This window comes from Ylistrum balloti, unplaced genomic scaffold, assembly GCF_031769215.1.
Source record: "Ylistrum balloti isolate Yb309-2 unplaced genomic scaffold, AGI_CSIRO_Ybal_v1 Utg369580, whole genome shotgun sequence".
NCBI lineage: Eukaryota > Metazoa > Mollusca > Bivalvia > Pectinida > Pectinidae > Ylistrum > Ylistrum balloti.
This window is the reverse complement of record NW_026781871.1, coordinates 1-52,387: the sequence shown is the minus strand read 5'-3', so window position 1 is coordinate 52,387 and position 52,387 is coordinate 1. Positions and strand designations below refer to the sequence as shown.

At 35.6% G+C, this 52,387-nt stretch overlaps 1 protein-coding gene across 1 annotated transcript; it reads right to left on the bottom strand.

Annotated features, from left to right (window-relative positions):
- Positions 1–2,072: 2,072 nt before the first annotated feature.
- LOC132543419 (all-trans-retinol 13,14-reductase-like) lies at positions 2,073–28,720 on the bottom strand. The gene is made up of 12 exons (XM_060206924.1): positions 28,483–28,720; positions 17,168–17,350; positions 15,800–15,909; positions 10,712–10,843; positions 9,812–10,016; positions 9,465–9,662; positions 8,847–8,966; positions 7,811–7,931; positions 6,281–6,411; positions 5,846–6,012; positions 4,407–4,566; positions 2,073–2,210 (listed from the first exon to the last, which is right to left on the bottom strand). The coding sequence occupies exons 1-12, from the start codon at positions 28,718–28,720 to the stop codon at positions 2,080–2,082; spliced, it is 1,896 nt and encodes a 631-aa protein (XP_060062907.1). The 3' UTR covers positions 2,073–2,079.
- Between the last annotated feature and the right edge of the window lie 23,667 nt (positions 28,721–52,387).

The following is a 52,387-nucleotide window of genomic DNA, read 5'->3' as shown; positions in this document are numbered from 1 at the left end:
TCACGACTATCATCTCCTTGTTTGTAGATAAATAAACATAATTCATACAAGCAATCTGTTTAGAATGTAATAGAATCAATTTGATCAACTACTCGTGAAAGATGTTCTACAAGATAATCTTTTCATTATTAATTTTACCTGTTCTCATTTCAGGCAGAAAAAACACTTGACTAAATCTCCAAATCCTACGACATTTTACAGGTGCCCTTAATATATCATCACTAAATACTCACTTAACTGTGTGCACTCTATCGTGGTATGATGATGGAATATACAACAATTACTGTATCATATATGGTACTAGTCATTTTAATCAGACAACAACATCAAGACATTTACATACAAGGACATATCATTATAATATTGCATATCAATATTAAGTTAGGATAGGCTGTATGTAAATCAAACGGACGATTTTCAGTACGATAATGCATAATCCTTACTTAAGCATGTACTTCGGTTTCATGGTATACTTCCGCATTGAATATCACTATGACTTAAATTTCCAACATTTATTTACCAAAACAAAACATTTTAATGCAGGTAAACAACCTTCATATGGTTAATAAAAAATATCAGCTTGGACTCTATCAAGTAACATTGTGTAAAGGCAAAGCATGGTACACATATTGAATTTGTATATCAACAGCGTGAATTCAATGATCTGCCATTAAATATTTGCTTGACCAAGTTTATCACATAACATTAGGACTCATTCTTTCATATATCCTTGCATACACACGTGTTGCAAACATGTTTCTGTTTCATATCATACGAATTCCCACTTCCCCTTGTTATCTAATTCCAGCAACGTTTAATATAATCCAATTCTTAAAAAATCAAGGAATTAATTTCATCGATAGAAATTATTCGAAAAAAAAATTGTGAATTGTTTTCATTGAAGTATTGTATTTGTATTATCTACATGTCTGTCAGGTATCAGGTGTCCCTATATGCTAATATAGGTGTCTAATGCTCCAACATATCACAAAAGACCAGTTTTATGCACTCGATACATCAGCCGTAAGATAATGAGCAAATAATTACAGATCATAAAAAATATCAGAGTTGTTCGTCACATATGATAAAGGTAAACATAACATAATAAACTTTAGAATACATATCACTTGTTAACTGGAATATTTAAGAACAGACACTTTCTGTAACTGACAATCGTTACCAGAGCTGCGATTCCTTGCATGCACATAACAATACCGCAATACTGACACATGGACTACTGAGCAATCTTTCAAGGATACGTAGGGTAGAGATCATTCAGCTTGAACTATGTCCTATGTTTTACCACATGTTTTAAGTCAACAAAGACAATTTTCTATGAATAGCATTCGCCTTAAAATGAAATTCTCTCTGTGCATTGTTTTTTATAGTAAGGGGGCAATGTTGCCAATGTCTTGAAAACTCTTTATTGCTGTTGCATTTTGGCATTGCATGATTGAAATACTGACATCCATATAAATACATATTACTTGCTTACTGACCAATCCAATCACACAAACACATTCAGAGACATTTTTATGTAAGTGCATACTCTATTTTGATTCAATCCTAGTTAATAAGTATAGCGAAACAATGTAATGCGGCGTAACAGCTGATCATAGTAAATACTCAGTGACGCCTAATCATTAATATGTAATAACAGCTAAGATAATAATTGATGAGGTAATAATGTAAACCCGGTTACTTTTGATGGAGTAATATTACTGCCAAGACAATAATAGATGAGGTGAAAACGTTTGCTTTTGCAGGGATAACATTTTGGCTAATTCCCGAGGAACTGTTGTGATTGCGATTTTAAAAGCGTGAAATATCCGCAATTTATACTAGTAATTGATGAATTAAACCGAACAGTTCTATACAAAAAGTACTCATCATTAATGCCCTTTCTGATCATACATAGATATGTTTGATAAACATCATGTCTTTTCTTCTGGGTTCTTGCAACAATGGAATGATTCTTTAACCCTGCAAGTTCAATCACTGGTGGACACATCTACGGAAAAACCAAATCCAAAAAATGTGTTTATCAAGCACTGGAATATCACGACCAATAATGTTCATCTATGATGCTTTCTTCATGTCCTTTACAAGTTGTGATAAATCGTCATGCAGAGGTCTGTTGAGTATTGAGGATGTACACAGCAGTGCTGCAAACGAGGCGCCTGTGAATCCAGCAGTCAATATATCTTGTCCTAGCAAATAGATACAAACATATGGTTATAGGTGTCAATTGGTAAATACGTGAAAACAACAAAAAGATACCAAATCTTAACGGAATCTTAATCTAAACATAAAATGGATGAAACGTTGGCAAAATTAGAGTAAAAGAAAGTTTGACACGGAGACTCCTGAATCATGTATATTGCATTAATAGTTTGAAGTTTGGAGCGGCTGTTAAGTGGTGTCACATGGTGCTGATATTGTCTACAGTTGATATAATATCTTAATGAGGAAACCATTATTTGCCAGATCTATTTGCAAAATCTTCACATCAATGACTTGAGAGATCTGTTCAGCGGTTTTATCTGTTCATACCATCTATTGTCAAGTATATATTCCAAATTTGTCTTCTATACTCGCCATATTGAGGTAATGTCTTCACAGGTACTTTGCTAAGCATTACCGTTTCAATTCCAAGCTTGGTGTAGCTGACATTTATATAGAAATATTCCAATTTCTACCCAAATCAGACGCAATGAAACTACTAAATGTGATATGTTTCATTTACCGATGAATTTGACCAGATTAACATTGCCAGTGCGAATTAATACAAATATTAGATAAGGGGAGAAAACTTCCCAACTTCTACAAGACTGGCAATATACCACAGGTATGAGATTTAAAAACTATTGAAAACTATTAAAGAAATTAAAAAAAAAAATGTGTTATTAACATTCAATAACTGTAACTTTACGTTTCAAAAGATGTGAAGCGACTCAAGCCTGATATTTCTTGCTCTCCGCTTCGGTGTCGAAAAATGTGTTAAATTTTGTTCTTATTTAAGTTTTATTGAATGTTAAGTAACCACGCTAAAATATATTTCAACCTGTCACAATAATCTATCTTCAAATGACGGACTATTTGCTTGTATGACGTCAAACGATATGATGACAAGAAAAGAAAATTAAAGTAGAAGATAAATTGCGTCAGTTCCCGTGCTATAGAAAAAAAAGCGTGAATTGAAATATAAGGATTGAATCTTACTTATGTCGATTACTTGGGATGATGAGTTGAGTTGTTTTGCTTCGCAGTTCATTAAATTTGTCTCAAGACGAACTCAATTCATCATCCCATGAAATCGACATAAGCAAGATTCAATCCTTAAGTATTACTTCTGTACCCAAGCATATTTGTTAAGGTTTCATAGGAAAGGTATTGTCCCGGGTCCTGGTTGATGAATACAGCTTCTTACAAAAGCATGTAATTAATTGCATAAAAATGCAAATTATGATATTCCAAAGACAGTGTAATTCTAAATAAAAAATGATAAAAAAAATCCTCAATGAAATACCTCTAACGATTTACCTGTAACAAACAGACCTGGACTAACGATTTACCTGTGACGAACAGACCTGGACTAACGATTTACCTGTGATATACAGAACTGGACTAACGATTTACCTGTGACGAACAGACCTGGACTAACGATTTACCTGTGACATACAGAACTGGATAACCATTTACCTGTGACGAACAGACCTGGACTAACGATTTACCTGTGACAAACAGACCTGGACTAACGATTTACCTGTGACAAACAGACCTGGACTAACGAATAACCTGTGACGAACAAACCTGAGTTAACGATTTACATGTGACAAAAAGACCTTGGCTAACGATTTACCTGTGACGAACAGACCTGGGCTAACGATTTACCTGTGACGAAGAGACCTGAGTTAACGATTTACCTGTGACGAACAGACCTGGGCTAACTATTTACCTGTGAAGAACAGACCTGGTCTAATGATTTACCTGTGAAGGACAGACCTCGGCTAATGATTTACCTGTGACAAATAAACCTGGGCTAACTATTTACCTGTGACGAACAGACCTGGGCTAACGATTTACCTGTGACGAATAGACCTGGGCTAACTATTTACCTGTGACGAACAGACCTGGGCTAACGATTTACCTGTGACGAACAGACCTGGGCTAACGATTTACCTGTGACGAACAGACCTGGGCTAACGATTTACCTGTGACGAACAGACCTGGGCTAACGATTTACCTGTGACGAACAGACCTGGGCTAACGATTTACCTGTGACGAACAGACCTGGGCTAACGATTTACCTGTGACGAACAGACCTCGGCTAATGATTTACCTGTGACGAACAGACCTCGGCTAATGATTTACCTGTGAAGAATATCCGTGGGATAATGACTTACCTGTTAGGAAAAGACCTGGGATGTCAGTTTCCGCCCTCAGATGGACTGCAGCTGGTGCCGCAAACCGCTCTATGCTATGTTGAAGACCATACATTTCTCCTTCAGTAGAACCTAAATAGTGCGCGTTGCTAAGGGGGGTTCCCATCTCAATAAATTCCTCCTAAATTGAAAAAACATATTGTTGTATATATTATCTGCTTTGTCAAGAAGCTTAAAAAAACTGTTAAAAACAGGGTTTCAATCAAAATATACATAAATTAATTCATCTTAACACGTCAAAGTAAGTTATTTTACCTACATGAAATACTTCATTTGTATTTTGTGGTTTGTCTGTGAATACCTTAAAGAAACCATCAGTGATGCTAGGGTGACACAATATAGCAAAGCAAAAGTTAGAATATTTGATATCACAATTGTCTAACACAAATGTTGAAATATAAGTTCAGAAAAAAAACCCATCAAATACATGTATCTGCTTTCAACTTAAAATTATTGTGAACCTCTGATAAAAGTCAAGCAGCTGAGCTGAATATAATTTAAAGTTCGTGTAATTCAATCATTATGGTTCAACTGCCAATGTATTAACGATATTGTTAGCAATATCAAAACTGAAAAGCAGGAAATTCATTGCAAAATAATAGCTTTTCAATTTTATCATTCAATCAGTCAAAATTTCAGCAAAAATGTAATATTCACCATCGACCAATAGATAATGGATTTTTTTTAGCAAGAATGTGATTGGATTATTCACTGCAATCTTTATTTACAAAGTAGTCTCTGTTACCAGGGTATTATATCTGTTACTAGGGAGTAGTCTTTTTTTTACTAGAGAGCAGTATCTGTTACTACTAAAGTTAGCTACACATAATGTTGACGTTCGGCGCTGATATGAAAATATTAGGAGATTATGTTTTCAAATTGCAGCATGGTTGCACTACATAAAACGATGATGTAAACCTAAATTGTTAATTTTGTTAAATGCTAGGTTATATCCTCTAACCTGGAGATTTTATTAATATATATTTGTAATTGGCTCAGATTTATTCAAGTCCTGTTATTGATCTGTCGTTCATGTTATCTTCTTTTACACTTAGATTATCTAAAATATGTTTGAATATTATCTTGCTTTTAATAACCAACGATGATTTATGCTAATAAAGCGGCAAACGTATTCCTCATGAAAACTTGGTGTGAAAAAATGAATTTTGTTCCAGTTGTTCAAAGTTTGGTTAGATTGAACTAGTGAGTAATGAAAAAAATTAATTTGTCACTGAAAGGCATCGACATTCAAAGCTACACCAACATTCAAGAAATATAAATCTGCCGATCACGATAGAATCTACTACTTTTTGTTTGGTTTACATTTACTCTTTCTTAATAACGACTGGTTAACTCTAACTAAGTTTTGTACAATTTGGGCCTGGTTGCTTTCGTCTTACACTGCCTTCCAACTTGGGATTGATCTTAGCTAATTGGTTCCACATTTGTCTGCCAATGGAATTCTTCAGATCCTTATAATCATCACTTCTACGCTTCACTCGCTCGTCTCTCCACTTTGTGAACCATTCGTTCCTGGCTAGCGTAATAATCAAACACGTGCTTTTCCCTACAAAAAGTCACAAATTCACATTAGCTATAAAATACTTATTATTCCTGTTAGTATCATCTGTTTTGACAACTACTCGCCTCGAAAATGCAATTTATAATAATCAGAATGAAATCATTAAGATGATTGTATTGTCCGCAACGATATGACACCTAGGTAGGACAAATTACAATAATGGATATTTCAGTGATGTATACATGTATATGGCTGTGAACCATTATTCTACCGCGTTTCAGAAGACATATTTAAGCCAGCTTCTGTTGATTACCTGGATTTCTCGCCGCCCATGATGGATCCTTGGCAGATGGAAACGAAGCAAACATCAGTGGTATTTCATAGCCTTCAAGTTCATCTGGAGAAAGGGCAAGGTATTCCTGCATAGCTTCTTCTTGGTCTGTTCTACAGAGGTCAAGATGTTGACAATTAAGAGAAATATACATCTAAGAAAAAAGTTTTTTATGAAAAATTGCAGTCCGATTACAAAACAGATTACAAAACGTGTATTCATAAGGTAAAAATCCGTTTAAACATTGCCTTGTTTTATGGAATGAAAATGAAAACAGTGTTGGGCTGTGTGATAAAGAGAGGACAACCTTTTCGAAAATTGCAATTTGGAAATATCAAAGTGCACATTACACTTTGTTATATGTAAAAAGACAGATGACATCGTATTATGTCTATATTTTTTCCTGTCTAAACGAAATCAAATTTACAAAAGTCCTTCTTGTGAGAAACTAAAATAATAATGTAAAATAATTGTCGGTTATCAAAATGATGATGGGTTTGTCTTTATTATAAACTTGTTTCTTTAGATACTTGAATTTTTAAGAGTGTATACCTTTAATGAAAGTTAGCATAGTTTGTTACACGATAACTTGTAGCTGATGTTCACTACAATCAGTTTGCTTTCTAGGGAACCTTATTTTGAGGTACACCATATATAGTAGTATCCTAGCCAGGAACTCTTATGACACAGGTGTGTTTGTTGAATCGCTCACTCAGATGGACAATCACTGAGACTTTATTTGTAAGCAACTAGTAATTTAGAATAAACAACCAGTTATAATTTTGTTAAACTAAAGTGAAATAAATGTCAATTCCATACATAAATATCCATCTTGCTTTGCATACTTTCAATCTCAAAGCTGCAATATCTTAAACTCTAAATCATCTTGGCATACACTGAATGATCAATCACCAGATTTAATTGCTAAGAGAATACGTTAATATTTCAGCATCAACATTTTTCTCTGAAGAATACTACAAAGATGGATTGTAACTCGGTTAAAAATTGACCAAGACAAACAAATAGTAGAGTTTAATCTTTCAACAGAGAATGTAATTTTGTCTCAATTATTTTAGTATGTCATGAAGTCCTTAAACTAACATTATCTTAACACATGATAAGAATGAGCTATCCTTCCAAATGTACTCCTCTTTCATCTCTATTTCACTATAATCTAACATGGGTCACCAAATAAACCACGTAAATGATATACCATTCTTTCTTCTGATTTTGTTTGTGTCGGTGTGGTTATATGTTTTTGGCTATTTAATTTTATTTCCCATGGAAGTCAAATGAGAGAAAATGCCAAGTGAATGAAGAAATTCATAAAGGAATAAATACCTAAAATCTAGTCACCTAGTTTGTTTAGGATTTTACATGCAGTAACGTCCAATGAGCTCACCATAAATTACTAATTAGCTATATTGATATTGTGGAAAATATATTGTTGAAATGCGTAGTGGACCTGTCAAACATCTATACATTATATGGAATACAACCAATTAGCTTTACCTGGTAAATGCCCACAAGTTGTGTGCCTTTAGATCTAGTTCCTCCTTGGTCCCCCTTAGTCCTATGAAGGCCGTGAGGAATGAAACACTGCTTCCTACCTGCTTGATCATAGGGTATATACCTATCAGAAAACAAGATCGATTGTTACTAAAACAAATATGACTTTTCATACATTTTCTATTTTCACAACTTGGCCGAGATTGTACAAGAGAATGAATAAAAGCATTTAATAGAAATATAGATCCAGTAAAGCCACCTTACAGCTGTTTTGTCCTTGTTGGAAATTCGCTGAGGCTAAGGGCCTAAATGTTAACCTGGGAAAAATCCAAAGTGATCGAAATGTCAGAATCTAGAAGGGGAGACGCATTAAACCCCATAATTCAATTAATTTTTATATACATCGGGTACATGTGCATGTTCTGAACCATGCCACAAGTGATGTCTTACTTTTCATTAAGATAAAACCCATAAACATATCATATTATTGTATACCAGTTTTTAATCTTGCTCACTTTCAAATTGCATGCAACCCCAGAGTTTTGAATCACAATACCGTTAAAAAAGAAAAACTTTTAATGCCACCTGTATCAATTTCCTGAGATCAATGCTTCGAATGAATTATCTACAATCATTATCTCTAAAATAAATCCACGTCTTCAAGTAAAATCCCAATAAGAAAATTCCTAATCACGTTTAGAGCTATAGCACCTTTCAGGTATTTAAGATAACCGAAGAGAAACAAGAAGTGTACACAGTCGAATAATGTCTTTATCTACCTCTCAGTTGACAAAGTGGTGAAACTGAGTGAAATAAGGTATATATATAGGCCATGATCTATCATATAGGCCAGTACATTGTGTTAAACAGCATACATCATATCAATAACGCAACAGAATTAGGGACTCTCTAACTAGTAAAGTCGGTATTGTTAAAGACATTATAGATTGTACCGTAGGTATCGTTAACGACTCCATTCTATTACAGACATAACAACTGGTTAATTTTGTTATCGTTGGTACTGAAATTAAGTCCTCACATGATTTTGAAGCAATTTCTTGTGGCAATAGCTTGAAGAATGTGTTGACTAGCCCTGCGTCGGATATAACACGCTTTGCATAAATTTGAACTTTTGCCTCCTTCGTCTTCACTTCCACACCTGTATATAACAAACAACATCGGGTGTCTAATCATGGTACTACTCATAGAGATTTAGACATGGCGTGATGGTTCATAAATTTCATTTCACTTTAAATAACGACCCTACTCCTCATTCGGAAGATCATATTCGACCTCTGTGATCTTAAGTGTGTTATGCATCCAAATTAAGTCATGTATCTAACCTAGTATAACATGGCTGGATCATCAGTCAGAAACAGGCACAAAGAAAAAACACCCAAGCACCTTGCCCATATTTGCTGCTGGTGTATCGTCATAAAGTGTTGTAAAATCAATAAACACAATCAGGTAATGGATCTAAATCAAATTCAGGCTATCAAAAATGTCATTACAAAACTTTGCTAATGTACATACAATCCCTTCTCACATAAATTGCTGGTAGTTATATATATAAACAAATATTTAAACACGCATGTACGCTTATGCAAATCACAGTGAATTTCAAAAAGATTTAACTAAGAAACATCCAGAATCGTACCATGTGCTTGTCCTTGGGAGTTAATGAGTATCTTATTAACGGATGCCTTCACCAGCACCTTGCCTCCAGCGTCCTCTATAATTGGAATGGTGTGTAATACTACCTCACTCGAACCGCCCCGGATGTAGTAGGCACCGTCCAGGTAGTGATTCAGAACCATTGCATGTAGCCCAAACGAGGATTCTGATGCCACAATACCTGCACATTAAAATTTCATATGTTATTTAAGACGACTTTATGTGTTCTGGCAGAAGAATGATCCCCGGTAGAGATTTAGATGAAAGCTGCGTACAAAATGTTCAAATTATCAGACCCAAGCTTTGCACGTAACCTAAAACATCACTCACCATAGTCCCCGAAAATATAGGTGAACACAGCTCTTAATTCTTTGTTGTCCGTACAGCGGTCCAATATTTCCTTGGTAGTTACAGACAAGTATTTAGAGTAAGGTTTAAACAACTTGCTGTAAATTCCTGTGTAAGTCATAATTCCTAGGATCCATTTCGGCAATAGCTTGAGTACAAAATATCCCTCCATAAATCCTTCACAATCCTAAATAAAAATGTATAAAACAATGAACATTTTACATGTATCTATTTATATAAATAAAAACATTTGTACCACTGAATAAAGTCAGTACCTTGATCTAGGCCTCCAAATATTCTACAACAAATCATCTAGATGATTACAGTATAACGTCAATGTCAAAAACGCTGTGCATAGACCACAAAGTTAAAGTGGCATGGCAGCCTATTATTTGGCCGAGTGATTTTGTACCGGGAGCTTGTCGAGATCAATGTATAAGTAGGTCGTCAACGAAACAAGACCCAGTAGTAAATCAAACACTGACGTGTTTATATATTACATATCAAAATCAACAATATCAACAAGTGAACAGAATCATAATTTAAACTCCAATTCAATAAAACTACGGTAAACTGTCATCAAAAGAAACATTTACATGGAGATTCCTGAATGAGGAAAAGGATAATTAAACCAGGTGTTCCGGAAGTGTAAGCGTTCTCTGCCTCATTGACGACACCTACCATGAAAGATTTACAACAATGAAATCACCTGGCAAATTACTGAGTATCAAACAAAGTTTCATATAGCACAAAGAAAAGTAGATTTCTCAGTGTATAGGCTATGACGACCATGAAACTTCCCCACAATCATCAAAAAGTGATGTACTTTTAACAATATGTGTTCTATCAAAACAATGCAGCATAAGGTGTTTAAACAAGTACCTTAAAATATTGCATCATTTTTTTTATCCCTTCTTCTTCCTCGGGGAACTTCTTGATAAGGCTAGCCTCTAGTTTTTTCCTGTCAGACAATATGTCATATTTCCTCGCTTTTTCAGGGTCACCCAAGTAAACCTGTATAATACAAAAAAACATAAAAATTACTTTTTACATCATAAACTACCTTCCTTTCCTAAGTGGAATTTCCATTGGTTAACTTATACATCAACAGTAACAATTGTGTATATATGATGTGATACTGCAAGTTGTCTTTACATAATGTAAGCCAGCCAGTCTAATAAATAACCTAACCTGTATTTGTTTGTAGTTCATGCCAATCAAATTAAATTTTAGACTAAAGTGTAGTACCTGGGGATCCTCGGGATGATATTGCTGATGTTATGGGTGTGATTTGATCATATCAAGAAGAAGAAAAAACCTAGTGTTAATACTATTCGTAAAATTTAGAACCCAAATCACCATATTTATGAAACAAAATGGTTGTTTTATCAATATTATATACCAGGAGTTTTAATTCTGACCTACAACATTAAAACATGCTAAAATATGGATGTGGAACACTGTTTAATTATCATTCAATCACTGCACTGAAACAGAATCACGTCCCTGTCGTATGGATGTATGTTTTAGGTTAGTTTTTTAGGGATTCAGCATCGGACTCCTATTATGGTTGAAGATAATGAATAAATACACGTTATAGTAAAAATGACGAGGAAATTATCTCCCTTTGGTTACTACTTTACCACATTGGTTTTCCTGGTTTCCATCGGGTCACTAATTAATATAAGATATAATAACTTGTTGAGCTATTATTGTACCTATACATAAAGTTGTATTCATTTAAGGCTGGAGTATCACACATCAATTTACAAACATCTGACTGAACATTTTATAGATAAAGTTAGCAAACACAATGAGACACCACAAAAGTTCTGCTGACCTTCTGGCACCGCTATACCAAATCATCCACAAAAAGGTAGTTTTGTTCATTTTAAGTCGTTCTCGTCAAAAGGGCTAATGAAAAAATGGTTTCATTGTAAATTGTTAGAAGATACATTTAAGATGCAGCAGGAACTCAATACAGTCATATGAGAGATAAGATGTTCAAGCTCGGCTTTGGCAAAGTACGAAAATGTATCTAGTATTGGAAATTGTGTGATACTTCTGAGAACCTACAATCTCGGACATTTCTTTTGCAATACTAAATACCAGTAAATTGGGGTCATAAAATATCTGTTGCGTCCGTTCAATGTGAAGATGTCTCTGGATTTTGTTTTGCAAATTAAATTGTAATCAATTCAATTAAAATCCCCTCAAACAAAGACTACTAAAATATTTGTAACATTGTGAAATATTTACATCACAAATGCTATCAAAATACTCTATTGGTATAGACATCGTGCCCTTTTTATTGTCAATAGTCCATATTTGGACTTTGCGTAATGCTATGTAAATGACGAGACTACTGATCGATGTCTTCAAAATGTATAGAAATTGCACACTGGGGGAAAGTTAACAGAAATAGGGGTGGAAATGTTAGTAAGATCAGTTCAAAATGTGAGTAACGGATTAGACTTACTTATAAAATCTGGTACCTGTAACTGAGCGAAATCGGGGTTTCTCAATCTCGGGCTAAGATCCGAGGCTGGGATTATGTTACAGGATCTTAGTCGGAGATACCCCGATCTCGCTCAGCTACAGGTAATATATTTTTTCTCGCACCTACTACTTTGAAAATTATTCAATATTTCATCAGAGTTTCGCGTATCCCGTGGGAGCCTCACACTACCTACACAGCCTCTTCACTTTCACTCTTCACAAGGTTTGGAAAGTGCCGCGTAAACATTGTAGGCAGCACATTGTTTACCTCTCAGGAGTGCGGGGTCGCATTTTCTATTTCATTTAAAATCAATTTTAGATTTCAAATAGAATATTGTTGAAATTTTAACAACGACATAACCTATGATTTTGTTGAAATGAAATTAAGATTAAAACTTTTTTCCGGGAAACTACTCTGACGCGTTATGCTTTCCTTGTCAGTCAGACTTCATGTGATTTACGTTTTATTCATTTCACACACGAGACAGATACGACTTAGCGCATTATATAACAAATATCAGTTTGGCCCGTCAGATTCATTACAAGTGTGAGTCATTCAATTGCATACAGAACACAACTTTAATTTTTTTTTTTCTGTCACCAAATTGTATTATAATTACTGTATCAGTGAGATATGTTACTCCCCGGCTAAAAATTACCAGATATTGACAAACTTTTAATTTTTTCTAAACAATTAACAGAAATAGGTTGGTTTGTAAAGTACATTGATAACATTAAAGTACATGGTAACGCAGATAACAACATTGTGATATATTCTCTTTTTGATATTGAAGTAACAACATGCAGATATCAATGTTCTAAACTACTTGTGACAAAACAATAGAGATACCGCCCAGAATTAGACAATGTTGGCAGATTTGATGACAGAAATTACATGCAAATTTGTGATATCACTGTTATATAATAGCAAGATGAGACCTTATAAAGAGAATGTATGACATTCAAAACAAATTATAGACATAAACACAAACAGTTCATCGTATAACATCCCTTTGGAACATTAGGAAATGTGATCCACTAGTAACTGACAACATTTGGGATAATATTCTAATGATGACAAACCACAGCAACCGTCTCATAAGAAACTAGATAACTTGTCTGATTGGACTGTAATAACCTCAGTAAGCGTCTAATTGGACTATAAATAACCTCAGTAAGCGTCTAATTGGACTATAAATAACCTCAGTAAGTGTCTGATTGGACTATAAATAACCTCAGTAAGTGTCTGATGGGACTATACATAACCTCAGTAAGTGTCTGATGGAAATATAAATAACCTCAGTAAGTGTCTGATGGGACTATAAATAACCTCGGTAAGTGTCTGATTGGACTATAAATAACCTCAGTAAGTGTCTGATTGGACTATAAATAACCTCGGTAAGTGTCTGATTGGACTATAAATAACCTCAGTAAGTGTCTGATTGGACTATAAATAACCTCGGTAAGTGTCTGATTGGACTATAAATAACCTCAGTAAGTGTCTGATTGGACTATGAATAACCTCGGTAAGTGTCTGATGGGACTATAAATAACCTCAGTAAGTGTCTGATTGGACTATAAATAACCTCGGTAAGTGTCTGATGGGACTATAAATAACCTCAGTAAGTGTCTGATTGGACTATAAATAACCTCAGTAAGTGTCTGATTGGACTATAAATAACCTCGGTAAGTGTCTGATGGGACTATAAATAACCTCGGTAAGTGTCTGATTGGACTATAAATAACCTCGGTAAGTGTCTGATGGGACTATAAATAACCTCGGTAAGTGTCTGATTGGACTATAAATAACCTCAGTAAGTGTCTGATTGGACTATAAATAACCTCAGTAAGTGTCTGATTGGACTATGAATAACCTCGGTAAGTGTCTGACTGGACTATAAATAACCTCAGTAAGTGTCTGATGGGACTATAAATAACCTCAGTAAGTGTCTGATTGGACTATAAATAACCTCGGTAAGTGTCTGATGGGACTATAAATAACCTCGGTAAGTGTCTGATTGGACTATAGATAACCTCGGTAAGTGTCTGATTGGACTATGAATAACCTCGGTAAGTGTCTGATTGGACTATAAATAACCTCAGTAAGTGTCTGATTGGACTATAAATAACCTCAGTAAGTGTCTGATTGGACTATGAATAACCTCGGTAAGTGTCTGATTGGACTATAAATAACCTCAGTAAGTGTCTGATGGGACTATAAATAACCTCAGTAAGTGTCTGATGGGACTATAAATAACCTCGGTAAGTGTCTGATGGGACTATAAATAACCTCGGTAAGCGTATAATTGGACTATAAATAACCTCAGTAAGTGTCTGATGGGACTATAAATAACCTCAGTAAGTGTCTGAATGGACTATAAATAACCTCAGTAAGTGTCTGATTGGACAATAAATAACCTCAGTAAGCGTCTAATTGGACTATAAATAACCTCAGTAAGTGTCTGATGGGACTATAAATAACCTCGGTAAGTGTCTGATTGGACAATAAATAACCTCAGTAAGCGTCTAATTGGACTATAAATAACCTCGGTAAGTGTCTGATGGGACTATAAATAACCTCAGCAAGTGTCTGAGGGGACTATAAATAACCTAAGTAAGTGTCTGATAGGACTATAAATAACCTCGGTAAGTGTCTGATTGGACTATAAACTCGTAGATAAAAAGTTCTCCATTAGGAGTAAAAGTTTAATTATAAAAAGGATAATACAGAAAGTCAAATGTACAAATGGTAATTTAAACAACATATTTCCAATACAAAACAAACCAATGATAGTAGAATGAAAACCATTTCAGTATGGTTTTATTACATGCTCAAAGTATTTCCTTAGAATTTTTGGCATGTGTTTTGTTAAGTGTTTATATCTGCTACAGGAACAGCGAGCACAGTCTAGTGGATTAAAGTTGATTCAAACAAAAAATTGTTAAAAAAAACAACTTATAGTGTTATCCTAGGATAATGTTTGCTATTGTCAAAGACTTCAGAATTTTGTTAATAGGAGACTAAGATTCAAATATTTAAAATGGGATGTGTTGCCCTTTAAACTGATGATTTTTTCTTGTTTGAATTTCAATTTATCATGATCAAACTTGTACAGTATCCACCCATGGACTTAATGGCTGTAGTTGAGTGACCCACTGGGCATTGGTCTTACTGTAGGAGGAAACCGGACTACCCGTCCATTCAGGGAATTTAACCCCAGACGGCTTGATGAGAGGTAAGCGTGTTACCAATCCACCACCCAACCACCAAATAAATAAAGATCAATACAAATATCATAAGATTGCGATAAAAACTCCTACAAGCAAAACATACATATGAGACAAAACACTTTATGAACCAGACAAAATAGACATCGTTCCTTCAAGCTATCAAAGATAAGACGTGATCTGGATCCTTGCTAATCGGATACTTGTGCCTTACAGGACACAAGAAAACATTGTTTAACATACCGTGTCAAACGCCTCATCCATAGGGGGATAGTCCACTCTGCCCCCAGTTATCTGGTCAATCAGCACCCGGTCAGTTGACCCAGGGGCCATATTTCCCACGTAGTGGATTCCTATAACATATTAAACAATCGAAACTGAAATCTGACCATAACCAAGTTAAGTAACATTAGATATATAATGGTGAACTGACAAGACAAGGTCAATCAATATATAAAAATACTATTCAACTTTATAAAATATAAATATTGCACCAATGCATTTTTCATGCTTCCTATGCTGATATGCCACGATTCACCTTACAGCATTTGAAGTAGAAAAATTCAGATTTCCCTTATCAATGAGATAATGATACCACTTTGCTTCGCAATCAAACGTTTCCCTCAGGCTTTTGGTTAACAAGAAAACATCTTTGATCAATGTGACCTTGAATATGATTCAAGGTCATTTCGTTTTGCAAATTTGTCTGACTTCATCTGAGAGACCTACCTGCCAAACATCATGTTTGTAGCCCTTTTGGTTAATCAGAAGAAATTGTTTAAAAGTATCAACGAATTTGTCCCCTGTGACTTTATTTATGGTCAAGGTAATTTCTTTAAACAAAGATTGTCATGGTTCAGCAAAACACCATGTTTCTGGGCTTTTTGGTTGGTCAGAAAATGTCTTTAAATGTTTTACCAATATTCGACCTGTGTGACCTTGAATATGGGTCTATGTTAATTCTTTTCGCAAGCCTCATCAGTCTTCGCCCAAGAGACTTAATAGCCAAATATCATGATTCTATTTCATTTGTTTATCAGAAAAAAAATCTTTTAAGGTTTTGATAAATTTAACCCCTATAATCTTGAATATAGGTAAAAGTCATTTCTCTTCCGAAACTTTGTTGGGCTTTATCCTAGGAACATAACAGCTAAATACCATGCTTCTGCATATTTCGGTTAATCAGTATAAAATGTTTAAAAGTTTCAAGGAATGTGACCCCTGTGACCTTGGATAAGGACCAAAGTATTCTCTTTTCAAAAAAACGTCATGTTTTATCCTAAGGCTTCATTCTAGGAACCAATCAGCTAAATAACATGCTTCTTCGCCTTCTAATTAGTCAGAAAAAATGCTTCAAGGTTTTGACAATTTGACCACTGTGCATATAGGTGAGCAAAAACATAGGTCCTGTACGCAATACCAAGAAATGTAAAATGATCCTTACGAAGGTTAATCTCTCGCACGGTACGTATCCTAAAATGTTGGATCCAATAATATATTCAGACACACCGAAAGTAATTGTCATATACTCGAACAGATCACGCTTTCTCCATTAATTGTACAATTTTCATTAAATGAGATACAGTTAAAGATGAAGTATTGATAACTTACCTGTGTCGAATTCATACCCTTTCTCATGGAACGTGTGACAAGAACCCCCTGCTCTGCCATGTTGTTCTAAGACAAGAACTTTGTGTCCGGCTCGGGAAAGAAGTGACGCAACGCTTAGCCCTCCAAATCCGCTCCCTATGATGATATCGTCGATGTCTTCGGGTACCTTGGCTACGCTGAACTCTGGAACGACAACAAAACAGAGATCAGTCACTTTTCCTGTTTAATTAAAGAATTGTTGAAGGATTTTCTACTTGATAATAACAAATAATTATTTAACATTATCATTTCTAAACACAGCTTCAAACGGCTTCAATATTCAGAGATCTGGAATGTGTGGCTTGATGTGTACCTTCAGTGATTTTTAAGCCTAATGTTGTGCACCCCATGTGCCGTAAGTGTCCAGTTCATAAAAACAAGAGGCCTAAGGGTCTTAACGGTCACCTGAGTCACAATGGTTCTTGTAACATGTCACAGCAATTATTTCTTAAAAAAGTGATATAAATTTAACTAAATTGTACACGAAAATTCAAATGTAAATTGTGTATGCATTAACTGTTGTCCTATGCTTAGGGTTCTCACAAAATTTGAATAAAATGAAATCTCATTTGAGATTTGAATTTACCTATATAAAATCTTCCATCCAAGAACAGAAGAGCATCTTTGAAATTTCAGTCAATCTGAACCATTTTGCGCCCCGCCCATCAGCCCCTGGTGATCAGTCAAGCTCAATATGTGCATTTCATCACTTTGTCAGCTTGTACGTATAAAGAATTAATTTATACCAAGTTTGAACTATTTCTAACAGAAAATATACAAATTATGCTCAAAAACGTAATTTTCCTCTATAAAATATAGTTAATTGTACACTCTTCCTATGGGGAAATGTGAGACCATGGGGTCATGAAATTTACAATTTTGGTAAAGCATCTGAATGCCTTTCGATCCATGAGGAGTACCGATTCTACCATACCTAGGATTTGAGGGGATTTTTTAAAATTTCAATTTATTTGACCCTTTTTGGCCCCGCCACTCAGACCCCTTGGACCATATAATTTTCACTTTTGGTGCACCTTAAGCCATGGAAGGGTTTTTCAAAAATTCATTGAAATCGGTTCAGAAGTTTTCCAGAAGTCAAAAATGTTAAAAGTTTACGACGGACGGCGCCGGACAAAAGGGAGATCGAAATGTGTCTACTACATATTCTCAGTTTCAATTCCTTTTTTTTTCAAAAGCAGATATCATGCAAACATGATGTAGCGTGTGTGCTCTAAAACGACAACATTGCAGCATATATATATGTGGGAAGTTTCCAGTTCTTCGTGGGACAGGGGTCGGCGTAAGAAAACAATTTACGTCAGAATGTGATACTTGGTCTTCTTTCTCACCATATTCTCTTATTTGAATCTTCATACAGGATAAGCCTACCCTCTAGAGCCCTGAACAAATCTGATGAACCGATCAGCGACGAGTTCTTTAAATGATATAAATAACTTGTGGCCAGTCCTTTTTTTATTGCAATCCAATGTGTTTAAGCAGGACTTAAGTAGTTCAGAAAGTATTTTAAATCAATTACTACAAAATGACCATACATTTGTTCGTTTTATATGCTATCTTGGTCCCCTTGATCCCTTTTTACGAAGTACATATGTAAAACTGATTAATACGTAGGTACTAATTAATACGTAGGTACTAATTAATATGTACATATCTATTAATACGTAGGTACGCATTAATATGTAGGTATTAATTAATATGTAGGTACTAATTAATATGTAGGTACTAATTAATATGTACATATCCATTAATACGTAGGTACTCATTAATATGTAGGTTCCCATTAATATGTAGGTACTAATTAAGATGTAGGTACTAATTAATACGTAGGTTTAGAAAAATTACCATGTAGTATTTCAAAAGGTAGCGATCAACCAATTATTATCGATTCTGCGCCCTCATTAGCCCAAATATGAAGTAGACTAGTCTTTAGTTCTGGAGCCCACAAAATCCCTATCAAACGTGGGTGAATCAGTCAAACAAGGTAAGTTTTGTTGTTTTAACAATGAGTGGACGCATGAGAGATAAAGTCGAACGATATGCTGTTAGTATCAACATGTTAATGATAATCTGTGTCAAGAACAGAGATAAATACTTTAAAATGACAACTAAACAATGACCGCGATGGTATTGCATTCTCGGTAAATTCCATGTCGTTCAGTGTGATGTACAGTAAGTATAATAAGATATATTTATCACCTAAAGATGTACTCGGTATATATCAAAATGTTCAGTACAGATAGACTAGGTGAAGAATTTGTCTATATTGAGATACCACGCCTAACTGGAATATGTGTTACTTCGCTACAGGAATTCAATAAATTCTGTCAATACACAGCTCCTGTACGAACGACAAAACAGCACACAACAAAGATACATAAATGGAAAAGCACGTGCAAACGTTTAACACAGCCCATAAGAGCTAACCATCTCAATCATAGATGAATGGTGTGTACTCCTTTCTGGCCTGCTACATAATCCCTAATGCTAAAATGAAGGTTGAAACTAAATTTGAAACAAGGCTTTACGTAAACGTACAATGTACATATGGTATATACAGAGTCGTGCAATACACATAACACTTCTTGTCTCTTTAAGAACTGTTAAGGGTCAGTAGGTCAGAAGGTGGGTTAGTAAATCGACAAATAGTAAAAAAAGGCCTGGTAAGCCCGTTGTTTCAGCATCAAAGAAGAACGTTGCTGCTTAAAACACTTAAATAGTAATAATTTCAAACGGCAGCACATACGACAAACAAATCAAATGTTTAAAATCTTAACAGTTTTGAGCTCGATGAATCCCTGATATGCTGACGTCTGAACGAAAGGACAAGCGTTTGAACTGTGAAAACAACCCTCATTAACAAGCATGATAATTGTAATTTAAAACAATTTTATGTCTCTTATGAGGGACAAGATATAAGAGGCACAAGACCGCAATAGTGGACGTAAAACCCATTAAATAAATAATAAATCAATATTGGCCCAAAGACCATAAGCTCTAGGCAATGGTAATCCAGACATCAAGCCAATGATCTAGCTAAGAAAGCTCTTCAAAACAAAAACACAATAGAATGTAAGGTGAAATTATCCAGAAATATACTCTATTATCAATGAACACATCAATAATATATAGCCAGAAACTTCGGAAAAATTAGACAGATCAAACAACCTACGGGAAATTATAGATCTACGAAATACAAAACCAAGTGCATAAGGACGAAACAAACTAGAAGATATTGTCATCACAAGACTAGGATCAACTAAAAAATAATATCAATATATTGGTTAAAGATATATCACCAGACTGAACGAGATGTAATTCAGGGGAGATAATAGATAATATTTTTCTATATTGCAACAGACTCGACCAGAAAAGAAAATATCTCATTTCCGAATTCAAAAGAATAAAACTCCGATACATATCCATCAGCCAAGTTTTAACATCATATGAAAATGAAAAGAACTAGCGCTTAAATTGCTCATCGAATTCCTAAGGAAAAATCGGCTATTTAGATAAAAATAGAAACGGTAAACAGATAACTCCCGAACATCAGACACAGTAATGGATTATCAGGATAACAAGGGAGACTACCAGAGAGAATTACTGCTGATCATTCATTGGTGCATACTGACACCTCATGAGGTATGCGGTGTCCTCCTCTGTGTCCCATTCCCCGCATACAAAACTGTAAAAACAGTCTACACATACAGCAAATGCAGCTTTGATCCCGGGGCTTTCCGAACGGAATGCTCGCTGCTGAAATTGTACACATGTAAATTAATCAACACACACAAGTAAACACGCTCTTTTCACGTATTGATTAGACAAACGGCTCAATAGGAAGACACAAACTCCACCAACAAAACAAAAGACCCTACGTCCAGTAAAGATCATACATTAAGGGAAACTCGGGGTACAACGGTCGTGGACTGGTTTGCAGTCTGATTCTGGTCTTCTACTCTGACTTGCAGCACATGGAACCCTGCTAGGTAGAACAATGGGGATATTCAACACTGGCCGTAGGGTCAGATAGCAAACACCACCAATACCTGTAGACACGAACAAAATGTTATAATAATGAGACGTACAACAATCCATGTATGCAATGTGACACTAATTTTATATAGTTTATTCCCAAAATACATTACATATCCTGACGACTTAAGATACTAGTCTAATACTTTTTAGTTCTGACCTAAGAAGGGGCTCCTCTGTTTCAGCATGAGTCAATGCTAGATATCTGAAGTCTCCAGAAACTCAAATATACAACACAACACACAAGCATACAATCCAACTATACACCATACAACACCCCTACTCCAACCCCATCTCACACAACCCAACTATACACCATACAACACCCCTACCCCCACCCCATCTCACACAACCCAACTATACACCATACAACACCCCTACCCCCACCCCATCTCACACAACCCAACTATACACCATACAACACCCCTACCCCCACCCCATCTCACACAACCCAACTATACACCATACAACACCCCTACCCCCACCCCATCTCACACAACCCAACTATACACCATACAATACCCCCTACCCCCATCCCATCTCACACAACCCAACTATACACCATACAACACCCCCTATCCCCACCCCATCTCACACAACCCAACTATACACCATACAACACCCCTACCCCCACCCCATCTCACACAACCCAACCATACACCATACAACACCCCTACCCCCACCCCATCTCACACAACCCAACTATACACCATACAACACCCCTACCCCCACCCCATCTCACACAACCCAACTATACACCACACAACACCCCCTATCCCCACCCCATCTCACACAACCCAACTATACACCACACAACACCCCTACCCCCATCCCATCTCACACAACCCAACTATACACCATACAATACTCCCTACCCCCACCCCATCTCACACAACCCAACTATACACCATATAACACCCCTACCCCCACCCCATCTCACACAACCCAACTTTACACCACACAACACCCCTACCCCCACCCCATATCACACAACCCAACTATACACCATACAACACCCCTACCCCCACCTCATCTCACACCCTATATAAATAGTACTTCTACTCAAACCGCGGGATGTATATAATAGTTTACAGATTAGATTAGACAACTTAATTCCTCTCTGTCTACACTCAACATGTAAGCAGTTAGAATTAACATACTACTCCTTCTAAACACATAATCTAAAACATTATCCAGCTATCTTACCCATGTATGTACAAGGAACCCCTCTCTTTTCAAAAAAACTTAAATCTTGAGAGGAAGTCCAAACTGTCTAAGCCAAACAGAGGCCAGGGTTGCACATTTATATAAAGCAAATCATGTTTTCATTTACAAGTTGAAATATAGCTTAGTAGATACATGTATAGCTAAAGTATACAAAAATCAGATCTATTTCAAGTCTATCCACAACCTTTTCCTTGCCTAATACAATAAGGCATCTAACTAAAAAAAACTCACATAAAACAATGTGAAAAAATCTTGTGGTACTTCTGAGACAGGAATATATATGTATCAAGGCTGAGAAATGTAGTGTTACCACAGGTATTGAAGCATATTATACTTGTAACTCAGAACATAGAAGGTTCAGCAAGTAATAAGATCCGGGTTTGATGAAAGATATGACTACACATTTTTTCTCGCCTATATGGTTGTCATAAACATACAACATGTCTTTATTAAAGATTAATATGTAACAAATATCAGAAGGGCTAATTTTGGACCAGTTATTTTTATTCTCACAAACTTTGCAGTCCTTTGCCTAAAGATCATCTATATGAAGTTACACTTTTGGTTCAGGACAAGAAGATTTGCTAAGATTTAACAAATTATACCCCTTTCTGCCCCTTAAATATGCCCCCATTGAGGCCACACCTTTTTCTATTGTAAACTTAAAGAAGCTTACTTTACCTAATTTTACTCCTTTTTTACCCCCACCTGGGGCCCCTATTGCAGCCATTACTTTTCCCCCAAAACTAAATGTATCTTATTACACAGATACTTTGTGCTTAGTGTGGTTGTAACCCAAAAACATGGTCAATGCCATTAGAACCCATTTTCAAACAAGAGATCCCAGAGGGATCTTGGCGCCCACCATTTGAGGATCTATTTTCAGTTCTTGAAGATTTGTTTATTTTTTTTTGTTTGTTACAGGTGTTACAATGTTCATGAACTGGTCTTCATTGAATGTACTCAATGATGGCACAAGAAATTTTTATTAAGCACTTATAAGCAAATATCATTTGAAAAAGATCCCAAAGTATTATTAGATAGCAGTCAGTTACAGGTGGATAATGGACAATATGTTTGTGCTGTATTACTGTCGTCATCCAAGATGGCGGCCTGTGGGCCACCTTGATTTCAAATCAGTCCAAAAAAGGTACAATGCACAACTAGGGACCAAGGGAAACCAATATCTATGAAATATCAGAAGGATCCATCCAGTACTTTCCCAGAAATAGCGGTAACAAACTTTTACTTTCAAAATCCAAGATGACCACCTGTCGGTCATCTTGAATTCGAATAAATCCAAAAAAGGTACACAAAGGTGCACAACTAGGGACCAAGGGGAACCTGCATATGAAATTTGAGAAAGATCCATCAAGTACTTTTCCAGAAATAGCGGTAACAAGAATTGTTTACGGACGGACGGACCACGGACGCAGGGCGAATTGAATACCCCACCATCTGATGATGGTGGGCTAAAAAAATCTAATTGACCCTTTTTGCCCCCTCCTGTAGCCCCTATTGGAGCCACACACTTTTCATTCGCAAACTTGATGCATCTTACTATAGGGATACTTTGTGCCAAGTTTGGTTGAAATCCATCCTGTGGTTCTTGAGAAGAAGTCGAAAATGTGAAAAGTTAACGACGCACGACGACAGACAAATCATGATGGCATTAGGTCACCATGAGCCTTGGCTCATGTTACCTAAAAAGTTAACGACGCACGACGCACGAACTTAATCTGACTGTTGGTTCATGCGAAGAAGATTTTTAAAGATTTACCTAATTTTACCCCCCTTTTCCCCCTCCTGGGGCCCCTATTAGGGCCAGGCCCTTTTTCTTCGCAAACTTAAAGCGGCTTCCCATGGGGATGCTTTGTGCCAAGTTTGGTCAAAATCCATCCGCTGGTTCTTGAGAAGTCATTTTAAAAAGGTTTTAACATATGGCCCCTTTTACACCCCTTATCGGCCCCAAAGGGGACATTATCACTTTTTTCAACTTAATTTCATATGTCTTTCACTAAGGGATGCTGTCTACAAAATTTGGTTGAAATCGGTCAAAGTTGAATTTTCGACCCTTTTGAGCGCCCCTTAGTGGGGCCGTTTTTGACCCGATTTTTTTTCCATTCCCAAACTTTGTAGACCTTGCCATAAGGACCCTAAATATCAAATATGAATTTAATCTGACTGTTGGTTTACCTAGTTTTACCACCTTTTCCTCCCTCCTGGGGCCTCTATTAGGGCCAGGCCCTTTTTCTTCGCAAACTTGAAGCGGCTTCCCATGGGGATGCTTTGTGCAAAATTTGGTCAAAATCCATCCGCTGGTTCTTGAGAAGAAGTCGAATATATGAAAAGTTAACAGCGCACGACGCACGACGACAGACAAAGCAGCTCAGGTGACCTAAAAACGCAAGTATTAATTATAATTACACCTGCACCGATCTAACCACTAAACACAGTCTGACGGATGGGACTTTAAACGGTAGTTATAATTACACCTGCACCGATCTAACCACTAAACACAGTCTGACGGATGGGACTTTAAACGGTGGCCCGTGCGAGGACTGTCCACTCTCGCACGCTAAAAGATACCTCTGTGAATTTTAGAAAAGGAGTAAGCGTGATAACGACGGTCCATGGGTTTAGGGATAGTGTTAGGCTATGCAATTATTTTTAAGGCATTGACGGAGTTTAGAAATTATCCTAACACAAATCAAATCTAGGTAGACCTCCAATTCTTCCTTTCAGATTCTGGATATTTCAAACTGCTAGAATTAGTAGGATAATGCATTTATTAGGCCCTGGAGCCGTCTTCTAAAACAAGTATGATCAAACGTTGGTCGCTACAGACGGTTCCGTCCTACTGAGGGGGTGTAGTTCACCTCCTCACGTCGCCAGAAAACTGATGTTTGTCGGTGAGACGATACCCGGATACGGGAGGAGACACGGAGACGAAAAACCTGTCAACCAACCGACCAAGGTACCATTTTGCTCGGAGACCAGTACATCCATGGCTATATAGTTATCTGTTGTAGCCTACACAAATCCGTTATAGCATAAATATCCAGGTTCAAAATCACCAACAACTACTTTCAATGATCATTATAAAAATCAGGGTGTTACAATTTAGTTCAACAATACTTGTATAAAAAACATCACATTTTATAATATGAGTGTGTATGGTCAGTTATTTCGTGAAAGTATTACCTAGTAATACCTGTAGTATCTGCTAAGGTAATAGTTCTATAGGAAATATGTCTGACAGCTTCGTAGCAACTTGTCCTATATATTAAACTGTGGATTGACATCGTATTAATAATGCAGTATTGCGTCATTATATACTTCACATAGCAAGCACATATTTAAAAGTCAGGACGTGGAACACACAGGAGTATTTTTACCACATTACCCATGTATTGTAACCGTTCATTCGTTTTTACTAATCGTTTTAAACTGCATTGCTCTCTGTATGCCGTAAGTTTTTTCTATTCGTTTTAAACTTCACGGTTCTCTATATATGTCGTGAATACATTTATATCTGATGAAGTCTGTGTCTTGGTCCTTCGTACCACGTGTTAGTTCAGTGTTTTCATTGTTCTGCAGGTTCCTTTTAACAAAGTGTTTCCATCCTAATCTATCTTGATCTCTAGTACTCATTTTAACATCAGAACAATTGTTAAAATTCATAAACTTCCATTTTATTAGAGGCCGGAACTCCATGTGGGTAATTAAACAGAAAACGTTTAAAAGACGATTAAGTTGCGTTTCTGAAGGAAAACACCGACTTCCGCTAGCAATCGTTTAACCCCAGTGCCCCTTTTCTCTACTTAATTTAGTGTTTAAACAGTTACAAAGAGACTGGTCAAATTTGTTATCTATACACACAAACGTAAATATTCACTAGATAACCCAGGTACAATCAATATACCTGATATTTATAGGTATACGGACTTTGACCACACACTCAGAGGTATAGGTAGTTTGCAGTAGTTGTAGATTGTATTCCTGACATTGTAATAAAAGCACGTGTGACATAGAATTTAAGAACCCAAACTGGGATAGTTATACAACGTCTGGAAATAAATGTAGTAAAAAACAACGTAGTAATAAAAACATGTCGCTCGAGCCTTGTAAACAATCTAAACATTTCAATTTCAGACTAGTTCAAGTAATGAAACTGTTGTTCGTTAAATCTTCAATGACATATCCAGGCATATATATATATATTATGAAACTAGTTTTACTTCCAAACATTTCATCGGCACATTCAGATGACCCTATGATATACATAGAAAATAAGGGTAGAAACAGTATGGCCAAACCTTGATCAGCGACCTTTAATATATCTGTCTGCGACCACACGCACGAAAACATCTTAATATTTCCATTGCGGAAAAGGTCATGTGCGCTTATAATTACCCAAGTGTTGTTTTGTTTCTATATAGTATGAATTCTGTTTTGTCACGTATGCAGTCAAAAACAGGCTACGTCTAAACAAAAAACAAATGTCGCGTTATGTCCGTAAATGACAATAATGTCGCGGTTCGTCTAAAATGACAATTGTAGCAGCACATTAGAAAGGTCCGTTTTGTCGTAATTACCTCTAATATGTCATTTTTGTCGAGGCTCAACTGAATTGATAACTTTGTTGATGCAACGTCTAAGATGACAGTTTTTGTTGAAGTTACGCCTAAACCAATACTTGTGTCGCGTTGCGTCTTGAACGATAACAATGTCGCGGTTTCGTCTAAAACAACAATTGAAGTAGCACATCTAAAATGATAATTTGTCACTGTTCAACTATAATGACAATTTTGTGAAGGCTACGTCTAAAGTGAAAATTTTGTCGCGGCTACGTCTAAACTAAATTTTGTGTCACGTTATTTCTAAAATGGTAATAATGTCATGATTTTCTCTAAAATGACAACTGCAACAACACATGTAGAATGTCAATTTTGTCATAATCACGCCTCAAATGTCAATTTTGTCAAGGGTACGTCTCAAATGTCAATTTTGTCGAGGGTACGTCTCAAATGTCAATTTTTTCGAGGCTACGTCTCAAATGTCAATTTTGTCGAGGTTACGTCTCAAATGTCAATTTTGTCGAGGTTACGTCTCAAATGTCAATTTTGTCGAGGGTACGTCTCAAATGTCAATTTTGTCGAGGGTACGTCTCAAGTGTCAATTTTGTCGAGGGTACGTCTCAAGTGTCAGTTTTGTCGAGGGTACACCTAAAATGACAATTGATCGCGGCTACGTAAAATCTGACAATTTTGTCGCGTCACGTTTAAATCAACTCATCAATGAACAAAAATATAAGGAAATTCAAGTAAGGATTTTAATGTAAATTCGTTCCCAATTAGTACCGCTAGATATTCTGGACAGACACATACATTCTACAGTAACCGATACTGTACGTTACCTACTTGTTTCTTATCAATATACCCGTTAACACGTTTTTGAAGTGGATATGTCAATATTTTTTAGGCCATAAGATTGTATAGTCATCTCATACAACAATAGATTTATATATTTGGTGGTCTGAATCCCAGAATGTGCTTTCTGAAAATACTTACCTAACCCAGAAAATTATGACAATAATATATTCTGCAAATTATGGGTAGGTTGAGGTGTACACTGTGATTTAAACTACTTTAACATGGATTTACACGTTTTGCGCGACAGATTCAAATATAACAATTTGAATTTAAAAATTTCCGACATTGACACGGTGGTGGGAAGACTATACTTTGCCTTTTGTGTCCGGTGATCGCACACATACTTAATGGACAAACAGTTTAGCACGTGTTGGTTCGTTTACAAGGACGGTATCTTTATCTCGCTGCTATTGTGATAATGAACCCAGCATACATCATTATGTAGTAGAATGATATATATCTCTTGGTAAGACGATGAGCTAAAGATGTAAAATCTATATATCAACATATTATTATCACTACACATGTGAAGACACTTCAAACCGTGACCTACATACTTACTGTTTTTCAATATTTTCTTTCTCGTAGCTTTATCCGTTATGATGTCTTCGATTGGTCGCACGTGTTCCAAGGCGAATGGATTCCTGCCACGCCCTTGTTTGCCTTTCCCCCAGAAGCAGAAGCCTAGGGCAGCGGCTAAACAGCATGCCACACATGACACGCCCACTGGGTACATGGTCAGACCCCACATGTAAAACTGGACATCGGATAGCGTGGTCATCACTCTGGACGCCATCATCAAATATATTTGTATCGGTCGATATTACGTGTTGTTTCTGCACTCTGACCCGGATCAACTTGAGTTCGCGCTATTACACATGTACAGTAGCGTGTAACTGGTTATATAATAAATGTATGACTGGTTAGCTTGTTTCTCGCCTCACGTTTATGAGAGTACAGGCTGAACAGCCGAGCTTGTATACCAATGCTTCTACTGCACAGCGTGTACTTGGTCACGTGATATGGCGTTATATGACTCCGAATCTATTTTATAATTAGATACAGCACAGGTGATTATCCTACACCGTCACCTGTTCTGTGTGACTAAGCAACGGGCGATGAATATTTTATTATTGACATACACCAAATTTCGTATTAACAAATACAGATTAACAAAAGACACTTTCACCTGTAGATTAAGAAATTGGAACGAAAAAATAGCCACAAATTTCACTGCGACATAGACAGTTTTCTGCATAGCTTACCGCATAGATCAGTATAGTCAACCAAAATTCACGGTTCTAAATATATTTATTAGAGTATTGTACCTGTTACCTTGTATCCTTGCTTTTTCAGTAATTAACTATAATTGGTCCGTATTACCTGACTAAGAATACCTTACCTCTGTGTCGATACCATTATTAACCCTGAATTGCTTAAATAATATCTTAAACATAATATGTTAATTAACCGGAACTGAGTTCTTTAATAACAATGATATAATACTGATCCCCACACTACTCTTCTTGAGTTTGAAGTATGGCAGATTTATACCATTCCTCATTTGAAATGTTTACACTTAAGATTTCAAATATAAAATTACTGAAAGTACTTCATAATTTCAAAAACAATTTTAGAGAAGTATTGGCTAAATAATTTTTGGGGAAGAAAATAACAATTTTATGAATACAAAATTGTATCCCTCAGATTGAGTTGAGCTTTATTCTGCATCATGTCTCTTTGTTACGCTGCATGAACTAAGGCATGTTACCTTCGATTTTCTGCTTGTTGTTTGGTTGTAGAACATGGACGGTATAACGATATACCGTGAGAGCGCAGATAATGTAGATGATAAATTATTAAAGAAATAAAGAAACAAGCATCTTAGTTGTTCATTTCTTGAGTGTTCATAATATAGAATTGTGCCATCAAGCCCCCTGGGAAGTTAATTTATAAGGTAAACAACTTAAGGTTGTCGTGCTATAATGAAATAAGACTGCCTTGTATTGTATTGTATACTGATAGGCCAATGGCCTACAATTGAAGTAAAATTTCAAACTTTGAACCTGTTGGTGGTTACATTGGTAAAACTTCAGTTCTCACTTTGAGAACGTGACATTACTAGACTTGACCTACAATTTGTAGATTTAAACAGCAGAGGTCTTCGAACAATGACACGACCATTCTTGGTTCACGTTCATTTTCGTTTTTACTTTTGTTAGGTTAGCTAAGTATTTTTTTTCATTTTGTGATCGTTTAAAAAAAAATGTGAATTGAATTGAGTTTTTGTTCATGCCCATCTTAATTTCTGTTTTTGCTGTCAATGATACCATATCTGAGAGCATTCGTAAGAAAAGCTAGTACATTTTGCTTTTCAAATACTTTGAACACTAATACATAAAATTCATTTTGAAATTGAGACATGCACCAATCAGAGATTACCATGAAAACACGTGGTCGTTAAGCAAATTAAAGCTGTTTTTATGAGAACAATCAGTAATCCGTTGCTTTGTGGCTGACAGCAGTGATGTTTCAATATAGCGACGGAAACCTCACTGCCGACAGACAAATGGTGCCCTGTTAAAAAAGATATATAATAAAACAAAGTTATTATCTCCATTCATATTTATACCGAAACACATTACATTGGAACCTTTGATTGGTAAATCAAAAGGAAGAAGAGAAAGTATGGCCATTGAACACACGGAACTGTAACAGGTACTATTAACTCTAAATGTAGTACAAAATGCCTGTTATAATCAATAACAGAGTCGGTTTTACCAGCGGAATGCCAACAATGCAATTTTGTATCGACCAGCAGACAGTCTAGAATTCAGAAAACAACGGACACAATACACATAGGGATCAATAATAAAAACAAAGAGAATAAAAATCGAACTCTCTGCTATAGGTAAAAACACATACCGTTGTATCATAGTATGCCATTTCCAAAAGTATGTATTGCAGATATCGAAACCCTAAAATGCATCTCCTCTTCGTATTTATTAACAATGCCATGTAACTACCCAATGTTACCTTCTATATATAGTAACACTGCCATGTAACTATCCAATGTTACCTTCTATATATAGTAACACTGCCATGTAACTATCCAATGTTACCTTCTATATATAGTAACAATGTCATGTAACTATCCCATGTTACCCACTATATATAGTAACACTGTCATGTAACTATCCCATGTTACCCACTATATATAGTAACACTGCCATGTAACTATCCAATGTTACCTTCTATATATAGAAACACTGCCATGTAATTATCCCATGTTACCTACTATATATCGTAACACTGCCATGTAACTATCCCATGTTACCTACTATATATAGTAACACTGCCATGTAACTATCATATGTTACCTACTATATATAGTAACACTGCCATGTAACTATCTAATGTTACCTACTATATATAGTAACACTGCCATGTAACTATCCCATGTTACCTACTACATATAGTGACACTGTCATGTAACTATCCAATGTTACATACTATATATAGTAACACTTCCATGTAACTATCCCATGTTACCTACTATATATAGTGACACTGTCATGTAACTACCCAATGTTACCTACTATATATAGTAACGCTGTCATGTAACTATCCAATGTTACCTTCTATATATAGTAACACTGCCATGTAACTATCCAATGTTACCTTCTATATATAGAAACACTGCCATGTAACTATCCCATGTTACCTACTATATATCGTAACAATGCCATGTAACTATCTAATGTTACCTACTATATATAGTAACACTGCCATGTAACTATCCAATGTTACCTTCTATATATAGTAACACTGCCATGTAACTATCTAATGTTACCTACTATATATCGTAACAATGCCATGTAACTATCTAATGTTACCTACTATATATAGTAACACTGCCATGTAACTATCCAATGTTAACTTCTATATATAGAAACACTGCCATGTAACTATCCCATGTTACCTACTATATATCGTAACAATGCCATGTAACTATCCCATGTTACCTACTACATATAGTGACACTGTCATGTAACTATCCAATGTTACCTTCTATATATAGTAACACTGCCATGTAACTACCCAATGTTACCTTCTATATATAGAAACACTGCCATGTAACTATCCCATGTTACCTACTATATATAGTGACACTGTCATGTAACTACCCAATGTTACCTACTATATATAGTAACGCTGTCATGTAACTATCCAATGTTACCTTCTATATATAGTAACACTGCCATGTAACTATCCAATGTTACCTTCTATATATAGTAACACTGCCATGTAACTATCCAATGTTACCTTCTATATATAGTAACACTGCCATGTAACTATCCCATGTTACCCACTATATATCGTAACACTGCCATGTAACTATCTAATGTTACCTATTATATATAGTAACACTGCCATGTAACTATCTAATGTTACCTACTATATATAGTAACACTGCCATGTAACTATCCCATGTTACCTACTATATATAGTGACACTGTCATGTAACTACCCAATGTTACCTACTATATATAGTAACGCTGTCATGTAACTATCCAATGTTACTTACTCTATATAGAAACACTGTCATATAACTATACAATGATACCTACTGTTTATAGTAACAATGGCATGTAACTATCCAGTGTTACCTACTATATATAGTAACAGTATATAGTAACCATGTAACTATCCAATGTTACTTACTCTATATAGTTCATATCATACATACCTTATTCAGTTAATCAGTTATCAATTTCTAATATTACATATCTTATTTAGTAAATAAGGTACATAATTCAGTAAATAAGGTGTCTGATTCTGTAAATAAGGTACATAATTCAGTAAATAAGGTGTCTGATTCTGTAAATAAGGTACATAATTCAGTAAATAAGGTGTCTGATTCTGTAAATAAGGTACATAATTCAGTAAATAAGGTGTCTGATTCTGTAAATAAGGTACATAATTCAGTAAATAAGGTGTCTGATTCTGTAAATAAGGTACATAATTCAGTAAATAAGGTGTCTGACTTAGTATCTAAAACTTGATATGGGTTATTTAAAGTAATGTAATGTAAATTAATAAGATATCTTATTTGATAAAATCTGTACTTTATTTACTTTGGTAATGTACAGGAGCTATATTTTTCTATAAGTAATGACAACATGGAACATACATGTGCTGTATAATATTTATTTGTAATTGTCGTAAGGAGCGGTGTATGTGCATTCTGTTTATAGTAACTTATCTAGGAGTGTACCTTTATTTCCAGTCCAACTGTACCAGGGGATAAACGTACCCGCGGAGGTTTTTAAAACTTAAGTTCCTTAGTTTAATAGAGTCCGGAGCCCGATGCAGAGTGCTCGTGTCGTCAAGAGTAGCGTAGACACACAAAATATAGGAACCAAGAAACATCCCGAAACATCCCCCAAACACATACATCTCACACACTCCACCCCAAACATCCCCCGCCTACCTCCACAAACATACATCCAACACACTCCACCCCAAACATCCCCGCCTACCTCCACAAACATACATCTAACACACTCCATCCCAAACATCCCTGCCCACCTCCACATACATACATCCAACACACTCCACCCCAAACATCCCCATCCATTCCCCAAACACATACATCCAACACACTCCACCCCAAACATCCCCATCCATTCCCCAAACACATACATCCAACACACTCCACCCCAAACATCCCCATCCATTCCCCAAACACATACATCCAACACACTCCACCCCCAAACCCCCCCCCCCCCCCCCACACACACACACCTGGTGAACGCCTTATATTACGAAGGTCCAATAGTCCGAAGGCCCGATACTCCGAATTTTTCAAGCTTGTTTCTTATCCAAAACATGTTACGCTATTTATCATTTATCGGAAAAAAATCGCCCGTGTAATATATTTGTCTTTTGTCCAAAAATTAATAACCATTTTCAGACTATTGGACCTTCGGACTATTGAACTTTCGGTCTATAGGGCCTTCGGAGTAGTATGCCTTCGGAATTTAAGGGTGTCACCTACACATATATCTAACACACTTCACCCCAAACATCCCCACCCAGCCCAGCCCTATAACGCGATCAGATGAAATGTAATTGTGATCTTCCTGATCTATCTAGGTGAAATTGGTAATGATTTCCGGAAGGTTCAGTGTGCCGTCGAGAGAACAAATACACACGTCACACTTATTAAATACGACTGCGATTAAATGTTACAATAGTTAATGAAGTGTACTGATTAACCAGAAAGTTATGTTAATGCTATTCCATCAGTACACAAACTTAACGTGTACATGTTGTCTACGGGGCAGGTGATGTCTGGTTCGTAGACTACAAATGTTTAAACCATCATCACGCAAACTGATCAACTAATCTTACATCCTATCTGAGATACTTTATCAGACACCAGCTTACAGGTCTTATCAAACAGATCACATTAATTAACACTCTAAGGTCAGGGTGTAAAGGTCACCCACACAATGAACACCGTATCAAACAGTATCAAAAAGATTGTTTTAACGTGTAAATGAACATTAAACAATGTGTAAAATAACAAAATATCGTCATACAATCTATCAGACAAAAACACTGTATCCTAAATAAGGAACCAGACAATATCCAAAGTACCAAACAAGTCTTAATGTACCCAATAGTATATAATGTGTTAATTATCTTATGTACCAAACAAGCCTTAATGTACCCAATAGTATATAATGTGTGTTAATTATCTTATGTACCAAACAAGCCTTAATGTACCCAATAGTATATAATGTGTTAATTATCTTAAGTACCAAACAAGTCTTAATGTACCCAATAGTATATAATGTGTTAATTATCTTATGTACCAAACAAGCCTTAATGTACCCAATAGTATATAATGTGTTAATTATCCAAAGTACCAAACAAGTCTTAATGTACCCAATGGTATATGATGTGTTAATTATCTTATGTACCAAACAAGTCTTAATGTACCCAATAGTATATAATGTGTTAATTATCTTATGTACCAAACAAGCCTTAATGTACCCAATAGTAAATAATGTGTTAATTATCCAAAGTACCAAACAAGTCTTAATGTACCCAATGGTACATGATGTGTTAATTATCTTATGTACCAAACAAGCCTTACTGTACCCAATAGTATATAATGTGTTAATTATCTTATGTACCAAACAAGTCTTAATGTACCCAATAGTATATAATGTGTTAATTATCTTATGTACCAAACAAGCCTTAATGTACACAATGGTATATGATGTGTTAATTATCTTATGTACCAAACAAGCCTTAATGTACCCAATAGTATATAATGTGTTAATTATCCAAAGTGCCAAACAAGTCTTAATGTACCCAATGGTATATGATGTGTTAATTATCTTATGTACCAAACAAGCCTTAATGTACCCAATAGTATATAATGTGTTAATTATCCAAAGTGCCAAACAAGTCTTAATGTACCCAATGGTATATGATGTGTTAATTAGCTTATGTACCAAACAAGCCTTAATGTACCCAATAGTATATAATTTGTTAATTATCTTATGTACCAAACAAGCCTTAATGTACCCAATAGTATATAATGTGTTAATTATCTTATGTACCAAACAAGTCTTAATGTACCCAATGGTATATGATGTGTTAACTATCTTATGAACCAAACAAGCCTTAATGTACCCAATAGTATATAATGTGTTAATTATCTTATGTACCAAACAAGCCTTAATGTACCCAATAGTAGATAATGTGTTAATTATCCAAAGTACCAAACAAGCCTTAATGTACCCAATAGTATATAATGTGTTAATTATCTTATGTACCAAACAAGCCTTAATGTACACAATGGTATATGATGTGTTAATTATCTTATGTACCAAACAAGCCTTAATATACCCAATAGTATATGATGTGTGTTAATTATCCAAAGTACCAAACCAACGTGCTAAAATTGTAACGTGTAAGGTATCAGGAAAAATAAGACACAAAGGCACAAGTCAATTTACAACATACGTATCTTATTTTATAACATAAAGTAATTCTATTTGAGGGTGATGTTCCGACGTCTTGATAATTTACCTTCTGTGAGGACGACTTTTACAATTAGAACAAGACCCCGAAGAACAGCCTGCGCGTCCATCTGCGATTAAAATCTTTGCAATTTAATGTATGTATTTTCATTTGCTATGCCTGAACTGAGACTACGAATTTTCTTAATATCGCGTAGCGTCGTGTCCATTACGAATAACATCTGAATAACATCTCGACAAATTTAGTTGACCCTATAGTGTCATAACATCACGTTGTTCACATTCTCATAGGTGGTTATCGGCCAAGGCTAGATTGATATAGTTCAAATTTGACAACTCAAACAGGTACTAATGCATTGGAGCGAAGATATTCAATATAAAAGACATACTGTTGACCGATATGTATCGAAATAATAATGATAAGAACAGACAATATTATTTATATCACATTAATATAAAAGGCGATGATACCTGTAACACTGACCCCAGCAATGATAATGTAATGATATACTTACAAAGACAATGTAATGATGTACTGACAAAGACAATGTAATGATGTACTGACAAAGACAATGTAATGATATACTTACAAAGACAATATAATGATGTACTGACAAAGCCAACATAATGATGTACTGATAACAACGACAACATAATGATGTACTGACAAAGACAATGTAATGATGTACTGACAAAGACAATATAATGATGTACTGACAAAGACAATGTAATGATGTACTGACAAAGACAATGTAATGATGTACTGACAAAGACAATGTAATGATGTACTGACAAAGCCAATGTAATGATGTACTGACAAAGACAATATAATAATGTACTGACAAAGACAATGTAATGATGTACTGATAACAACGACAATATAATGTTGTACTGACAAAGACAATGTAATGATGTACTGACAAAGCCAATATAATGATGTACTGACAAAGACAATGTAATGATGTACTGATAACAACGATAATATAATGATGTACTGACAAAGACAATGTAATGATGTACTGACAAAGCCAATATAATGATGTACTGACAAAGACAATGTAATGATGTACTGATAACAACGATAATATAATGATGTACTGACAAAGACAATGTAATGATGTACTGATAACGACAATGTAATGATGTACTGACAAAGACAATGTAATGATGTACTGATAACAACGACAATATAATGATGTACTGACAAAGACAATGTAATGATGTACTGATAACGACAATGTAATGATGTACTGACAAAGACAATGTAATGATGTACTGTCAAAGACAATGTAATGATGTACTGACAAAGCCAATGTAATGATGTACTGACAAAGACAATGTAATGATGTACTGATAACAACGACAATATAATGATGTACTGACAAAGACAATGTAATGATGTACTGATAACAACGACAATATAATGATGTACTGACAAAGACAATGTAATGATGTGCTGACAAAGACAATGTAATGATGTACTGATAACAACGATAATATAATGATGTACTGACAAAGACAATGTAATGATGTACTGATAACGACAATGTAATGATGTACTGATAAAGACAATATAATGATGTACTGACAAAGACAATGTAATGATGTACTAATAACGACAATGTAATGATGTACTGATAACGACAATGTAATGATGTACTGATAAAGACAATATAATGATGTACTGACAAAGACAATGTAATGATGTACTAATAACGACAATGTAATGATGTACTGACAAAGACAATGTAATGATGTACTGATAACAACGACAATATAATGATGTACTGACAAAGACAATGTAATGATGTACTGATAACGACAATGTAATGATGTACTGATAACAACGATAATATAATGATGTACTGACAAAGACAATATAATGATGTACTGACAAAGACAATGTAATGATGTACTGATAACGACAATGTAATAATGTACTGATAAAGACAATGTAATGATGTACTGATAAAACGATAATATAATGATGTACTGACAAAGACAATGTAATGATGTACTGATAACGACAATGTAATGATGTACTGATAAAGACAATGTAATGATGTACTGATAAAGACAATATAATGATGTACTGATAAAGACAATGTAATGATGTACTGATAACGACAATGTAATGATGTACTGACAAAGACAATGTAACGATGTACTGACAAAGACAATATAATGATGTACTGATAACAACGATAATATAATGATGTACTGATAACGACAATGTAATGATGTACTGACAAAGACAATATAATGATGTACTGATAACAACGATAATATAATGATGTACTGACAAAGACAATATAATGATGTACTGACAAAGACAATGTAATGATGTACTGACAAAGCCAATGTAATGATGTACTGACAAAGACAATGTAATGATGTACTGATAACGACAATGTAATGATGTACTGATAAAGACAATATAATGATGTACTGATAAAGACAATGTAATGATGTACTGATAACAACGATAATATAATGATGTACTGACAAAGACAATGTAATGATGTACTGACAAAGCCAATGTAATGATGTACTGATAACAACGATAATATAATGATGTACTGACAAAGACAATGTAATGATGTACTGACAAAGCCAATGTAATGATGTACTGACAAAGACAATATAATGATGTACTGATAACAACGATAATATATTGATGTACTGACAAAGACAATGTAATGATGTACTGACAAAGCCAATGTAATGATGTACTGACAAAGACAATATAATGATGTACTGACAAAGACGACAATATAATGATGTACTGATAAAGACAATATAATGATGTACTGACAAAGACAATGTAATGATGTACTGATAAAGACAATATAATGATGTACTGATAACGACAATGTAATGATGTACTGATAACGACAATGTAATGATGTACTGATAAAGACAATGTAATGATGTACTGATAACGACAATGTAATGATGTACTGATAAAGACAATATAATGATGTACTGATAAAGACAATGTAATGATGTACTGATAACGACAATGTAATGATGTACTGACAAAGACAATATAATGATGTACTGACAAAGACAATGTAATGATGTACTGATAACGACAATGTAATAATGTACTGATAAAGACAATGTAATGATGTACTGATAACAACGATAATATAATGATGTACTGACAAAGACAATGTAATGATGTACTGATAACGACAATGTAATGATGTACTGATAACGACAATGTGATGTACTGATAAAGACAATATAATGATGTACTGATAAAAACAATGTAATGATGTACTGATAACGACAATGTAATGATGTACTGACAAAGACAATATAATGATGTACTGATAACAACGATAATATAATGATGTACTGACAAAGACAATATAATGATGTACTGACAAAGACAATGTAATGATGTACTGACAAAGCCAATGTAATGATGTACTGACAAAGACAATGTAATGATGTACTGATAACGACAATGTAATGATGTACTGACAAAGACAATATAATGATGTACTGACAAAGACAATGTAATGATGTACTGATAACGACAATGTAATGATGTACTGACAAAGACAATATAATGATGTACTGACAAAGACAATGTAATGATGTACTGACAAAGACAATGTAATGATGTACTGATAACGACAATGTAATGATGTACTGACAAAGACAATATAATGATGTACTGACAAAGACAATGTAATGATGTACTGATAACGACAATGTAATGATGTACTGATAAAGACAATATAATGATGTACTGATAACGACAATGTAATGATGTACTGACAAAGCCAATGTAATGATGTACTGACAAAGACAATATAATGATGTACTGATCACAACGATAATATACTGATGTACTGACAAAGACAATATAATGATGTACTGACAAAGACAATGTAATGATGTACTGATAACGACAATGTAATGATGTACTGATAAAGACAATATAATGATGTACTGATAAAGACAATATAATGATGTGCTGATAACGACAATGTAATGATGTACTGACAAAGACAATGTAATGATGTACTGATAACAACGATAATATAATGATGTACTGACAAAGACAATATAATGATGTACTGACAAAGACAATGTAATGATGTACTGATAACGACAATGGAATGATGTACTGATAGCAAAGACAATGTAATGATGTACTGATAACAATGATAATGTAGTGATGTACTGATAACTGTTAACTAGTTGTCTGGTCTCTAACCATTAACTTGCCTGGTTTGGGTAACTCTTATTTGTGTGTGGTAAACTAGTTGTCTGGCCTCTAACCATTAACTTGCATGGTTTGGTTAACACTTATTTGTGTGTTGTTAACTAGTTGTCTGGCCCCTAAACATTAACTTGCCTGCTTTGGGTAACTCTTATTTGTGTGTTGTTAACTAGTTGTCTGGCCTCTAACCATTAACTTGCCTGTTTTGGGTAACTCTTATTTGTGTGTTGTTAACTAGTTGTCTGGCCTCTAACCATTAACTTGCCGGCTTTGGGTAACTTCTTATTTGTATGTGGTAAACTAGTTCCTGGTATCTATTAATTAAACTTGCTTAATTTGGTTGCCCCATACGTCAGAATATATAATGCAGACAGTACATCGCGTGTAAATTAACAGAGCAAGCTGTTTACAGATGGAACTGGGCATTTATTTTGTACATGGTTCATCCTTCCTATTCCGGAGAATTCGGACAGGTGGAGATCTCCTTCCTATTCCGCCGAAGAATTCAGACAGGTAGAGATATCCTTCCTGTTCCGGAGAATTCGGACAGGTTGACATCACTTTCCTATTCCGGAGAATTCGGACAGGTTATATAATTATGTAAGTATGGTATGAATCATGTAACTATGGTGTGAATTATGTAACTATGGTGTGAATCACGTAACTATGGTATGAATTAGGTAACTATGGTGTGAATTATGTAACTATGGTGTGAATTATGTAACTATAGTGTTAATGATGTAACTATGGTGTGAATTATGTAACTATAGTGTTAATGATGTAACTATGGTATGAATTATGTAACTATGGTGTGAATTATGTAACTATGGTGTGAATTATGTAACTATAGTGTTAATGATGTAACTATGGTGTGAATTATGTAACTATTGTGTTAATGATGTAACTGTGGTTTGAATAACGTAACTATGGTGTTAATGATGTAAGTAAATCAAAAGACTGGGAGACACTTACACCAAGTCTTCATATTTGTGGCGATAGCCTGGCTCCGAAAGTGTTAAAAATCCACTATTTAATTTTCGCATTGTTTGACTTGTGGTGAGTTCACTGAATATGTAGACACTTGGGCCTTATTATTCTAAAAATGAAAATCCAAGTGTATATTTTGTATTGCCGTTTGTAGTACTACAAACAAAACTTTTAAAAGTCCGGATGTGGATGGTGTCTTTGGGAAATTTAGTATTATCTGGAACCCCATTTCTGATATGTAGGTGTATTATGACACATGAATACAACTAGAACTCCATCCCTTTTATAGCAAAACGGGCCCCATTTCTGACCTCTTATTGGTCGGCAATTGAATATGAGATAAAAAGCTTGGTGATGTTTGTAATTCATGACTTGTGAAATGCAAGAGGTACTTGATAAGTTTATAAACAGCTTCGCGTAGTCGTTCCTTTTAACAGACGTCATATCAAATTCGTCTTTTGCTTATTCAAATTTTTAAAAAGTCAAAAGTCAAAAAAAAAAAACAAACAAACAAACAAACAAAAAAAAACCTTTTAACAGAATAAATAAAGTCTTCACTTCTAGATCTAGTCTTATAATACTTTACACTACCTACAAAAAAACACGAGTTTAATTTTTTTTTTTTTTCGTGGAATGCAAGGACCCGATTGACAGTGTTCGTGGAAGGTCAAGCTAAATGCACATTGGTAGAAATATTCACAGTGTCAGTGACGAAGAAAGTATCCATGTACGTTTTCAAGACAGCCATTGTTGCTGTTCTCAATTGAAGAAGAGACACAAGCAACCATTACACGTGTTCTCTGTCATAACACGAACACGTGGTTGGTAACCGCTGGAACGAAATGAATGTCGTGTTAATCTTAAGTAAGTAAGAAATGACCGTCAAAGACAGAACACAACCCAGCAAAATAGCAGGAGTTTGTAATCATTTTAATGAATGAATTAAATTTGTATGCCAAAGAAACAATGTTTATATGGTCGAGTTTATCTCCCAGAACCCGAGCAATGATACACGTTATGAGGATAATGTCATAAATGTGAGATTTGCTATTGGAACAAATTTCCAGAGGAACAAATCTCATGGAATCGCAAACCAGCTGCGCACCCATAGAAACACGTACAGTTATTGGGACTGGCATGACCGGCCTTCATTGAGCTGAATTTTGCTGAAAAGCAGAGTTGTAATATTAACTAAAACATAACTTTACGTAACGTACAAACAGGGCACTTTTAAGCAATGCGTGGACTATGTGATAGCACTATTAACTCCCCACAAAAACGATCCTGGTATTACCCAAATCCAGATCTTTTTGTCGACTTCAACAGTTTTAGTAAAACCGCAATTATCTACATATCTAACGTGTTACACTACATAGATAACTTCACATCACCACCGCAGTGTTTCACTGTCATTTACTGTTCAATGTACATGTACATATTGTTTATATGTATAGTGTATAAACAGTGATAAAAGGAATAACAGGCTTAACAAGGATATACATTACATCTCTAGGCACAAACGAAGTGTATAACATGTGTTTTACAAGAACAAACATTGTGTGAACAGGCACAAACAAGACGAGTTTGCCTTTGTCTTTGCATTTGCTCTAATTCTTCAAGGTGTAGACGATTGACAGACAACACTGTATTTAACTTAGGTGAATTTTTATAAAACATCTGTGTAATCAGTTTAAATAAAAGTTTGTATTTTCTTTTCTTCTTTTTATATTCAAAAGCATGTAGTCGAGACTTGAACAAGTGTATACCTTCTAGCTGTTCAACCCTTTCTAAAGTCTCTTTAAACTATTCACGTACACTCGCAAACAAATCGTAGTACTCAACTACAATTACGCCAATCGTAGTACGTCAATCAAAAATGTAACCAAGCGTAGTACGTCAATCAAAAATGTAACCAATCGTAGTACGTCAACCAAAAATGTAACCAATCGTAGTACGTCAATCAAAAATGTAACCAATCGTAGTACGTCAATCAAAAATGTAACCAATCGTAGTATATCAACCAAAAATGTAACCAATCGTAGTATATCAACCAAAAATGTGACCAATCGTAGTACGTCAATCAAAAATGTAACCAATCGTAGTATGTCAAACAAAAATGCAACCAATCGTAGTACGTCAACCGAAAATGTAACCAATCGGAGTACGTCAATCAAAAATGTAACCAATCGTAGTATGTCAAACAAAAATGCAACCAATCGTAGTACGTCAACCAAAAATGTAACCAATCGGAGTACGTCAACCAAAAATGTAACCAATCGGAGTACGTCAACCTTTGGACTATCAATGCCAAGTAGGTAATATCATGTTTCCAAATGAAATTCGGATAGTACATAACAAGTTTTATCCATGCAGTTGTGCATGAAATATTTTTTCTAATTTCTGACATTTCTGACTTGTTTCACTGTTGACGCATCGTTGTGAATGTTACCAGTGTCAGATTTTCTAGACATTATGGAATTTAAATCTAGTTGCGATGTCGGAAAGAACAAAAACATTAGCGATTTAGATAGAGCAAAAGCGATGTCTAATGTTTTCATTGTTCACTGGTTGTAACACTCTTTCTAGGTTTCTGGGGGAATGGAAAACATCTGGAGCTGAACATACCAGATATTGGCAGAATCACTTTTGTGTATGTTCTGTTGTGAAGAAAATAAACATTGGAAAAAAATTCATGGCAATTAGTTACATCAAAAAGAAATTTGAATTAGGAAATCAATGGTTAACATGAGTTTGTGTTCCGAGGTGCAGTTTATGACAGCAGTTCTTCCCCCTGAAGTCCGTAACCCTCGTCTACTCCACTGATGTAAGCAGGTCGTCTGAGGCATTGAATTATTCAAAGGATAATCAACCATTTTTCTATGAAACTGGAGAATACCAATCATCATGTGTCACAGGACCCCAGTACTGGACCATCAAACTACTGTATCACGTGTCACAGGACCCCAGTACAGGGCCATCACACTACTGTATCACGTGCCACAGGACCCCAGTACTGGGCCATCACAGGTTTGATTTCTTTGTCTCTCCACACTACTGTATCACGTGTCACAGAACCCCAGTACTGGGCCATCACACTACTGTATCACGTGTCACAGGACCCCAGTACAGGGCCATCACACTACTGTATCACGTGTCACAGGACCCCAGTACTGGGCCATCACACTACTGTATCACGTGTCACAGGACCCCAGTACTGGGCCATCACAGGTTTGATTTCTTTGTCTCTCCACACTACTGTATCACGTGTCACATGACCCCAGTACTGGGCCATCACACTACTGTATCACGTGTCACAGGACCCAAGTACAGGGCCATCACAGGTTTGATTTCTTTGTCTCTCCACACTACTGTATCACGTGTCACAGGACCTCAGTACTGGGCCATCACACTACTGTATCACGTGTCACAGGACCCCAGTACTGGGCCATCACAGGTTTGATTTCTTTGTTTCTCCACACTACTGTATCTTGTGTCACAGGACCCCAGTACTGGGCCATCACAGGTTTGATTTCTTTGTTTCTCCACACTACTGTATCACGTGTCACGGGACCCCAGTACTAGGCAATCACACTACTGTATCACTTGTCACAGGACCCCAGTACTCGGCCATCACAGGTTTGATTTCTTTGTTTCTCCACACTACTGTATCATGTGTCAAAGGACCCCAGTACTGGGCCATCACTGGTTTGATTTCTTTGTTTCTCCACACTACTGTATCTTGTGTCACAGGACCCCAGTACAGGGCCATCACAGGTTTGATTTGTTTGTTTCTCCACACTACTGTATCACGTGTCACAGGACCCCAGTACTGGGCCATCACACTACTGTATCACGTGTCACAGGACCCCAGTACTGGGCCATCACAGGTTTGATTTCTTTGTTTCTCCACACTACTGTATCTTGTGTCACAGGACCCCAGTACTGGGCCATCACACTACTGTATCTTGTGTCACAGGACCCCAGTACTGGGCCATCACACTACTGTATCTTGTGTCACAGGACCCCAGTACTGGGCCATCACACTACTGTATCTTGTGTCAAAGAACCCCAGTACAGGGCCATCACAGGTTTGATTTCTTTGTTTCTCCACACTACTGTATCACGTGTCACAGAACCCCAGTACAGGGCCATCACAGGTTTGATTTCTGTTTCTCCACACTACTGTATCACGTGTCACAGGACCCCAGTACTGGGCCATCACAGGTTTGATTTCTTTGTTTCTCCACACTACTGTATCATGTGTCACAGGACCCCAGTACTGGGCCATCACACTACTGTATCACGTGTCACAGAACCCCAGTACTGGGCCATCACAGGTTTGATTTGTTTGTTTCTCCACACTACTGTTTTATGTGTTACAGGACCCCAGTACTGGGCCATCACACTACTGTATCACGTGTCACAGGACCCCAGTACTGGGCCATCACAGGTTTGATTTCTTTGTTTCTCCACACTACTGTATCACGTGTCACAGGACCCCAGTACTGGGCCATCACACTACTGTATCTTGTGTCACACGACCCCAGTACTGGGCCATCACACTACTGTATCACGTGTCACAGGACCCCAGTACTGGGCCATCACAGGTTTGATTTCTTTGTTTCTCCACACTACTGTATCACGTGTCACAGGACCCCAGTACTGGGCCATCACACTACTGTATCACGTGTCACAGAACCCCAGTACAGGGCCATCACAGGTTTGATTTCTTTGTTTCTCCACACTACTGTATCATGTGTCACAGGACCCCAGTACTGGGCCATCACACTACTGTATCACGTGTCACAGGACCCCAGTACTTCAATGGTTTGATTTCTGTTTATACACACTACTGTATCACGTGTCACAGGACCCCAGTACTGGGCCATCACAGGTTTGATTTCTTTGTTTCTCCACACTACTGTATCTTGTGTCACAGGACCCCAGTACAGGGCCATCACAGGTTTGATTTGTTTGTTTCTCCACACTACTGTATCACGTGTCACAGGACCCCAGTACTGGGCCATCACACTACTGTATCACGTGTCACAGGACCCCAGTACTGGGCCATCACAGGTTTGATTTCTTTGTTTCTCCACACTACTGTATCACACAGGACCCCAGTACTGGGCCATCACACTACTGTATCTTGTGTCACAGGACCCCAGTACTGGGCCATCACAGGTTTGATTTCTTTGTTTCTCCACACTACTGTTTTATGTGTCACAGGACCCCAGTACTGGGCCATCACACTACTGTATCTTGTGTCACAGGACCCCAGTACTGGGCCATCACAGGTTTGATTTCTACTGTATCTTGTGTCACAGGACCTCAGTACTGGGCCATCACAGGTTTGATTTCTTTGTTTCTCCACACTACTGTATCATGTGTCACAGGACCCCAGTACTGGGCCATCACACTACTGTATCTTGTGTCACAGGACCCCAGTACTGGGCCATCACAGGTTTGATTTCTTTGTTTCTCCACACTACTGTATCTTGTGTCACAGGACCCCAGTACTGGGCCATCACACTACTGTATCTTGTGTCACAGGACCCCAGTACTGGGCCATCACAGGTTTGATTTCTTTGTTTCTCCACACTACTGTATCACGTGTCACAGGACCCCAGTACTGGGCCATCACACTACTGTATCACGTGTCACACGACCCCAGTACAGGGCCATCACAGGGTTGATTTCTTTGTTTCTCCACACTACTACTATGTGTCACAGGACCCCAGTACTGGGCCATCACACTACTGTATCACGTGTCACAGGACCCCAGTACTGGGCCATCACACTACTGTATCACGTGTCACAGGACCCCAGTACTGGGCCATCACAGATTTGATTTGTTTGTTTCTTCACACTACTGTTTTATGTGTCACAGGACCCCAGTACTGGGCCATCACACTACTGTATCTTGTGTCACAGGACCCCAGTACTGGGCCATCACACTTTGTTTCTCCACACTACTGTATCACGTGTCACAGGACCCCAGTACTGGGCCATCACACTACTGTATCACGTGTCACAGGACCCCAGTACTGGGCCATCACACTACTGTATCACGTGTCACAGGACCCCAGTACTGGGCAATAGTGACAGTATGATTATAGCAATACATACATACACCGGTTAGCTTGTACTTATCATAATAATAATAATTTGTTTTCAGAATACATGAAATTACATACTCTTTATACCATTTGTCGTCCTGGCTTATCAAAAATATCCAGTTTGGTTTCTGAACATAAACAAGAACCACTAAATGTATTCATCAATGTTTTATTTCTGGTAAGAAATTGTTTTGTGAGTATTAAAGTCAAGAAATAAAACTGAATAGTATAAACAGTTATACAACAGAAATGCATTTGTCAACCTCTTCCTGATTTCTCACATAGTGTTTAAATATAACACCACAAACAGCTAGTCTACAAAAATGTACAGGAGTATTAACTTATAGAGTTTTATGTCTCTTACTTGCCAGTAGTAAGATTTCCCTGAATGGAACTAAAAAACAGTATGTATAATGAACTCCAAAGACACCTATTTACTGTGTCACTCCTCTAATACTTTAAAGGAATGAAACTACGGTCACCTATATAAAAAGGTCTAGAAAAATTTAGCAGTGGGTGAAGACTTTATCTTTAGGAATTATAAAATGATGATATCTGATAGATTTTTGTATTTCTCAGCATTAATTTTGCACTCTTACCTGTGACAATTTACTTCAGAAATATAAACAAAGACAAAAATGAGAAAGATACTTACGGAAATATATGTATATGATTAATTATATTTTTTTAAAAATATTTTTTTATATAAGTCATAAGATATCTATATCTTTGCATTTAAGAAGTATTAGAACAAAAATTAATGTAGATGTTTTTTCTTATGAGATACAAACAGGAGTTACAAAGAGATATACACAGGATCACAGTTATTGTAACAATCAAGTACTTTTTTCTAAGTTGCCAGATAGAGTGATAGGCATGACTTGATAAAATTATATAAATATACAGAAATGTAAATCATTCCACATCGTCAATTTCAAATAACCAACACAAAAATCAAACGTAAATTGGGCACGATTAGTTAGAATGTGGACAATGCCTATTTACCTTATTATAATGAATTTGTTCTTTATTACTTTTGTGGTCTGAATAGACAGTGAATATGAGCACAGCCAATACAAAGTGAAAAGTTATATCTGCTATCAGACCAACCATATGGTGCAGTGTTTGTAACATAAAATTTCTCCAAAGTTTTATCAGGCACTTTGTGTAAGGTAAGGTAAGGTCAAAGAACATTCTGTGCTGGTGTGGTTGTGTCCTGACTGGGTCAAGATGATGTAGCAGGTACTTTGACCGATAGCTCTAAATAGTTTGTGGTATTCTCCTTTAAGTTGTCCAGTGGGGTGGCTACCAGCTGCTATTAGGAGACCATACCTCAAAATTATCCTGGCTGTTGCCGGAGTAGTAAATTAAATAACTATACTACCACAGTGCCAGCAAGAATGAAAGGCTCCTCAAAATTTTAGTTCTTCTTGAGTAATGAATCAAATGTTAATAGCATATTACATAAATAAATTCTTTCAACTTATAATTTGTTATAAAATAATGAGATAGAAAAAAAAGCAAATAAAACCGAAAACAAACCACGCAGAATACCGGGATGTAAGTAATACAAATGGCAAGCCTTCACACAATACAAATGGCAAGCCTTCACACAATATACCGTACAAATTACCAATCCTACAAAAGTCAAAGCATCAACTTCCTGTTCTTTGTCTTGTGTAAGTTGCAAATTCAAGTGGCAAGAACAGAATTCAACATCAACTTGTAAAAAAAAAAAAAAAAAAAATCACGAGTTAAAGGAAGGTAATCATAAGACTAAAATTTAAACATTTCCCGATTATTCACAGTTTGATCAAAGTCATTAAGTTTTGAATACCTACAAACCTAAATGAAATATGCAAAAACAAATTTTAAAAAGGTGTTAACAGTAAAGTTTGCAATAGAAACACTATTTATAACATGGAAGCATTCCCCTGAGGTAACAGTCAGTTAAAGTGTCCTTTGCCATATAACTTGATAAGCACCAATTCTGCAACAAACAACCCTTTGCATTTCACTATATTACTGAGTATTTCGTTTATGCTAGAAAACAAATATCTCTCCCCTTAACTACGTTTCTGAACATAAAATAAAGTTGTGTTTCAGTTCTCTGATAATATGGTATCACAACTGCAAATATACCATATGTTTGCGCTGTGCAATTTTTGCAAATTTCCCAAAATATACCTTTTATAATTTTCACATTTTAAACTTGTTTGTAATTTTACAATTTCAGAAATATGAAAGGCCTATTTGAAGTCTTTGAATACTTTGAATAAACATAGCTTACTATTACACCGATGTAGGTTGTAACAACAATTTTAGATCCACCTAACTAGTCCTACTAAGGTAAGATTTACCAAACCAAAGAGTACTTTTTATCATAAAATATATTCATGCCAAGAAAAGGTTCAGGTTCATGTAGGTACATCAGCTCTAGAGATGCATTACTTATGCATTAACAATAAAAACAACAAGAAGAAGAGGCCCATGGGCCTTAATGGTCATCTGACATAAAATACAAGATCTCAAATTTTGAACTTGAGAAGTCAAAAATGTTTTTTCAAGATGGCGGCCATGTTGGATTTCGTACCAACCCAAAATTAACAAACTTTAGTCAGGATTATGTCACGATCATTTCAGGTAAGTTTCAGCTCAATGAGACATGTAGAACTTGAGATGAAGTTGAAAATGTTTACGACGGACTACCAACAACGTAAGATGGACGCCGACGGACAAAAAGCGATCGCAATAGGTCATCAGACCCTTCAGTCAGATGACATAAAAATTTATGAGTTTTAATTCTTTTGTGATTATGAAAGGGTCACTAAATTTGCAAAAATGAGATATGCGCAATACATTCCCTATGTATGGTACATGTATATACTTTGGTTTTCTCTCATATTAAGACTTCATATTCATCAAGGAAAATATTAGTGATAAATGTAAGTTTCTAAAAATAACATATTTGAACACTGAGCAATAGTACAATATCAAAACGGTATACATGATGCAATTCAAAACACAATAAATTTGTATTGGTAATTCACTCTACGTAATGATTAAGTGAAAACAACCGAATCAGAAACAAAGCATTCTGTTAAATCAAATGTGGTAAATCAGACTTACAGATTGTAAATAGGTTATGCTGAACGGACTAACATGCCTAAACCAATTAGTGAAGGAAAGAAAAAAACATTAAAAATTAGAAATGTTTTTTTTTTTTTTTTTATCAAACACCTGAAATATCCGCAAAATTAAACTGTGAAGTCAAGTGTATGAGTGATTCAGGCTCCATTCATTACTAATATCAAAGTCTTCTCCTTCCTCCAGGGAATCTTGATGTTGTCTGGAGGTATGACAGTACAACTAGCTTCCATTAGGACAGATAACATTGTTTGGTATTCTAGAACCACAAATATAACTACCTTTAGTCATTACAGATACAAAAATACATATTTCTTTTAATATCATAAATTATAATTCTGTCTAAATACTCAGTAATTACATATTATATATACTTTTTTATATATTATATATACTTTTTTATATATTATATATACTTTTTTATATATGTGGTTTGTTTCAACTGAACAACACATTCCCTTTATCAGAATGACTTGTTCACACAAAACAACTAGAATATCCTGTTAAATGAAAAAAGTTTTACAATACTGAACAAAGTATTACATAAAACAACATTTAAACAAACACTTATTGTCATGGATTCTAAATAGGACAGTCAGGTGATGTAAAGACCTGAAGTATAAAGAATTAACAATTTGACAATTTGAGAAGATGAAGTATTGGCAGAACCAACACTCTTAAAGTCTAAGATTGTTGCAACATTTTTGGATTCAAACTTCTTTGATTTTAAACATATTTTGACTGAATTTCTCATGCAATAAATTTTACTATCAGTGGGTACAGAAAGCTTTCCTGATGATAATCATACATAGTTCATCTGCATAAAACATTTGGTTCTTTTTGTAAAGGTATAATATATTAAATTTTCAATAAGATACCAATGAATGCTTATACTTCAACATAAAGACGATGAAAAGTGTGACGGGCAAGGGTAAAAAGATGAATAATTTGATATTATCACCATTTCTAATAGCGTAACAAACTATTGAAGTTGTTTAATGAAATCCATATTAAATGGACATTCCATTAATATGATGCAACATTTATATCTGTACACATTAACAAAAATGTGTTTTCACCAATGAGGAAGAATAACATATAGAGATGTGTATTGCAGCAGAAAAATATTCCATTTGAAAGAAGATTCAATATATAATTTTGGATAATAAAAAACGTAATTTCCAACGAACATTATATCACTTTAAACATGTTACCCTTTAACCGGTTTTAAACCAGCCTTGAAAAGCATATCACTATATAGCAACTATTCCAGGTTTGTATAAGGGGACATAACCAGGTATAGTCAAAAAAGTAGTGATGTAAAATACAAATTATTCTTTGTGAGTGTTTCATTTCCTTGCAACAAGTAATGCAAAGGTCACTAGTGTTCTGTTTCAACAGTTAGTAACAGTATGACACTTAAATAAAATGTCTTTATACAGTCATGGGTTAGCTAAATACACAATATATCCTTCCACATGTTATACATGTCCAATGATATACAGTAATAATGGAATACTATTACTGGGTATCATCCAGATTTTTATCTTACTTACATCAAATTGTTCACCTTACAATGATATAGCCACCACCTACACATTTGTTTCCTTGCTGTTAATTACACTTAGCTACTACTACAAAGGTTTCTTAATGGTTGGTAGGCAAATCAGATACCATCAGCATTTCACATTAATGCCCAAAACTTCTGAACTGATCAAACAATGAAATTAGCAAAACATAATGTGATATTCAAAATCAAGCAAACAAAACTTTTTTTTTCTAATGTTGACATATTTTTTTTACTATTATTTTACTCATACCACTATCAGACCAACCTACCTATTGATCAGACCAACCTACCTATTGATCAGACCAACCTACCTACTGTTGTTTTTTACAAACTCTACTAA

What these genes read in the sequence shown, in the direction of transcription:
- LOC132543419 (XM_060206924.1), bottom strand. Translation starts at nt 28,720, where the DNA reads ATGATGGCGTCCAGAGTGATGACCACGCTATCCGATGTCCAGTTTTAC. An exon ending in TGGATGAGGCGTTTGACACG is followed by an intron (nt 10,844 to 15,799) that starts GTATGTTAAACA and finishes TGTATTATACAG; the next exon opens with GTTTACTTGGGTGACCCTGA. An exon ending in ATGGGCGGCGAGAAATCCAG is followed by an intron (nt 6,013 to 6,280) that starts GTAATCAACAGA and finishes GACTTTTTGTAG; the next exon opens with GGAAAAGCACGTGTTTGATT.